The 61,898-nt window shown below is 42.0% G+C and overlaps 6 protein-coding genes across 9 annotated transcripts; 4 read left to right on the forward strand and 2 right to left on the reverse strand.

Annotated features, from left to right (window-relative positions):
* Positions 1-509: 509 nt before the first annotated feature.
* On the reverse strand, positions 510-6,656 carry naga (N-acetylgalactosaminidase, alpha). 2 transcript variants are annotated; one of them, XM_053445318.1, is made up of 9 exons: positions 6,464-6,656; positions 5,747-5,903; positions 4,876-5,016; positions 3,705-3,916; positions 3,525-3,619; positions 3,276-3,437; positions 2,223-2,420; positions 1,931-2,071; positions 510-1,562 (listed from the first exon to the last, which is right to left on the reverse strand). In XM_053445318.1, exons 2-9 carry the CDS (start codon positions 5,899-5,901, stop codon positions 1,377-1,379), a joined length of 1,290 nt encoding a protein of 429 aa, XP_053301293.1. In that variant the 5' UTR covers positions 5,902-5,903; positions 6,464-6,656; the 3' UTR covers positions 510-1,376. The 2 variants fall into 2 exon arrangements, with proteins under 2 accessions (XP_053301293.1, XP_053301292.1); XM_053445317.1 differs by having other exon boundaries at positions 5,747-5,946.
* A 2,796-nt stretch (positions 6,657-9,452) lies between these two features.
* LOC128460180 (adenylate cyclase type 3) lies at positions 9,453-18,673 on the forward strand. Its single transcript, XM_053445248.1, has 20 exons — positions 9,453-10,112; positions 10,444-10,593; positions 11,896-12,032; positions 12,151-12,262; positions 12,456-12,583; positions 12,899-13,057; positions 13,133-13,292; positions 13,479-13,586; positions 13,771-13,847; positions 13,970-14,131; positions 14,285-14,372; positions 14,568-14,684; positions 15,448-15,719; positions 15,905-15,986; positions 16,231-16,389; positions 17,161-17,307; positions 17,445-17,561; positions 17,668-17,794; positions 17,879-18,003; positions 18,123-18,673. The coding sequence occupies exons 1-20, from the start codon at positions 9,456-9,458 to the stop codon at positions 18,303-18,305; spliced, it is 3,267 nt and encodes a 1,088-aa protein (XP_053301223.1). The 5' UTR covers positions 9,453-9,455; the 3' UTR covers positions 18,306-18,673.
* A 1,410-nt stretch (positions 18,674-20,083) lies between these two features.
* LOC128459981 (WD repeat-containing protein 26) lies at positions 20,084-34,029 on the forward strand. The gene is made up of 14 exons (XM_053444965.1): positions 20,084-20,825; positions 22,772-22,871; positions 24,106-24,162; positions 25,290-25,426; positions 26,483-26,580; positions 26,662-26,818; positions 26,997-27,135; positions 27,525-27,665; positions 28,046-28,165; positions 28,536-28,681; positions 29,031-29,109; positions 29,200-29,329; positions 29,559-29,753; positions 30,485-34,029. The coding sequence occupies exons 1-14, from the start codon at positions 20,521-20,523 to the stop codon at positions 30,508-30,510; spliced, it is 1,830 nt and encodes a 609-aa protein (XP_053300940.1). The 5' UTR covers positions 20,084-20,520; the 3' UTR covers positions 30,511-34,029.
* A 2,796-nt stretch (positions 34,030-36,825) lies between these two features.
* fez2b (fasciculation and elongation protein zeta 2b) lies at positions 36,826-48,676 on the forward strand. Of its 3 annotated transcripts, XM_053445020.1 has the most exons (10): positions 36,826-37,204; positions 40,416-40,524; positions 40,727-40,843; positions 41,594-41,735; positions 42,754-42,881; positions 43,322-43,471; positions 44,305-44,380; positions 44,494-44,559; positions 45,104-45,131; positions 45,545-48,676. In XM_053445020.1, exons 1-9 carry the CDS (start codon positions 36,894-36,896, stop codon positions 45,112-45,114), a joined length of 1,110 nt encoding a protein of 369 aa, XP_053300995.1. In that variant the 5' UTR covers positions 36,826-36,893; the 3' UTR covers positions 45,115-45,131; positions 45,545-48,676. The 3 variants fall into 3 exon arrangements, with proteins under 3 accessions (XP_053300995.1, XP_053300994.1, XP_053300993.1); XM_053445019.1 differs by lacking the exon at positions 45,104-45,131 and having other exon boundaries at positions 36,828-37,204; positions 40,730-40,843; XM_053445018.1 differs by lacking the exon at positions 45,104-45,131 and having other exon boundaries at positions 36,830-37,204.
* Positions 48,677-50,672: 1,996 nt separating this feature from the next.
* Positions 50,673-53,981, forward strand: LOC128460360 (dynein regulatory complex subunit 3). The gene is made up of 12 exons (XM_053445528.1): positions 50,673-50,833; positions 50,916-51,032; positions 51,130-51,296; positions 51,385-51,531; positions 51,678-51,797; positions 51,902-52,014; positions 52,111-52,285; positions 52,439-52,570; positions 52,705-52,775; positions 53,066-53,189; positions 53,500-53,631; positions 53,763-53,981. The coding sequence occupies exons 1-12, from the start codon at positions 50,674-50,676 to the stop codon at positions 53,856-53,858; spliced, it is 1,554 nt and encodes a 517-aa protein (XP_053301503.1). The 5' UTR covers position 50,673; the 3' UTR covers positions 53,859-53,981.
* A 700-nt stretch (positions 53,982-54,681) lies between these two features.
* On the reverse strand, positions 54,682-56,676 carry LOC128460633 (radial spoke head protein 9 homolog). Its single transcript, XM_053445877.1, has 5 exons — positions 56,477-56,676; positions 56,225-56,387; positions 55,450-55,579; positions 55,077-55,223; positions 54,682-54,842 (listed from the first exon to the last, which is right to left on the reverse strand). Exons 1-5 carry the CDS (start codon positions 56,674-56,676, stop codon positions 54,682-54,684), a joined length of 801 nt encoding a protein of 266 aa, XP_053301852.1.
* Between the last annotated feature and the right edge of the window lie 5,222 nt (positions 56,677-61,898).

Consider the following 61,898-nt stretch of genomic DNA (forward strand, 5'->3'; position numbering starts at 1 on the left):
CCAACGCACACTCATGTGACCACTCCAGTATCATGATACCGTGTGCAAACACAAGGCTTCCAGCCCAAGGTCAGAGGTGATACCACTTTCAAGATCTCGCAGAAAGAACACAGGTGGTTGGAGGACAAGGAGGAGGAGGAGGAGGAGGAGGAAAGAAAGGAGGGATGAAGATGAGGAGGCAGAATGAAAACAACAAAGGATTGAGAAAAGAGGGGAGGAACGAAGGACAGAAGACTGACTGAGGGTTTATACATTGTTGTACCTGTGTAGAGGTGGGAGAGGAGGATGTCAGAGGAGAGTCATAACACAGAGATAAAGGAGCGAGAGAAATGTCCTTGTGCTGTTCAGACATTCAGCAGCGACAGGAAGGCCTGTGATGCCCTCTTCAGGACACAAAGAGCAGTGCTGCCCTCTACTGGCTCAATATGACCATGCACATATGTTGCTGTAGGTCAAATATATAAATATCTCTATATTCAGTACTTTAATTAATCACACAAATCTGTGAATTTCCTGTTTAAAATCAGCTTGTTTATTTACCAGGAAAATACACAATCAGCCACCCTTCAAATGACATCATGCTTAAAAGGCTGTTAGGCATCATACGCTGCTGTCTGGATGATGATCAAATGCGTTTTAATCTTGCATCTCTCCTTATATACAATAACGTCACGTTACTGAAGAATAATGTCAGATTATCAAGGAAAAATGTTCCAATACATGAATGATTAGTACAAGAAAACTTAGTTATTAGGATTCTTTCACGTTTTTTTAATGTAGACTCAACAGGACACTTCAGTGTTATTGGGGAATTATTGTCAGGTTGTTTGATTAAAGTAACTCCAGGTAAACTATTAGCAGAAGGAGGGCTAACGTGTTTATCAATGTACAAAATTATTTTAAAATACCACAAGAACCCAGTCTCATCAGGTAATCGATGCTAAATGCTTTTTTTTTAAATACAGAAACAGTCTGTTTCTTGGTTAAAAAGTTATACTTATTTGTTCCAATGAATTCACAGAATGATTTCCTATTAACATTATTTGAGTTGTTCTTTTAAGTCACGGCAATTAACCTGAGCAGTGAGGATAAGGATACAATAAGGATTTTGACAGAATTTAAATTATGTTTCTCCAAAAAAAAAGGAAAATTTAATGTAAACATTCTTCTGAAAAACCAGCATGACCTTCATCATCCTTCCTTTAATTGAAAGTTAAGGATTTAGTTAGGCTCGTACTGTATGATCTGAGGCACAGAAACAATCTACCCGTGTCCTACAAACACAATCTTTCAAGTCATTGGGGTTCACAGAGAAGGTTAAACCAAGAAGAAACTGTGATGTGATTGTTCACTAATGAAGTTTATAAAGTGAGCGGTCAGAGGAAGAAAGCATTTTCATCATGGGCAGACCTCTGGCGTTGGCCACCTCTGTAGAATAGGCGGGGATTCAGTTTGGCAGGTGCAGAGAGATACAACATAACCACACCTGTGGGGTTCACCGACACCACGAAGTACGTGGAGTCTTTCAGCATCACAGACTTGTCAGTGAACACATCGATGACCTGGGGGAGAGTAGAAATAAAACAGTGAGGGAAACTCTCCTGCTATATTCATGCATGCATTACGTTACTTACAGTATCTGATTCTGAGAAAACATCAGATAATAAAGCTTTGAAATCGTCAAGGGGAATGAACAAATCTAGCTCAAAGGCAGCTCACAATTAATTACTTTTAAAAAGCTGCACAGTATCTTAAACCAGTTCAAGACAAGATAGACAGCATACAATTCTACAGAGAGCCTAGTAAAATGTTTTAATCTGAATCCTCAACATTGCCAAACTCCTATGTATTTGTATACAGGTCTCCCTGCACGGTAAGAATCTTGAGTGGGACATCATGTAACGGCGTTGAAGACTTTTAAAAGACGGACCTTGTAGCTGCCGCTCTCGTAGTTGAGTCTGCTGAGGGAAGTCTTGTAGCGGAAGGGCATGTCAGTCCGACGACTGAAGAACACCAAGGCACTGGTATTTTTGGACAGGGGGCGCCAAAACACCTCAATGCCACTTTTCTCCTGGTAGAACAACATGGATGAGAAAATGTGAATACTAACAACAAGAATAAACATAATAATTACAACAATGATAAGAGTAACCAACTGAGATCACAGATCATTCAAATCTTTCATCTCGAGAACTTGCAGGATCCATGCAAAAGTGTGTCACCTTTACAATTCGTCTTCCCTGAAAGCCAGAGACGTCCTGGCTGATGCTGATGGCCATTTTGTTCTGTAGGATAGCGCGGGCCTCGTTGCTGATGGTGCGCAGGTCATTGGACATGTAAAGAGGAGCGGCCATAATCGCCCACAGAGCCATCTGAGAGCGGGACTGGTCGATGCTGAGGCCAAAGTCTCCGATAACCAGCTTAAGAGGGTGAAATCAGAGAATCAAGGACAATGACATGAAATGGTCGATCGTTCCTGTTGGTGCTTGTACCATCGTTATACTACCCTCTACCCATCCATTGGTATATTACCCTGGAATTGTCCATCGTTATACTACCCTCTACCCATCCATTGGTATATTACCCTGGAACCGTCCATTGGTATACTACCCTCTATCCATCCATTGGTATACTACCCTCTATCCATCCATTGGTATACTACCCTCTATCCATCCATGGGTAAACAACCCTCTACCCATCCATTGGTACACTACCCTCTAACCTACCCTCTATGGGAGAGGCGTTGGACTAGTGGCAGTAAAATTGGACTATGGGCAGAAAGTTACGGACATCAGACCGGAAGGTCTCTGGTTCGACTACTCGCAGTGACAATAAAAACATACCTGGATGGACAAACCCTGGATCTGTTCGAAAAGTCCAAAGAGGACTCTCCCTACCCCCACTTTCTAAGTGCCCCTGAGCAAGGCACCTTACTCCCCCAACATCTGCTCCCCGGGTGCTGTGCATGGCTGCCCACTGCTCTGTGTGTCCTGCTATGTTCACCAGATGGGTCAAAAGCGGAGGACAAATTTCCCTCATCTGCATGTAGTGTGACTGTGCATGTGTTTGGGATCAATATATGTATCTTGTATCTTGTTTCTTGTATCTACCCATCCATTGGTATACTGCCCTCTACACATCCATTGGTATACTACCCTCTACCCATCTATTGGTATACTACCCTCTACCCATCCATTGGTATACTACCCTCTACCCAAGAGGGCACGTACTAAACAGTAGATATGTGGAAATGGTGTTATTTCAGATAAACAGACCATGTCAGGGTCGTTCCACCTTCCTGGTCCCGCTGCAGCTGACAGGATATCCTGGTTCTCGAAGAACCAGTCAACAATCCGCAGGACGCTGTCCCAAGAATCCTGGATGTCGCCATAGTTACGCCACAGGTTGCAGATCTCACCCAACTGAGTGTAATTCACCTGGAAACATAAATCAGTCTCACCGTCAACGGGATCTTAAAATGTTTTCAGTGACATGAAATATGTTCAAAGACATTCTGCTCATACCTTCGGTGGCAGGCCTCCCTGGTAGGCGGGCCAGCTGCAGGAGTAGGCAATGGGGCGGCCCGTCGCATTCAAAGCCATTGACATAAGAGGGTAACCTGTCCAAGGAAGGAACGAGCATCAGACATCAACAAATCAGTTACATCTTGCTAACCACGATGTAAAAGTCCCCAAAGGTCTCACCCTCCTCCTGCTGCATGACGTCAGAATAACAGCCATCGAACTTTAACATATCCACCTCCCAGTCTGCGAAGGTCTGAGCATCGATCTTGATCTTGTCCAGTGGGGTGCCAGGGTAGCCCCCGCAGGTGTGCGTGCCCATGTCCGCGTAGATCCCCAGCTTGAGTCCTCTGTCGTGCATGTAGCGTGACAGTTTAAGGATGCCTCCTGGGAATCTGAGGGAAGTGTGATAAACTGTTACTATTTGTTTAAAAGCTCTCAATGGACTTGCCTCTCGTTGTATCACTGATTTCTTAATTTGCCCCCAGGTCACTTATATCATCCTCACAACCCTTTTCAGTCTCGTCTAAAACACTTAAGGGACCAGCTCTTTTCCGCCCATCCCACATTAGGTCTCGTCCAACTATCGATACTTCAAAATACAATACAATACAATACAATTAAATTGAAAGTCCCCCCCTTTTCAATCTTTCTTTTAATCCAGCTCAACGTGTCTCTTATTCTCTTCCTTTGTATGCTTTTCTTTTGTTGTCTTTCCTTTTGCAATGACTGTAAAGCACTTTGGCTCAACTTATTTTGTTGTTTTCCCAAAGTATTATACTGATTAAGTGCATAAAAACCAATGCAAGGTTTTCAACTCAATGAATAGTGAATCAAATTGTTACCTTTCATCCCTGTTTTTGTATAAATCATATTCTGCAGCAGTAAATAACTCAACTCTCTCATTCAGATATCTCTTTTATAAAATGTAATGTTAGGAAAGACTGAAATGCAATTAATTTAATTAACGATTTTTTAAAACAGCCAGTTATAATTCCATTAACACATAAACTGTACATTATGGGTTTCCGTTCACACAGTGAAGATCCAGCTGTCCAAACCCTTAGCTGTTCATAACTGTAGTGTGATTTTTCTTCTGTGGTTGTGTTTGCTCATCATGTGTTTTCACTTCCACCTTTCAGGGATGTTTTTTTTATGTTTTTATCACACTTATGCTGATGCTGCGTTAATGCTGTTCGCATTTCGATCTGCTGGTTCATGTTTTTCACACACATGACTGTCACGCTGTCTCACCTTCAACAGTCTTATTGACATGCATGCTTAGAAGTCACATATAAATGAATACATTGTGGAACAATGACCCATGTGTGGGTGTGGGATATACTACACGTACCTCTTTGGGTCCGCCTGCAGCCGACCCTGCTTGTCTCTCTCCATGGACGCCCAGCAGTCATCTATGTTCACATAGACGTAGCCAAGCTCCTTCCAGCCGTCCTTGAAGAGTCTGTCTGCCATGTCGATGAACAGATTCTCACTGGAAGAAAAGGAGTAACATCTCATTACAAGGTGTAAATAAAAAAATATGTCACTGTCATTTGATAAATGTATCGTTTGGTTTAAAATAGCTGATTACTGAAACAAAATATGTGTAAAGACATCTAAAAGGACTTTAAATAATATAATTCCCAATAGAAAAATCTGATTTTTTTATGTACACTGGTGAATAATATAATCACTAAATACTTTATTTTTGTTTCCTCAAAACTGGTTTGGCTTCCAAGGCTCCACCCCCATTTATATCAAAACAGGTTGCATTTAACACAACAAAAGCATCTCTCACCGACCACTCCTCTAATAAGGCACACGCAACTTAAGTACACACTGCGAAATTATATCTCACATTGTTTCTGTAGGTGTCAAGTTACATGTAAAACTTTTCAAAGACCATAAAGAATTAAAATAAGGACCTGTGTCATAACTGAAGATAAAGTGAAGTAGCCGTGTAGAGAATAACATTTGAAACGTCATATTATCTCTGAAGCTACAGACAGAGACAGTGTGTTTCCATAGTCTTGCCATGCCTATGTGGCTCTTGTTGACAGCGTGCTGATATCTATATCATTGAGGAAGAACAACAAACATGGAGAACTCACAAAGTATGCAGGCTGCCCGAACCTTTCTCAGAAAACAAACAAATTAGCATTAAATGAATGTCAACATAACATGAGATCACAGAGTGCTACGTTTGCGTTGTGTTGCCTTGCCTGATGCAGTTCTTCGGGTCATTGTCACAGTCAATATCGCAGCGGAATCGCTCCCAAGCCAACCAGCCCATGGGGGGGGTCCGCATCAGACCGTTGTCGAGGGCCAAGGTGGTCAGAGGGAGCGCCGAGGCGAGGAGAAGCACCGCCAGATGCATTCCTGCAGCAGTAACGTCAACTTGAATCAGATGCTGCACGCCGCACTGTATCAAAGTTCAACAAAAGGTAACACAGTCAAGCTGAACCTGCTGTGCAACCCCCCTCCCTGTGTTCACTGACAGGATGAGTCAGATGAGAGGAAGGAGACCTCACCTGACTGACCCGGTGTGACTGTGGCTGAAAGCAGCCATAACAGGTAGTTACATCTACCACCAGTCTGTAAATGTCAGCTGATCACATCCAGTCTCAGCACAGAAAACCCTAACAGCATGGCAGATATAATGCCCGGGCAAATAAATACACATCACACCTTAAAGCATTATCCTGATTGTTTCCTAAACCTGTTGGATTTAATGCAAGTGAATAGCTAACACAAATGGGTCATTTTTTTTATAGATATTCCTGAAGTTAATAGTATTTCATATTTTTTGTTTAACCATGAAACCATAACAATTTTCAAAACTAAAATCAGTTTTTACAGGGGCACTTCAAAATGGTTTAACAGCCAGTGTTTCCTGGTTCATGATCAAAACAACAGTGTGAAAGGAAGAGTTCACTTACTGCGGTTCCGCGGGTCGACGTGAAGCTGAAGAAGGACACACGCCAACACTAGGAGAGATGCGTTCACGGCTCCTCGGCTCTTCTCTTTTAATGCACTCGGTCCTTCACGCAAATCACATGATTAACTTTAGAACATGAAGACCGCAGAAGACATAAACCGAAACGGCTGCCCGACAACCAGGAAGTGAAAGTCATGTGACGGGACGTGCCAGTCAGCTGACCACACAGCAGGAAGCTAAAGGGGATCGAGGGGGCGGGGCCGTTTTTTTGTTTTTCACTCACCTCATTTTTTACTCATCTAAAGTTTATGTTTTCATCTTTTTTTTACATAACTTCATAATAATAATATTAACACATATTGTATTTGTATGGTGTTTCTCAAGGAAAACAAAAACACTTTACATAGAATTTAAATGAAAGATACAGTTAATATAAAAACAGCATCACCACACATTGAAAGTTTTTCTGAACATTTTTATTCATGTATATTTGTTGCTTTGATTATAATTAATAAGTCCTTTACCATCTTTACTAATCAGTTCCAGTATCTACTGCCAGGTTGTGATAAAACCTATTTTTTTAATTAATAGAGTTATCAGGTACCTATTTATAAATGTGAGCGAGTCATTGGTAAAAGGCCGTCAGCAAATGTTAATCAATCACCAATCATTCAATGTAGAATAATGATACACCATTAATAAAGGCTTCTACAGCAATCCATCAAGTTTTCAGTATTAGGGTTAGGGTTAGAGTTAGTGGTTTTTATTAAAGGTCTTAGGACACTGATTTATAAAGTATTATTGAATCATTTATTAACCATTATTAAAGCCATGTATAGCAGCATATAAAACCTAGATAATATGTATTATCATTTATTTTGAACACACATTTTTGAGATATCCATGCATTAAAGTGTAATGTTGTGGTTGTGAATATGGAATAAGTGAGTGGTTAAATATATCTCTAGTACACTAAACTAACGGTGCCAAGTTCTATTTCTCCATAACCTGACACAACAGGTCAAATGTCACCTGTCAGCCACAGCAGTAAAGTGAGGTACGTTTTCTCTGGTTGGTTCTATGCCCTCTCATACGCGAATATTAACGACATGACCACAGCCCTGCTCATCATCTTCACCACCCTCTACCTCAGTTGCATATACGGGAGGCTGGGCGCCCTAATTGGGCTCCTCGCCATGGGATTGACCATCTGTGCCAGGTGTGCCATACAAAAGGCCGAAACCTAACACCAGGTGCAGTCTGTTGGACAGGATCTTCTTCTTCTGTGTTTTTGTGGCGGTAGCCTATTGGAATTCTCCTTAGGTTTAGTGGAAGTTGAGGCAGGAGACGGGTCAGAGGCAGAGGGGGTTTGATGCTGCAGTCCATTAACTGGGTGGTGTTTCTGTCTGCGGGGCTGCTCAGAGGTGACTAAGGAACAGTGGTCATGGTCGGACTGGGCCCAGAGGTGGCTGGAAAGGTCTCTGTGGGAGCTATGATATCCTCATTGTCCTTGAGAGTTATTCTGCGATTCAGCTCATCCCTTGGGACTTCCAGCATGGAGGGAACGTTAGGAGCAGCCGCAGCAGTAGGGGTGTCACACGGAGTTGCAAGTGTTGCAGCAAAAACAAGTGTTCAGGTCTAGAAAATCCGTGTTTACAGTTTTAGGTTCAGTTGTTGTTCGTGCGACTCGAGCCGTGTGAGGCGTCGCACTGAAAGCAACTATGCTGACGACTTCTGAACATTGGGCTTGTTGCAGTAAGGGCATTTTGTTCTGGGTGAACCAAAGAGCCTGTTCCACACACATGTGAATCTACAAAGGGGTCTTCTCACGGGGCCAGACCTAATTAAAGGAATCGGCATGGAGACGGTCACCGCAGCAGTGGCACCTATCGGGGCACATGGGGCTGGGGAGTTAGGCTCCATGGCCCTGAGGTGACCCGGCACTGAAGGAGTTGTTGTGGCTGTATTGTTGGCCTGGGGAAGCACTCTGAGTGCAGGAAAATGTATGCAGATATATACGAATAGAAATGAAAAATAATTTCTCACTACATTATCTTCATATGTAAGATCATATGATACTCTTTCATTAATCCATGCTTCCATGTTTTGTTTTCCCCCAATGATCTATACAAATCTGATAGTGCTATAATTGTCCGATCCCAGCTGATGTCGTGTGAGAGGCAAGGTGGACCCTGGGCAGGTAAAATAAATATTGCAATTCAAATGGTTTTATATCAGAAATCTATTTTTTATCAGAAACATTTTAATGTGGTGTATTAACTAACTGATGCCACATTATTCTCTGAGAAACAGGAAGACCGATTAACAGAAAACATAATAAACTGTTTATTGTTGACTTAATCACCTCTTTTCCTCTCTTCTTCATACCATCACCTCCCCAGACGTGGCCACAAGCCGACAGTTACTTTGGTTTTGTCTTAGCAACAGTAACAGAGGATTTGGTGTTCAGAGAAGGGAGGAGGGGGGAGGAGAAAGAAAGAACAGATGGATATCAGAAGACAGAATAGATCGGAGTTAGATGTACAGTATGTGGTGGAGAGCTCACAGTGAATAGAAGGAGTATGGGTTTGGTTTGAGGAGATGATGTGCAGCGTGCAGATGGACGTCCAGCTGCGGCTCACGGTTTTGAAGATGTGCATTGGCACCAAGAAGAGGATGCAAGAAGGGTTTCCTCCTGAAACAACCGAGAGATAAACAGCACTACACTTGCATGGAGAAACATGGTAATCAACTCTTAAGGTAAGAGACTTTCCATGGTGGATTTGAGGTGAAACTTTTGGAACTCTTCACTCTGGAATGGGATTATCTTCTGCATTGAAATCACATCACCTCCTTGCACTATTCAAACCTTGATGATGTAATTATCTCCAAAGATGGGACACATCACAGCTTCTCCGTGGATGTTGTCATCCTGTGCGCTTCGGCACCACTAACTCAGTATTACATGCATCAGGAGGATTGACCTCACCATCATGTCTGTGAACCGGATTCACATCACAGACACGGAGCAGTCTGTGGACTACTCTGCGGAGTATACCGGGCAGGAGGGCCGTGCGCGGGAGGTGACCGTGGTCCAGTCCAGCTGCTGCATCTGCCTGCCCCGCGCCGTGCGCCTCACCTTTACGCCCCAGTCTTTGGAGCGGCTTTACCAGAACTACTTCCGCCGCCAGAGACAGGACAACATGCCGGTACTGGCCATGTTCGCCGCTCTCTTCAACAGCTTCATCATCATCATGTGCGCGGTGGTGTACACCGAGGACAAGCTGGCCATGGTGGTGGTGGCAGCCGTGGGCCTGGCCGCGGACATCGTCCTTTACGCGCTGTGCTGGTTCCAGAAGCTCCCCGCGTCGCCGGTCTCGCGTGGAGCGGTGCCGTACATTCTGTGGCTGATGGTCACCGTGCACGTTCTGTGTTACATGGGACTCAACTATGAGCGGTTCCATCACGCCAGTGACGCGGTGGGCTGGCATGCTTTCTTCAGTTTCTCCAGCTTCCTGACGCTGCCCCTGAACCTGGTGCCTCTCCTGCTGCTCACGGGCCTCTCCTCCGGGATACACACCCTGGTGTTGGGGGTGATTGTGGCCCAAAGGTTTGATGACAGCCTGCAGGGGCCCATGCTGGTTAGACAGGTAAATGTGGCATCAAGATCGCATATGGCTATGGGTCACTTCAGCCAATGGTGCAGAACTTCTGACCAATTTTTAAAGTATATTCATATCAGTGCTGAGCCTCTCTTGGTCAGAGACAGTGTCTTGTTTGCCCTAAACAAGTCAATAAATCTGTTTCTGAAGATGTTAAGGTCAGAAAAAAATACTAATACAAATACTTAAGTAATTGATTCATTTGGAATCTACAAAGTTTCAGTTCAGAGGTTTTACATAAGGTTTGAATATAGATTGTGAATCTGCTTCAACATATATAGACACTGGCAACCAACAAACATCCTCTCTGCCTTCTCAGCTTTTCGCCAACATTATGCTGTACCTGTGTGCAGCCATGGTGGGCGTGATGTCGTACTACATGGCGGACAGGAAATACAGAACGGCCTTTTTGGAAGCGCGTCAGTCACTAGAGGTCAAACTCACCCTGGAGGAGCAGAGTACCCAGCAGGTAAGTGGCGCCTGCACACACACACGCACACACACTTTCACACATGTTCTTTGCTTAATGAGGAAATACATCGTCCTATTTTCTCTTAGTGCATGCGAGGACACAAATACGCCGGTGAGGTAGAACACCCTGTGCTGATTAATTATGGAGTGTTTTGTATCGAGCACGACTAATAGGTTGATTAGAGCGACGGTTGTTTTCACCTGCAGGGACACCGTCAGGGACATGACACACTGAAGTTACCTTAAGTTCAGTGACAACCAATACTACTTTGAGCAGCACCATAATAATATAAGTATAAAAAAAATTATCTATTTTATTATTATTATTGTGTATTTAATTTCCTTTTGTGATTGTGCCTTTATCCATATTCTTCTCAAAGGTCACCATTTTGTTTATTTTTGTAATAGTGCTTCTCCTTCTATCCTTCATTTTGAAGCTCCTTTTCTCTTTTTCGGACACAATGTTTATGGTTAATTTGCTTATAAGCGAATTATCTTAATTGACTTAATTGAGGTTATCATATATGGCTCTCCAATAAGAGGCTGGGCGGCACGGGGGTGCAGTGGTTGGCACTGTTGCCTCACAAGTAAGAGGGTTCCTGGTTTTGAGTGTGCATGGAAATTGGCCATATATGAAGTTGTGTGCCTCTGTACGCTGGCGGCCTGTGCAGGGTGTGATGCTCCCCCCGCGACCCTCAAAGGAAAAGAGGTATATATAACAAATAAATGGATAGAAATATGAGAATGGAGTTTGAAGGAGTGAAGTTACAGTTAAGGCCTCAAAATGACTTCGGTGAAATCATATCAAATTATGAGCAAACGTTTTCAAAGCCATTTTATCCCATTATATATTCCCTCCCGAGCCACCCCTCGGAAAATTCATCCACTGCTTCAATTTATTGTAGTCAAAGACAATGTAACATACACTATCTGCAACCTTGTATTAATTGAATTATTTAACTCTTGCTTTATTGTCTCTATGCTCCTGTCAGTGACAATCTGTGGAATAAAGCGAGCAGACCTGTGAGAGTTGTTTAGGCGGGGGCGGATAAGATGGGGATATGCAGACAAGGATGGAGAGACAAAAAGGAAGAGACGATGGAGGTTAAATTCCCAAAGGGTTCTGGGACAAGACAGATAGAGGCAGCCGACCAGAACATGTCTGACCAGTTGACAGGATCTCTAGAGGATCACTTTACCGCCTCAGTCATGCATTTGACACACACACACGGAGCAAATGATTCTTCCTGTCGTTACCATCCAAAACTCACACTTTCCTCCACTGTGTGTCCACATACAGGAGGAATTATTACTGTCCATCCTGCCCAAACATATCGCTGATGAGATGCTGGAGGGCATGAAGATCCAGGCCGATCAGCAGGAGGTGCAGCAGCAGCAGTTCAACACCATGTACATGTACCGTCATGAAAACGTCAGGTCAGCTTCACGATATCACAACAAATCCAATCCTTTCGTTCTCGGGTAGGTTTAGAGTCAGGATGTCGTGAGAGGGTTTTTCCCGTGTCTCATTGCAACATGCACGCTTTCACTGCAGTATCCTGTTTGCTGACATCGTGGGCTTCACCCAGCTGTCCTCCACCTGCAGTGCCCAGGAGCTTGTGAAGCTGCTCAATGAGCTGTTTGCACGCTTTGATAGTCTGGCATCGGTGAGTATCCGTGTGTATTTCACAGTATTTTCTGTCTGTCCTCTTGTCCAATAAACATTGAATAAATCTGGACCTTTTATGACGACTGATATGTAGTTTTTTCCACCATTTCAAGTAAATTCTACCAGAAGAACTCCAGAAACTCGATGTATCTGTAACGTGTAATTTAAATCTACACACACACACTTCACAGGATCATCACCAACTGAGGATTAAGATTCTTGGCGACTGCTACTATTGCATCTGTGGTCTTCCTGACTTCAGAGAGGACCACGCCGCCTGCTCCATCATGATGGGCCTCGCGATGGTAGAGGCCATCTCGTAAGTAGTGACTTTATTTTCACACCTATAAGACAAAATAATAAAACACAATTTAGAGACTGTATTTATTTGTGCAACATCAGGAATTTACGATCAATAATGGAGGAGTAAAGGAAGGGAGAGAAAAGAGAGGTAACCACATATAGATAATTAAAGGAGAGATAGATGGGCACATATAGCAAAGCACTTTTTGGAATAAGGACAGGGGGATTCTACAGGAAAGACAGACCCTTCCAATAAAAATGGGAGACGTTTTTTGTCTTAAATGACTTCAAGGACACCCCATTGATCCTCTGCCTTTCCCGTCTGTTCCAGGTACGTGCGAGACAAGACAAAAACCGATGTGGACATGCGTGTGGGCGTCCACTCAGGCAAGGTGCTGGGAGGAGTGCTCGGTCAGAAGCGGTGGCAGTTCGATGTTTGGTCCACAGACGTCACCGTAGCCAATAAGATGGAGTCTGGAGGGATTCCTGGGTAGGAGAGTAATAATAAACACATTTGGCCGAGCGCTTGTGAGCTTTGTTTTAAATTGTTTGTTGTGTTACACAGGAGAGTACATATATCCCAGAGCACCATGGACAGTCTGCATGGAGAGTTTGAGCTGGAGACGGGGAACGGTGGAGAGAGGTGCGAGTACCTGCTGGAGAAAGGCATCGAGACGTACTTGGTTCTGGTGCCTAAACCGGTGGCAAGTGGACCCAATGGAAAAGTGAGTGGATTTAATGCCGTTCTCATTTTACTTTTCAGACAAAATATCCTTGTTTCATTCAGGCTATGAGATGAATCATTCACAGCCCTAAAGTTTCTATTGAATGATGAACCATCCATCTAGAAAGAGATTGCATCTTTATTAATGTAGGATTAACGGCGGTTTGTCCTGCTTCTCCTCCCTCAGTCACTCAGCAGACTGTCCAACAGAAATTCAAACCAGTTGATCAACACTACGTCGCCCAATGGGAACGCAGCCTCCCCCCAGTCTACACCCACTGAGTGTAAACAGGAGGTGAACTGTCATAAATGTCTCCATGATGTTGAAAATTCCCCTTTTCATATCAGACCTCATGGGGGACTCACACGTATCAATAGAAACACACTTAATTATTTATACATATTCTTTGAAAAATCTCATACAGTAAAAGCACTTGATAATCCGACCCATATCTGATCTGGGTTTTTCTTAGACTCAGAGGATTAAGATGGTTGAGGAGCAAGTGATCAACAGGCGTCTGCAGCAGGAGCTTCTGGACAGAGAATCCCGACAAATGTAAGAAAACAGGTGAAATAAAAAAGGCGTTGTAAAAGCAGAGGAGGCATAAGAAGCCTGTTGAAGATAGTGAAAAACACATGTACGCCGTTATGAAATGATAAACCCTGTGTCTCTCGCAGATTGACGGATCATCCGATCAACCCCGTGTCATTGCGTTTCGTGGACGGAAAGCTGGAGGAGCATTACTCCTCAGAGAAGGAGAAGCGGAGCGGAGCGGCCTTCTGCTGCTGCATGATTGTGTTGTTTTTCGTCACGGCAATGCAGGTGCTCATAGATCCACAGTGAGTTTGCTCATGTGACCTTTATATGTGAAAATAATAATTACATGATTTGAAAGCGAAATTTATGCAGACTTTGCCCAAACTTTATTCCGGGGCCATTTGTATGTTGGAAATGGCTAGAAAATAGGCTGAAACTGTGTGTTCTTGCTCTAGGTTGGCTGTGAACTATGTGACGTTCGTGATAGGAGAGGCTTTGTTGCTTATCCTCACAGTGTGCTCCATGGCTGCCATTTTCCCCAAGGTGAGAGAGCCAAAATAATTGTCTATGGTTGTATGATGAGAAACAGAATGTATCTTAAGATGTGTCAGATCGGCCAACTGTGAAACCTCAGTACTGAAATTAGATTTATGATTTCAGAATTGAGGTTAATTTATGATTACAAGCAGCATTGAGAAGACTTGCATGGACTCTTATATAATATTTGTCTTATCACAGATGTTCTCCAAGAGGTTGGTTTCTTTCTCAACGTGGATTGATCGTACCCGATGGGCAAGAAACACATGGGCCATGGCAGCCATATTTGTTCTAACCATGGCTGTGATCGCTGACATGGTAATGACGAGACCAGATTCTTATACGTGTGTGTAAGAATGTGTGTGTGTGTGTGTGTGTGTGTGTGTGTGTGTGTGTGTGTGTGTGTGTGTGTGTGTGTGTGTGTGTGTGAGGGTGTGTGTGAGGGTGTGTGTGAGAGCATGTGTGTGTTTTAGGATTGGGAAATATTTTATTTTAATATATTGTGTGCTCTATGTCATCAAATCACCCATCTCCAGTGGGTGTGTGCGTCTCTCCAGCTGTGTGTTTCCACCTTGTCCTCATCAAACTATCACTGGCGTTTATCTGTCTGCCTACATGTTCCCTGTGGGGTCCATTAGCCGCCTGTCTTGCTGCCTGGTAGTTCATGTGGCACGGCCCCACAGGAGCAGCCTGTTAAACACAACGCTGCCTTCAAAGTCCGACAGGAGCAGACGATGCCAAAGTTAACATTCATTTCTCTGTGTTAGCTGTCACGTTAAGGTGACAGTCATACTAAAAAAAAAGGAATTGACTGTGTTTTACTCGTCCTATTGTTGCCGTGGTGACAGCTTCATTCACGCCATCTTGTATCACCAACTAAAACTAGGAATTCTATTTTTAAATTTTGTCTCGCCATGTTCATGTTTAAACACAATGAAATTAGGAAATTCCTTTAGTGAAAGCCTGATTTAACTTTACATTTTCATTTTCATTCTACAATTGCATCCTGGCTTGTAAAATTAAATATACACAAGAGTTTTTCACTGATAATCACTCATTCTACTTCTCTTTGATGCTGCAGTTGAGTTGTGGCCCACCAGACATCCGGGTTCTCAACAGCACCTCCGGCCCCGTCTTTGAGTCATTCGGGGACCAGAGCTGTGCAGAGAATCCGAAGCACTACAGCTTCATGGCCGTGATGTCACTCATCGCAACCGCCATGTTGGTGCAGGTCAGCCAGCTGATCAAACTGGGCCTCATGGTGCTGGTTGTGACGGCAACTGGAGCCGTGAATATCTACAGCTGGAGGGACATTTATGACCTTAACGACTACATACAGTTTGCCTCCTACAGGTGAGAAATTGGTAAAACCGAACACTGAATGATGGATTAGTATGTATATGAACAATTGCATTATGAATAATACAATTTGTTCAACTGGGAGATAACTTTTTTTTGTTTCCTATATCTAAGATATGTGTTCAAGCCCAAAGAGCTTACTGAGTTATTGCTAAATTGTTGTGCCTTTGTGTTGTCAGATCGTCTATAGTGCCGTCTAAGTATCTGATGACCATGATGATTATCTTCATGATGATTGGTTTCTACTTCTTCGCTCACCATGTAAGTCACTGTGCTGCCCACCCACACAGTGTCACAGCCAGGATTTCCATTCTGTTCTTTGCAGATGATGTGATTCTGTTGAGTTCGACAGACCAGATCGATGGGTGGATGGATTGATTGGATTGTCCTCCATCTTGATGTCTTGCCAACTTCCTCTCATCTTTTTCATGGTGTGTGTGTGTGTGTGTGTGTTTGTGTGCATGTGTGTGTGTGTGTGTGTGTGTGTGTGTGTGTGTGTGTGCAGCTGGAGCGTCAGTCCAGAAAGCTGTTCCTGTGGAAAGTTAGCGTCCATGACCAGAAGGAGAAAGTGTTTGAGATGAGACGCTGCAACGAAGCCCTGGTCATCAACATGCTGCCCGAACATGTGGCCCAACACTTCCTGGGCTCTAAGAAGAGAGATGAGGTACATATGAGATAAAGTATTATTTTGATGTTTACGTGTTTTAGGGAAGCAAGTAGAAGCAGTGGGATTCATACCTTTATTGGATATAAAACACTTCAAACGGTCCCTGATAGTTCCCTATAGCTGTCATATATCCTGTCGATATTACACTCAAATGTAATTTTGTTGTCCAGAATAGTTCCCAAATGCTTTTAGGACTAACTGTACTGTCAGAATAATATTAGGAACATATAAAACCAATTTACATGTCTTTCTTCTTTGATATATTCAACACTGAAAACGATTGCTAACACCAATTTGAAAAAAGTGCTTTGAAATAACTAATCTAAAGCAACTCAGGCAATAACATATACTTTTTTATTTTAACCATTAAACGTTCAGTGTTAAGAATTTCACCTCACCCTCCCCTTCCTAACATAAAAGATCACTCCAGATGTAAATATAAAGTATTTAAATATAAAAAGCTCATTTTAGAGTAAAAACAACAATTTGTACAATGTAGGTGAGTCACACTAGTGAAAACATCACTAGGATTATTTTATATTCAATTTCTGCCAATAGATCCCTTTCACCTAAAGTACGGATGGTACCATATGTGACACCCAAAATGCAATTCATTGTTTAACAGTGCCATCTTGTGGTTCATATCCTAATAACAAATTGGTGCTCTGGTGATTTTTTTATATTTGTTTATATATAATGAGGATTATCAAAGAAATGAATAGAGATATACATTGAGAGCAAACTAACATCTTCATTCATTGTTTATAGGAGCTGTACAGTCAGTCCTATGATGAAGTAGGTGTGATGTTTGCTTCCATCCCCAACTTTTCTGACTTCTACACGGAAGAGAGCATCAACAATGGAGGCCTTGAGTGCCTCAGGATACTCAACGAGATCATCTCCGACTTTGACAGCGTGGGTTCTGGCAGTATTTCTACAAACGGTGGCATATATTGCGATTTAGCAGTTCCACTCTTATGTGACATCTAGTTAGACCAAACTGACAACAGTTTAAATGCCAACAACTATATGATGCCCACTTTCCCCAACAGTTGCTGGACAGGGACGAGTTCCGCTTCATCACTAAGATCAAGACAATAGGAAGCACCTACATGGCTGCATCAGGACTCACTCCTGAGAGCAACACCAACGGCTACAGCAACCGCAAGGTGTCACACCTCTACAGCTTCTACCTTACAAATACATCTGGTTCCAAATAGAACAATCAGCTGCTGATGATGGTCATCATTGAAAATATATCCTGTTGTTCCACAGCCGGAGGACCAGTCTCTGATAGAGCGCTGGCGGCACCTCGCTGACCTGGCAGACTTTGCCTTGGCCATGAAAGTCACCCTCACCAACCTCAACAAACAGTCCTTCAATAACTTCATGCTCCGAATCGGTCAGTGTGTGTGAGTGTTTGTGTGCGTGTAACTTTGTGTGTGTTTGTGTTGTTTGTTCATGTTTCTTTGACGATCCCCCTCAGGTCTTAACCAGGGAGGAGTTCTGGCAGGAGTGATTGGAGCTCGTAAACCTCACTATGACATCTGGGGTAACTCGGTCAATGTGGCCAGCAGAATGGAGTCCACCGGAGTGATGGGAAACATCCAGGTAGCACACTGACACACACACACACACACACACACACACACACACAAACACACACACACACACACACACACACACACACACACACGCACATCCCTTAAACTTTCTTTTTCTGTCATCAGGTGGTGGAGACCTGCTACGACATTTTGAAGGAGTATGGCTTCCGCTTTGTCCGAAGAGGGCCCATATTTGTGAAAGGGAAAGGGGAGCTGCTAACCTTCTTCATGAAGGGCAAAGACAATCCCAATAGCAATGGCGTCCCAGTGACCACTGCTCTTCCACACCAAGTTGGGGACGTTTCTTGACTAATTTCACCCGCGGAAACGTCATGAACACAAGGATGAGCCTTGGCAGGATGACCATTGTGCTCCATTTTTTTAGACCTTTTATCTTTTTCATACATAACTGTAGCAATGTAAAGCTTATGGAGGTAGACCAACACAACATACTATTATGAGCATTATAACAGTGAAATATAACTTCACGCACAAAGAAGTTTAAGAACAGAGGGATTTTGTAGCTGTACATATTTCAGAGATACACTTGAATATCTCACATGGCTTCAGCGTAAAAGATTTGTACTTGACTGATAGAGCTCTATGTTGATTACAAGCTTTAAACAGATCTAAATAAATTACTTTCCTATGTTGTTTTACCTGTAGGCCAGGTTTTGTAAAATAATGGAGGTTGATCAAACTGTATTATACTATGTTAATAAAAAATGTTTGCACTACACTTGTTAAGTTGTTCTTGCCATGCGATGTAGCTGGTTAATTTAAATGTTAGTAGTTGTTGAACACATGCAGCGTTTATGTGGAGGGGTCTGGTTTGATCAGCTAAGGATGACATGATGACACATGTAAGATTTGTAATCACAATTAGTTTAGCTGGGGGAAAAAAATCTAAATTAATTATCTATGCCAAAGACACCGGAGGCATCCATTATTTTTTCATTAATTTAATCTGATTGGCAATTTGAACTGATTACTGTGATAACTGATCTAATTACGAATACAATGGAATATTCTTTGGCCACTTGATGCTTGTTTATTCATTCATTCATTGATTAATTGATTAATTTGCACACAGAATGCACCCAAGAACCAAAGCAATTGCCCAGCTCTTATTATGCAGGCAAGGTCAGTGGAATGGCAATAAAAAGGGGCCTATTTTGTTAGTGTTTCTTTCTATATATTTAATTTACCTTAGAAAAATTATCATATATCTTAAATGATAATCAGAACAATAGTAATAAACTCTTATAACTTTGGATTGTGGAGTGTTGGACAGACAGAAACGGACACGCAATGAAACTACTGTTCTATAGAACAAGGACAAGTAAATTAGTTCTTTCACAATTCATGTAAAACCGAATAGGACTTGTTTTATATGTAATGAATACGTAGAATATTATATGACAAAATACATTTATTTCAAAGATATAGCTTAAAAATAGATTTCCATATTACATCACCACAACTTCATTTAATAAAAGTATATGTTATTCAATTGTTAATACAAGTTACGGAAGTAAAACAAAGTTCAGTAGCAAAACAAGAGTCCTTAAATTAAGGCTAAGGCTCCTACAGAACAAAACAAACCTGCAAAATACAGGAAACTAGAAAAGATTGCAAAAAGGCTAAACCGAAAAAACTGAGAAAACACTGCAAACACTGAAAACTACTGCAAAGTTGAAAGATATAAACGATCTGAAGAGAAACAATAGGTTTTTATTTATTTAACAGATCTATAAATCTGTAAGTAGCGACAGTGATAGCACCACCTATACATTTTTTATATGAATATTACTTAAATACTAATTTATATATTTTTTAGAGGATTAATTTTGGGCCACATGATTTACTGTGGCGTGAATGGTTCAGTTTAAAAATAGCGCAACAATAATATCAATAAACTGGACCAAGATAGTAAAACACGTTATGCTGATGTTATACTCCTGAGATAAGGTAAATTCTCTGTCCAAATGAATACTAATGAGATTATTGTGTGTTCTTGTTGGCAGATTAAATTCTTATGCACCACCCATGGATTATATTCTACCCGGAAGCTTGGTAGTGTAGGAATTTCCGGTTACGTCAGGGCGTAAGGACTCCATTAGAGCTGCAGCTGTTTGGAGAGAAACAACAACAAAAACGGGCGAACTGTCAGGGCCGCCGGAGTGACAGTCCGTCCACAGCCCGACAACGAGCCCTCAATCCTGGAAGCGCAACCTCCATTTCCCACCCGGAGCTCCGCCGGCTTCTAACCACGGCCGCTCTCGGTGAGGAAACTCTGGCCTCCGCTTCCTCCTCCTCCGACTCGGACACCGGCGGAGCGTCGCCGCCCCCGCGGAAGAAGCACCGAGCCTCGGCGGCGGAGGGAGCAGGAGAGCCCGGGGCTTCAGCAGTTGTTACAGGCCTCTCCGGAGTTGCCCTAGGACTTGCTTCGCACTCCCCGCACTCTCAAGCCACCTCCGCCATCCAGTTCAACCGTAGCGTCGTCAATATCCTCAGCGGCAGCATGCAGGCAAACGGGGCAGGACAGGGACAAGAATCCTCGGAGCTTTCCTGCTTAAATAGTGCACAAAACGGGGAGTCATCCTCGGCCGGCGGAAGCCACTCAAACGGTCTCCTCTCCAGCACAGACAACGGGAACAGTGTCGGTACCAGTAACGGGTCCTCGAGCGGGCCCGGTTCGGGGACTTCGTCCACCTCCACGACTTCGGCCTCCGAGGTCGGTTCGCTGAAGAAGAAGAAACGACTCTCGCAGGCGGAGGAAGATGTCATTCGACTAATAGGGCAACATCTCCACGGACTGGGGCTAAAGTAAGTTTATGCAGCGTGTCAGTCGGGGGAAAACACACAAACGCTTGTAACTCCGGGGTTAAACATGAGAGGTGTGGTGGATTTTACTGGTGTTTGGTGCGAAAGTGTGCAACTGCAGCTGGTACGGTTCCATCCGTGCGCCTGACATACACAAACATGGGGGGATGGGGCAGTTAGCCTGTGAGCTCGGCTGTTGCTAGAAAGAAGGGGTCCATCTTGCACAATAAAACCGTTAGCTTGGTGGCTAACAGCAGTAGCCTGCGCTGAGATGTTGTGTACCTGGCTTTAAACCTGTAAAAGGCAAACATGTAACACAATCCAACATTTGGCAGCTTCACGAATTCGTCGTGGGCTTAGATGTGCATTAAATGGCTGCAGCGCCATGATGCTTTAATTAACGTTATAGATTTAGCACTGAATTAAAGGCATTACATCATCTAACGCTGGGAATCTAAGGGTTTCCACAGGGAAAGAAGACTTGTTGTGGTTTGCAAAGCGTAACACCAGTGTCATGAGAATGGATGAACTCGATTTAGCTTCTTATTTAAAGCACATGAGCAGGATCGTCGAGTGTTTATTTTTGTGGCTGTTGCGCAAAAAAAAAAAAAAAAATGCGGAGGAAATGTTAATGTGCGGGTTTTTCAATGTTGCTGGTTTATGGTTTTCTGCATTTTTCCAGCGTGGATTGCCACGGGAGGTGGGAGAGAAATAACACGGCTCTTATTGTGTGTGCGTGTGAGTTCACGGAAGGAACATTTAATAGGTCGGGCCACACTATAATAACGAGCACGGTTATGAAAGCCGTGGTGGTTATTTTAGTATTCAGTGTGCACTCTGCGCACGTTTCCAGCTGTCATCCCCAGCAGCTCCGTTATTCACCACATTCATCACCATTTTATATGAACGTGATATAATAGATCAGGGTCTTTTCATTAGTGGTTTGTGTGTCACTGTCATGTGGGGAAAGAGTCAGGAACAGTGAGGGGCATGTGTTTATCTAAAGGCAGCAGCCGTCAATAGTCCTGGGTTGAGCAGAATGTGCTTTATACCTGCTTGATTTAGAAAGTGTTAAAATTCTTATATATGAAGGAATGTCTAACCCTCTTCATCAAAGTGGCAGTTGGATGACTTCACACCCCCTGGTCTCTGCTATCCTGCTGAGAAAGTGTAGCCTTCCATAATAAGGCATTATGAAAGACAACCTATCAGCACTGTGTTTACAGAGAGGGGGGTGGGGGTGCATGGCATTACCTTCTGTGAAACGGAGCCCCTGCGTTTCAGTGGGGAAAACAGAAGTGGAATCGCGGTAGCAGCCAGCTGGATGAAAAGGCTGAGCTGCTGCGCCACTCCATTGATACCTGGGAATGATGTCATCATGCTGCTGAAGGTGTCAGCCTCCCCATCCCCATCCCACTTACATTATCTCACACAGACACACACACACTAATCAGCCGCATCTCAGCCGACCTGTTTGTGTTGGTGGCATGTGTTTAGCTAAGATGGTGGTGTTTGGACAGATGGACACGGTTCATGGCTGACAGGCTCTGACAGGATAATCTCAACTGCAGTGCAGGCCAGGTTTATGCAAGTGGACCGGCCATTGTCCACAAATAATGATCTGAGAAGGACATATATAATGTCATGTTAATATGGTCCAGATGCAAAAACTGTTGTTGTAAATCCCCCACAAAAAATATGACTCTCTTGCATGTCAATATGTAATAAATGATTAGATCATTAATACAAGTTGAATACTCTATCTGGAAGTGTAATTTCATATAATCATGTCCTGGCCTTTCAACACCATGCTGCTTAAGCCTGCATTGTCTTTGGCTTTTCTCTTCGATTTGATGTCATTTTAAAAGTCACCCTCTCCTTTCTTTCATCTCATTTGCCTTGTGTTTATACGTCGTTTTCACTTTGTCTTCCTCTCTGTGTCTCCGCAGTCAGACAGTGGACCTGCTGATGCAGGAGTCAGGCTGCAGACTGGAACATTCGTCGGCTACCAAGTTCCGCAACCATGTCATGGAGGGGGAATGGGACAAGGTTGGTCATGCGTTGCCATGGTTGCATAACACCGAGCACTTGATGGTTTGGGAATTAGTGACACATTTTCGGGATCTGTTGTCCATATTGTGCTGTAACATGGAGAGCTTGGACAAGAAACCAGCAGTTGGCAGCTCAGATGCATCTAATATGAACTGGCAAGAAAAACAAACATGACCCCTATTAGTTATTGAAGGGAGCTTGTCAAAGCATCAGTAAAGTCCATTAAGTCTGCATTTGGGCCTATTTAGACTTTTTACAGGACCTATACACATTCACAACTGTCTATAAGTCACAATATCGGACATGAAACTATTTTCTTTACCAACAGATATTTGTGTTGACGTTTTGTGCACATAGCTGAATGGAAACTTGATAATGTCCAAGCACAGAATGGATGCATTACTAATTCAACTTATATTTTTCAGAAAGTATTTATCTGTTTATTAACTGTTAATATTTAGAGTTCAGGGAAGAAATCAGACTTTTGGTCACGAAGCCTTGGTCGGTTGTTAAAAATCAGTAAGTTATGAAAGTAAACCCACTCAGTATTATGCTTTCAAGGTCTGGCAAACAATACCGTGCTGCTTTGTCACAAAATAATAGGGCACTTGCCTTGTTATATACATATCAAACATCATAATTCATGTTAATTAGAACACCCAAAGCACAACGCAGCATAATTGTTGTGATGCAGTGCGAGGGCTTCATTAGATCTGTGGAATTTGAAAACATTAGGTTAAAAAAATTACTTGGCTCTAAGTCACCCCTCCTAGTTGTTTTACCTCGTTCTTCTAACAGAATAGCTCTCAGCTGCCTTGTGAATCTTCTGGAATAATGAACACATGTCAGAACTGCCGGCTAGAAAATTAACTCAGCCTTGAATTGAGCAGTGATCAATCTTTGGATGTGGCTCGTATGTTTGAACTCTTTACAAACCAATAGAAAAGCAGCCATTCATTTGCCACTTGTTTCAATCCTAAAGATATATTTTACCAACAGATGGTAAAAGTGGGGAGTGTTTTATTAAGAGACACAAAGGTGCTTTGTTGCATTTTGTCAGTTATTGTTAAAGCCTCTGTCTACTCATCTTAAATATTAATGCGACCATAGATGTGTATTACTCTTCCTTTTAATTTTTTTGTTTTCCTGTGCATGTATAGAAACTGCTGAGCTAACCCATTTCTCTCCCTCTCTCCCTCCCCTCTATCAACATCCCTTTGTTTTGGACCAGGCTGAGAATGATCTCAACGAGCTGAGAGCACTGATGCATTCTCCCAATGCTATTGTGGTAAGCTCCCTTTGCCCAAACCTGAACCACCGGGCTGAATGACAGTCATTCGCTCAGTTAACAGCCACAGCTGGAGGTTCCAGAATGGCGACGTGATAATGCAGAACTGCATGTTCTTGTTGTGGAACACTGAACTCTAAAATGTTCTGGATGAAGCCTGGGAAAGTGTAGCGACAGGATCAGGGAATGGTGTTTGAGTCGGTTGAAAAAGCTGATTGATCAATTTGATTGACAATTGAAGATTATTCTGAGATTATTTTGATTATAGATTTATTGTTTTATTTTCTATAGCAATCTGTTGGATATTTCAAGTGTTAGTGAGACAACAGAGCTAATTCAAAGAGGTCACCTCGCTCTGTAGATAATTGTGATAAGAAGGCTCCACAATATCAAAAGAACAAATTAAATAACTAAGAATATAATGGCAGTTATTTGCCTCTTGAACGGAATAAACAGGTACACTGTTGGGGATCAGTTTAATGTTAAATACGTCATACACTACTCAGCTCAGGTCAATTAGCCTTTGCTAGCATGCTAATTAGCTGATATTGCCTCGATATTGTTCCCATGTGCCTCAGTCAGATGTTAGAAGTCTGTGTGCCTGCAACCACAATTCATGGGAGGATGTTCTCGTGGGTCAATGTGCAGTAGGTGCCACTGTGGTTACACCAGGTGTCAGAGCTGGGCTTCCTACTTCATACCTGAGATAAAACTGACACTTTATATGACAAATGTCAATGTTGACCAGCAGCAGCAACTGATAAACACTTGCCAGTGGTCTTCAGTATGAAGGCTGCAGCCCCCTCATGTTGACATTGCCATATGTCGTGTGCAAATCTATAAATATATTCTGATAATGAGATCCTCCAGCCTTTGGAGTATGGTGCAGCTATTTTTGATTACAAATGACAGCATACATTTCATGTGGGTAATTTGGTGATGTCAGTGTTCAGCTCAACCCGTAGGAATGTGAACATTTATGTTCTATAATAATAGTAATAATTTGTTGTGTACTCAGTGGTCTAGTCAATGTTACAGAGAAAGTTGAGGTAGTTCCATTTTATCTGTCTTCCTTCTCTATTGAGGTCGTTTCTCATAAAATCTCTTGTTTCTCTTCCTCTGCTCAGCGTATGAAGTTCCTGCTGCTGCAGCAGAAGTACCTAGAGTATCTGGAGGATGGCAAAGTCCTGGAGGCTCTGCAGGTGCTGCGGGGAGAGCTGACGCCTCTCAAGTACAACACAGATCGCATCCACGTTCTCAGCGGGTACTTTTACAACTTATATCGCACCTGCCTCACAGCAGTTACATGACAGTTCACCCTCTGAACAGCTACTTTGTATACCCATGTAACTCTTCGATACATTTGTAATTACTCATGATACAACTCCCACTTTAAGTAGTTGACATTTAAGCTCTAATTGGTTTACCACTTCTGACAGATTTAACAATCCAACGACTTGATGAGATCTAAGCAGCAGAGTTAATACGTCACTTCCTTCCTCTGTCTGCTGTTCTCGGTTGCTCCACCTTTTGACTCAATAATGCAGAGGATTTGTTGCTGTTGTGAACGCGTCTGTGCGGAGAACCTCGCGCTGTTGTGCATGTGTGAATGGCAAACTCTGGGTTACCTCTGTAGCCAATTTTACCCGCAGGTCCTGTTTGAAACGGCTTTGGTCAGTTTCATCGAGTTTTTAAAAAGGGGTTATTTTCCCATGACTTTTGTTGCTGTCTGAACCTGCACTAATGAAGATTATATTGATAACGTGTTAAAAATCAATGACTGATCAACAATATTCCAAGGTTGTTATTAGCTTTGTTCACTAATACACATAAACCATCAATTTTTTCTTAAGACATAAAATGTAAGAGTGCCACTAGCTACATTATTTGATGATCGAATCCTTAGTCTGATCAACACCGTATGCTTTCAGCTAAAAAGTATTCTCATTCATTGTCTTTTAATTAGTTGCTTTCACCTATAAGCCTGTTTGTTATAACAGCTTGTCGCTCACCTGAAGGATTGATTTATGATCTGTCACCTGTCTCGTCAATTTGTTAACAGAGTCCAAATGTGTCCATAAAACTGTCAAAGAAATTACTTCCAGCGTGTTCCTCATTCATCACCTGCATTTGAGTGGCCTCATTATATATTCTGCACCATTCTGTGTCTGAGGCAACTAAAGTTTGTTCCGTGTTTGATGTTCATCTGCAATAAATCAAATCTGTACTGCGTAGGATCTTGTATATGGTGGAAATGTTATACTACATTTGTAGTTGATTAATAGCTAAACGCTTGAAATATGTTTTTGCGTCTGTGCAGGTACCTAATGTGTAGCCACGCTGAGGATCTGAGGGCTAAGGCGGAGTGGGAGGGCAAAGGCACCGTATCACGCTGCAGACTGCTGGACAAATTACAAAGTATGGAGCTGACAAATATCGTCACAGAGTTATACAACAACCTATATGAGAAGTCAACGTGTCTTTACTCTTTCAATGTAGCATACCTGCCACCGTCTGTGATGCTGCCCCCAAGGCGGCTGCAGACCCTGCTGCGGCAAGCGGTGGAGCTGCAGAGGGACCGCTGCCTGTATCATAACACCAAGATGGACAGTAACATGGACTCTGTCTCTCTCCTCCTCGATCATGTCTGCAGCAGGTTCGTACTGCACAGCTAGCAAATATGCTCTCCCAAATTTTTTCCCTTTTTACTATTTATTTATTTACTGTTGTCGCAGCATTTTGAGATAAAGACAATATACGGTAACAAGACCAGCCATTGCTGCATCACACAGTGAAGATTTTAACCCCAAGTCATTTTTCTTTCCCCATCACAGGAAGCAGTTCCCTTGTTACACGCAGCAGATTCTGACGGAGCACTGTAACGAGGTGTGGTTCTGCAAGTTTTCAAACGATGGCACCAAACTTGCCACTGGCTCCAAAGATACCACTGTCATATTATGGCAAGTGGACCCGGTGAGTGCAAAAAACAGCCGTACTTATGATTTAGTCTATATCCTGCTGAAATTGAGTGGTTAGGGTTGCTTGAACATTTTGCCAGCAGATTTGTGTAATTTTTCAGAGGCTCCACAAAGGTCATACTCTAAATATACATGCGTTACTATTGCCTTTGAATGTAACCTTCTGCTGTTTCAGATATATCATTAAATATGGTATTTACAATAACATACTCTGTTTGGGGAAACGAACACTGCCTTCTGTTTCCCTGTTTGACATTTCACCAATGTGCTGGTTTAACTCTGGTTTGAATACCTGAATTTCTCTCGCACCAGTGCAAAAACGAGCCCAGCCTTCCAGCGAGTCTCTAGTTTTATCATAATCATCTTAATCCTGTCTTTGTGTAGGAGAGCCACCAGTTGAAGCTGCTGCGAACCCTCGAAGGTCACGCGTACGGAGTCTCCTACTTAGCCTGGAGTCCCGACGACACCTATCTGATCGCCTGTGGACCTGACGACTGCTCCGAGCTCTGGCTCTGGAATGTGCAGGTAACGTCTCTCTGTTTTGAGCTATATTCTTAATCCCCCCTTTACTTGTGATACTTCTAATAGTGTTTTCATATGTCTGTCCCTTTTTCCCCCTGTGTACTCGATTGTAAAGATTGGAAGTAAAGCGTCTTATCAGTCACGTCAAAGACTCGAGCCTTCTAATCTATATTCAGGGCAGTGGGAAAGAAAAACATGCATTGAGTCTGTCACAGATATTCTGTTGACTTTGTGTACTCAATGACCTCTCCGCTCTTCCCACCCCCTCCTCTTGCTTCTCCTTTTATTCACCCCTCCCCCACATGCACTTAACGTTTCTACTTGTTGTTTCCCTTCCCCCTCATTTTTCTCCCACTGTCATTATCAATCTTTTTGTCCACCAGACGGGGGAGCTGCGGAACAAAATATCCCAGTCCCATGAAGACAGTCTGACCAGTGTGGCCTGGAACCCCGATGGCAAACGCTTCGTCACCGGGGGACAGAGGGGGCAGTTTTACCAGTGTGTAAGTAAATTAATGTTTTTATTTATGATTTATTGCTAGTAAGTGTATTTTTCCACCATTTTCCATTGTATTATATGGTATGCGGTGACTTTAAACAGGCAGAATTAAGATAAGTGTATCTTTCAATGTATTGATTTTCAAGCCATGAACCCAATGATCGAGAGGCAGGTCTCTGTGGTGCCCTGGAAATGATTATATGTGCAACCTAATTATTCTAAAAAAGCCACAATCATGTTCTTCTGATCGATCCTCCGTCTGGGTGTCAAGCTTATCTACTTGTTGGCCGTCCTTTTGTACTTTGTTCATGTCTTCAATCCCCTGATCAAGATTAAGAGATGAGGGGGGGTGTTCTTCTGTCTGTCGTTGTCAGGACCTAGATGGTAACTTGTTGGACTCCTGGGAGGGCGTAAGAGTACAGTGCCTGTGGTGCCTGAATGATGGCAGGACAGTGCTGGCGTCGGACACCCACCAGCGTATCCGGGGTTACAACTTTGAGGACCTTACGGACAGAAACATGTGCGTGTCAACCTTCCTACCACCTGTACTGATGCATATGTAGATAAAGGTTCAATGTTTGCCATAATATATAGGATATATATGACTTAATACCTCAAATTTGCATTAAACCATGTTACTAAATAACACAGATTCTTGAGTTAAATGCATGACTGAAAGCAGCTTAAGTTATAGGATGGATGTATGATTGTACTTTCAGTTGTGTTTGTCCTCCCTGCTATTAGACAAGACACAAGTTCAACAACAAATTCTGGGAAAAGCTTGCACAAGTGGCACAACAAACTTTCCTCTCGATTTCCTCTGTTATACTGGGTGTAGCTGACTGCCTGTGTCTGTTTGTCCTTTACAGAGTTCAAGAGGACCACCCTATTATGTCTTTTACAGTTTCAAAGAATGGAAGATTAGCTTTGTTAAATGTAGCAACTCAGGTAAGCCCTTTGTCCAACCACTACTGATGTCTTTACAAACACTATACAGGACATGTCAGTAGTTACAATGTATTCTTCTACCTTTTGTAGGGAGTACACCTGTGGGACCTTCAGGACCGGGTACTGGTGAGGAAGTACCAAGGTGTTACCCAGGGCTTCTACACCATCCACTCATGCTTTGGAGGACACAATGAGGCCTTCATTGCAAGTGGCAGTGAAGGTGCAGTCAAAATATTCCAAGTTTTAGTACTTAATCAAATATATGAGGCTCAATATACAAGGCTTTTTATAAATTCCCTGGACGCTGTTGGATTGTTCATTGCCTGGCTTGTGAAAAAATGAATACATTACACTGTTGTTCCCTTGTTTGCTTTAACCACTCCCACTCATGTCTTTACTTTCATGTTGTCAAACCCCCCCCCCCCCCCCCCCCCCCCCCCCCCCCACAGACCACAAAGTGTACATCTGGCACCGGCGTGGCGAGCTGCCCATTGCTGAGCTAACAGGCCACACACGCACGGTAAACTGTGTGAGCTGGAACCCGGTCATCCCAGGACTCATTGCTTCCGCCTCAGACGACGGCACAGTGCGTATTTGGGGCCCTGCGCCGTTCCACGACACGCAAGAGGCGGACGGACTCAACGGTAAAACCCAGATCTGTCTTTTCTTACCGTAGTGCAAGTGAACGTCATTGGCTTAAATACTGTCATGGGTAGCATCTACTTGAGAAAACTTGACCAACCCTTTGGCTGCAGCAGATCAGTGAATGGATTGTAGAATGCTAATGCATACTCCTGCACTGGTCGATTTTTGCAAACCCACACCTAGAAAGCTCTGTACTGGAACCAAACCGTTACTAGCAATAATCTCTCAAATCTAATCCCGACTCATTAGCATATTCCCCACGATCCGTCGCCCATTTATTAACACACATGCTACATACAGAGCAACTCACATCAAATGAGTTATGTCCTCTTTTTCCTACTGTTGGTGAATGAGTTTTTTTCTTGTAAAAGTATATATGAATTGACACTGCACCTATGTTCCCTCAGCTGTGGGTGTTTCCCCAGCGGCCACCTGCTTAGCTTTTGGCTATCAAAAGCTAGTGATTCTTGCCACTTTTCACAAGCAGCAAAGCTACTGAGCATGTATTCACCACCGGCTATTTTATATTCTAGCTAGATTGCTGTCCGTTGTGCCAGTTAATTGATTAGAAGTAAAGTGGTCAAAGCTATCCTTGCAGCTGACTAGGCTTCATATTAGCAGATTCTAATTTCTCCAGGGGAAAAACACATTCTGATACTGCTAAGTTTTTAACCACCAAAATAGTTGTGGTAACTCTGTTTACCTGATGTTTCTCTTTTCCTTTCCTCAGAGAACTGCAGTAACATGGACAGTTGATGGTCACTCATGGAGCAAATGACATCTCTCTTTGACAACAATCCAAGAATCCCACAGTGAAACAAAATCTAAACTGGCAAATAAAATCCAACAACAGAAATGAAGTCAAGAATAACACAACAAAAGCCACCAAGACAAAAGAGTAAACAAAGAGCGAGACAAACTTGTCTCCTGACTGGCCTAGACAAAATGATGGAGGTGATGACGGACACTCTGAAATTTCAAGTCCTCATCCAAAACTTGATCTCGACCTAGAGGCCTGGAAACTCCGGTCAATGCCCAGCGGGAATACGTCCGCCATCCAGTGGCGAGTTGTGACAGGCTGTTCTCCCCCTCCAACTAACCCTCCTCCCCTCCCCTGTCTCGCTGCATGGTCACCTGCCATGCCAGTTCCTCGCGGAGTTTCCCAGGAAACCCACCTCCACCTTGAGCTCGGCGCACATCAAGTTCCTGTGACACCGCCTGACTGACACGGCAGACCAACCATCTACCTATTGGACTGCATTTGTCTGCCTGTTTTGTCTCAAGTTACCTGTAAAATGTCTCAATGGACATGGGTGGGGTGTTTTCGGGGCAGGATGATGCGTAGGGGGATATAGCAACACTTCTGTATGTATTTTTTTTTCTCCCCCCCCTTCTTGCTATATTCTTCACATTGTTGGACAAAAGTCGAAAATCCACGGTAAAAAAAAACAAAAACTGACCGACCAGCTGACAAAGAACACAAAAACAAGGCTATGCTAAATGTTGGAAATTTATTTTAATGGTAGTCATAGCATTTATTCTCATTTAAGAGGTGAATCTTAGCTCGAGTAGTGCCCTTGGAAAGCTTTAGCTTGAAGATTCCACTTTCTGTTTCTCGACATTAGGAAAACAAAACTTTTTAATTACTTAATTTAACTCCTAACATGGACAGTCGCTGCAATGTTTCCAACTGGACAGCCTCCCTCCACCCCAAATAACAAAAAAACAACTCTTCTGTCGAGCTAGCTACCGCACAACTTCATTACATCTGCCTAAGAGGAGACGGACAGAGGGATTACAGGTCACATATCAGCAGCGAGGGAGGGGGCAGACATTATCTGTGAGGGGGGTTTCCACTGTCTGGACAGATCGCTATGATCCCTTCTCAAAAGAAATGCAAGGGTTCAAGTGTGATTTCGATTGCAGGCCGTTGACTGCTGTCCCTCTGTGCGTGTTTGTGTGAGCGAGTGTGAGTGCGAGAGTTAATGCATGCACACATCAATGTGAGAGATTACATTTGTGGGTGCAGGTTTAATTGGCTTGTGTGTTTTTGTATGCGTGTTCAATTCACACCAGCAAAAGAAATACTCCCCCCTACGATCCTTTAATCCCATAGTAAAATTGTAAAGAGGATTTTAAACCGATTCTAAGTTATCCAAAGCCCCGTAAGGACCTCTATCTGTCGAACAAAGAATACTTGAGAGCCATTTTGTAAAAGAAAAACTTTTTTTAATCTGGGGCTTTGTTTTTTTACATTTGTTTGGTTTTTCTCCTTAACCACGTGGCATTCAAACGGCACTGAGTTATTGGCCTTCAATCATCTCTGTGGGGAGAAATTTAGGAAAGAGCGATTTGGTCTAGGCATGTTTAAGAAAAAGAAAAGAAGAAAAAAAAGAAGCTGTTACGTGTTGTGTTTATTAGCAAAGGGTTATTTCTTATGGGAAGTTCGATGATTGTAACGTACTGAATGAGTAGTTAGCACGGCCCTAGAGAGAAGAAGGAGGCACCAATAATCAGAACCATCCTCTGAGCACGCAGAGTTAGGGAGCAAAACACACACACACACACACACACACAATACACAAACTGCCTTCCTGTTCATACAGTTGCACACAAACCTTCAGTATGTATGATACCCCTCCCTCCACCAGATGTTTGGCTTTAAACAAGGCTGCTTTGGCAAAGACTTAAAAACGGACAGGAGATTGCTGAAGGAATCAAGCCCTCTCTATGCATCCAAAAGCAGTGACTGATTATTTCAATGTAAAACTCTTGCATTTAAAGCATCATGGCAGCCTCACCTGGAGGGTGCCACTCTTGGAGCTTAGAGAGAACTCAGCATTAACTTCCCCGCCCCCATTGCTCTCCAGCCAAGTACTTCAGTGGTCAGTGCACCATTCAAAGCTTTCTTCCTCCCTTTTTCAGGGTATGTAATGACTATTTGCTACAGACTGATATACAGTGAAAATGTTTAAAAAACAGTGCTTTTCTGTCTGTTTTTATTGAACTTTTTTGTTACTTAAATTTTTTGTTCACATTATATCATTTTTTTTTTTTGGGTTGACCTTTATCCCTGTATGATCATATTAAAATATAACCAGACACTTGGGAGTCCTCACTTTTTTTTTAATCTTTGCAAATCCCTCTAAAATTTATTTTATACTTTGTTTTCTTTAGTATTAATTTTATCGACCACTAAAATTATAAATGAATATGCACAGTAACACCCATGCCAATAGGAAGAGTCTTTGTAGGAAGTGTGTTACCTATAATCAAATCAGGTATGAACTATCCACCCCTCGCCTTTTTAAAGAGTTTCCTTCATGTGAGAATCTTCTTTATCGCATGTCTGTGTAATTGAGCAAAATCTCTCTTGGTCTGCCATTGTTGATTTGACAGTTGCCACTGCTCTGACCCGTATCAAAGCCAAATCACTTTAGAAACAACAAGTGTGACGGTCTGATATTCACAGTCTTGAACCCTCGACTCCCCGACTGCAGAACGGACTCCTCTTCCACACCCGACATCATTTCAGAAGACCCGAGGAAAATCACATACTAATGAACCCCAACATGAGTTTCAGTAAAGCCCATCATTCACCTGCTGGTGGCAAATGCTATGTCTGTATGCAACCTGGTGTCTACTCTGTTCTTCTGTCTTGAGTTTACCAAGGGAGTTGTTTCTGATTTTAAATATGTCTTATTTCTCTCTCTGAGGTGAGGGTGGTGGTTGTGGGTAAGGGGCTGGGTGGGGATTACTAAGGGCTTGCTGTAGCATCTCTGAGTTCCTTGGGTGAGGGCGGGACGGGATGATGTGTGGGTTTTGCGTTCAGTGTGTTATTTACAAAAGTGATTGTACTGTTTTGTATTGTTGTGTAGGAAAAGTGTTATGTATGCATATTTTCAATAAAGCATTCAGGGTTTTGAAAAAAAAGAATAAGTATAGTCCATGGAAGTTTGATCGGGCAGGAGCCTGTGAGGTCTACTTTTCAGATGCAAAGTTCGGCCCATCAGATGCCAATGGAGCATTTTTCTCCCACTCACACCCCCACTGTGCAGATCCAGCTCGGCCCTGAACCAATGTCTTAGGAAAAAAGCATGTTTCATGGTGGAATAACTGGGTTCGAATTATTGGTTTTGTGAATTTAGTGTTGATTTCTAAATGTTTTGAAAGCAATGTGTGGGGCCAGACCAGCTGGTGAGAGGGGATCTCCAATGCCAGAATAATTAGGAATGACAAGAACAATTGCCAATAAAGTGACATTATTTTGAGTAAGCTTTGTTGTTGGCTATACATTTCTATAGAAACATCACCATTTATGAAACAGGTTCTCTAAGCATGGAAACCGGTCAAATGTGAGACCCAAAGTAATTTATAGTGAAATCATGAGTAAGAAGCCAATAAAGAAACGGTAATAAAGATTTATGCACACATGTATAATAAAACCTGTACCTGAAAAATATCCTGTAGATTTCCACTTGATTGTTGTGTTGCACACAAATAAGTGACTTGATCCTGTTTGTCTATGTTGCTGTAAATGTTTTATACAAAAAAAAGAACTTACGTATGTTTTAAAATGAAAATAAATGACTTCCTAACTCTGATTTATAACAATGCAAAAAGAAGCTGGATGAAATGCAATTTGATAGGGGTCAGAAACTATTGGATTATTTCACAATTCCATGGTTTTATATTATTTCTACTCAGAATAACCGTATTTCTAGTGGTATTAATTAAATGAGTCAGCCTTAATTAGCAAATCGTTTTCTAATGAGAGAATCTCACTCTTTCAATGAGTAGTATGAAATGTTTCGAGAATATCTAAATAGTTGACGGGTAACTTTCTGTTGGTCGACTAATCAATTAATTTATTAAAAGCACATTTTCCCCTGCTACTTAGTCTATAGGGTTTTTATATTGTGTTTTATTTACATTGTATATATTGGTTTATTTTTGTCGTGCACTGATTGCTGGTTGTACATCAAATTGCCCTTGAAGGATATCAAATATTTTTCTTTTATGGACAACAAACCAAGCTAGAGCAGCAGAGGAACCCAGCAGCCAGCAGAGGGCAGCCTCAGGACATGACAGCAGACTGTCATTCTTGTAAGGCGTCCGAAGACAAGGTTGGAAAAGTACTGGCCTAACAATAGGTTTTTAAAGTATGTTAAATCATCGAGTATCTAAAAGCCAAAAATTTAAAAGTAACTTTTAAGTAAGGATGTCAAATATATGTAGTAAGGTAGAAAATATATTTCTCTGAAGTGTTTATCAAAAGCAGCATTAAATGACACGGACACACACACACACTTTAATTTGTTTAGTCTGCTTAGTTCCTCATTCCAATCATCAGGCCGTGTGGCCTAGTGTTCGTACTTGACAAGAAGGACCCGGGTTCGAATCCCACTCCTCCCCATCTTTGAACTGGCAATATACCCAACTCTTAAAATTGGCAGGATTTCTCCTATTAATTGCAAAATATCTTACAGTATGTAAATTTAAATTAATTAAATATAAAAACAGGAAAAAAAATAATTTAAAAAAAACTGCGCGTGCAATTCCTGCTTGCGCAGGATGTGCGCAATGGGCTTCTGCGCAGGATGTGCGCAGTTCGCTTCTGCGCAGGAAGTGTGCGCGCGCAGTTTTTTTTTTCTTTTAATTTAATTTAATTTAATTTTTTTTTTTTTATATTTAATTTTATATTTAATTTTTCATCGTCATTTCTCAGGGGTAAATTATGCTGGTCTTCACAGGTGACTGACCAACGCAAGCCTGTAGCCAATATTGTGTGCTTGTGTGTGTGTGGCCGCGGCGCTTCCCGGTTCTTCCCGGCACTACGCTGCCGGGAAGAACAGCCCAAGTATTTAACATGGGCGAGGAAAGAAGGCGGACTGCTTTTCGCAGCGCTTCTACCTTCGGTGCGTCCCCGGGGTTAGAGGATGATGGTGTGACGTATGTCGCCTGTACCAGGAGCCGCCCTTGTCACTGGTTATCTTGGCTCGCTGTCTGGCCGGTAACCGGCCGTCCGGACCGCTCCGTGAATAAGGAGGAGCAGATGTTTCTTTACTTGGAATGCGGCCACTTTACTTCTCGGATCTACAGCAGGAGCAACACTCGCATTTCCTCTAGGTGGTCCGTCACTTCTCGTTATACATACACACACTTTTAGCGTCTTTACCCACAATACCCAGGTGCACTACGTCACACACTACAAACTTTCCTTAAAGGGGCAGGCCATACCTGCAACACAACAGCTCTCGGTCTCATATACAGATGGTTAGAGAAAGCAGAGAGGGATTTTTACACACTGTCTGATAAAGATTCTGACAGTAAAGACAAGGGGTAGTGATGGATAAGGTATTCTTTAACAAGTTAAGTCTTTCATTCTCACTTTCCACCTTAAAACTTTGAAATGAACTGAACTATGAACTAGCTCAGAATTTAACTGAACTATGAACGTGAACTATTCATGTTTACTTGTATGAACTGAACTTTGAACTAGTTCATGAGAGGTGTGAACTTGCACAACACTGGTGTAAACCTGATGCTGGTTCTAATGCATAGACATAGATGTATATATATTTAGATATATATATTTTATTTCATATTTTAAATTTTTGATATTCTATTTTACCCTATATTATTCAAATTTTTGTTTTGTTTTTTTAATTCTTGAGCATTGTTAGAAGATAGCCTGTGACTCAAGCATTTCATTGCCAGCGACTGCTTAATTGTTATCTCTGTGCATTTGATAATAGAACTCTTGAATCTTGAATCTTGAATCAGAGGATTTAAAGGCCTTGTCCTCCAAAGCTCTGTGCTGATGTTTATATCTCTAATGCAGGAGAGATGCAAAGTGTCTGTTCCGGTTAGATGATTCAATAAAGACGTGTTTTGAGATGCGTGATTTTATGATGCACAACATATACAGAGCTACAGTAATTTCCTTTGCGAAGCTCATCAGACCTGGTTTGTTTTGCTCCATCTCAAATGGGCGGGGCGTCCACTCTGACGTCTCTCTCTCTCTTCCACTCTCTCTCTCTCTCTGCTCTACCGTGTCCTCCTGAGTCCCGCAGCCGAATCCAGAGCGCCATCGCCGGGGGACCGATCGGGCAGCGTACCGAGCTCCCGCTGCAGTCATGGCGGCGCCGTTAGCCCACTTCGACGAGGACTGGCAGGACTTCAACGAATTCAAGGCGTCCTCGGCCGAGTCCCCGGACCACCTGGACCTGCTCAACTCCAATGTGGGCCACCCGTCGTCGGGCCTGGACGATTTCTCTGACCTGGACCGCAGCTTCTCCGGGGAGATCTGCAGCTTCAAGTCCATGGAGGACCTCGTCCACGACTTCGACGAGAAGCTGACAGTGTGTTTCCGGAACTACAGCACGGCGACGGAGAACATCGCGCCCGTCAAACCCATCTCGGAGGACAGCTACCTGAAAGACGACGAGTGAGTGTCAATTGTTAGTTTGTTCACGCTAACTTTTAATTTCGGAGCTAGCTAGCCGCGTTAGCCTCACCGGGCTAACAGGTCAGCCCGGGACCTTCGCTCGGTTTGAACTGTCCAGCCAAGGTTAGACATGTGCTACGTGTTCGTTAAACGAGAATATACACTTTCTGACGTATTATGAGAAAGTACGTGTGTCCGTTTTTGTTATTTGTTGGTGTCTAAACTTCAGGTCGCCATTCAGAAAGTACAAGCTAATGACAAATACTAGTTGTTAGCATATTTTTGACTGTCTGGTCCTTTTTAAGGGTCAAATTAAGAGTTCAGAACCTTCCACATTTGTCTTATTTATGGTTTTTGTAGAGAGAGAGAGAGAGTGTGTGTGTGTGTGTGTGTGTGTGTGTGTGTGTGTTTTTAAAGGCAGGGGAGGGGTCTTGCCACGTTACCAGCCCTTGATTTTGACCCTAGATTTGGTTGTATTAGCTGTGTTTTGCTAACTTTGAATATGATGTTCTCTGCTAACAGACACTGTGCTCTGTTCCATGCATGTTATCCCTCCTCTCTCAATGTTTACACTGCCAGCATCTCCCCTAACCACCTTAACACCATTTGTTATCTCAGGCAACAGGTCCAATATATTAGCGCTTTCGCATTCGCATCAATCAATCGAATCAAATACACTCTTTTGTCTTCATGTGGACATTTCTCTCAGCTCAAAGTGTAGCCGCAGCTGCAGAACAGCACATTGTGTAACAGACAACACTAAACAGTACATAAGGACATATCGCGTGAGGCCAAGATGACACAGCAACATGGTATAACTTAGCAGGAACTAGTCTCATCCATCCCACACATGAGCACAGACATGACTGTAACAGATCTGCGTGAGTCACCCTTTTCTCGCCTTCTGGCCTCTCCTCCACCAGCACGAACATTGTGACACTGTTGGATCTGGTCTCATAATAAGTCGGCTCTTCTCGGCTACAGTGAGACGTTCATCACAAGTATTCACGTCTACACACAAGTGTCACTTCACGTGAATCTTGCAGCGAGAATATTTAACATGCAACTCAAATCAAAGTATATATATTTTTAATGTTGCTCTAAATTGTACACAACTAACATACGACTTACAGCTCGATGTAGGAACAGGCGTTTTATAAATAGCTGATGAAGACTACCACAATGCATTGGGAGTTTTGTTTACATACTCTTTGCATTAACTGGGGTAACAACCAGTCCAAGGTGTTGAGTTTTTGAAATAATTTATTGGCATGATTGCCACAAATGTCAATCTAAACTAAAGTGGTGCACAGTTGAAGCTGCTTTCATTTTCACTACTGCTTCAGAGAATTTGTTAGTCTTATTTAATGGTAACTACTTAAGATATTTTATGTATGATTCGTTGTTTCTGTATCGTTATAAATTGAACATCTTCAGGTTTAGGACAGTTGATCATGGACTCTTACAGTGATGTCAAGTTGTTTCAATATCCATAGAACAAAGGATTGATAAATAAAGAAATTGATCTTTTCCAAATCCATGTACTGTTAGATGGTCCGTCACGTTTCCCTGAAGGTTTAGGTCCGGTCTTTGTTTTGGTATTTTGTTCAGTCAGCTGTCTATAACCAAAACTTGTACAGTTTACTACCTCATTCGACTGAATCAAGGGAGTTGTTTTACTAACTAATTAGTATCAGTTGAACATCATTCCAGCTCTATAAACGTGTGAAGTAGTTGGTGTATTTTAGTATGGTAGGTTATTAACACTGGAGCCAACATTAGACAAATATATAGTGGTTGGTTACATCACAAAAAAAATTGGAATTCGGGAGAGCTCGTCTGATGGGGGGGGGAAAGCTTCTATGCTTGTTACAGGTAAAGAAAGAGAGGAAGCAGGAAATTAAATAATTGGACAGCAGCCTGCTGAAGCCCAAAGAGCAGTGCCAAGCTCAGTGAGAGTCTTTTCTGGATGGCTGCGCTTTTGCGGGACGTGCCTAGGCGCTTAACAAGTTCTCCAATAAGACCAAGGCCGAGAGGAACAACGGGGGCTGACAAGAAGGAAGTGTGTTTCAGTTAGAGTGTACAGACGAGGCCAAATGTGTTTGTCTCAAAACCAAGTCGTGTATGTGAATCATGTTCGCCCATGAGCACAACAACACAAAACAGCAAAAATGTATTTGAGCAAATAAGCCAGACGAATTGGCTCAGAGCTGAGGAAGAAACAAGTGAACTGGTCCCTTGAAATCTGGAGGAGATTTGTTTTAAAAAAAATACTCTCAGCGAAACTGACGCTAATTGTGCTTTCTGGCGTTCACTCGTGTCACGTGTCCGAGACAGTGTCATCGCTCGTGGTGCAAAAGATATTTCCTGCCAGCCTTTGCCCTATTTAGAACAACCCAGCAGCCCCTAACTCGCCAAGCTGTGCAAGAGCACTTCAGGGAGAAACATCCAAGTTACATAAACATTTGTCCGTGAGTGTGAGTGTGAGTGTGAGTGTGTGAACGAGGGGGTATGACGATGCAGAGCCGCTCTGACACATGGGTTCACAGCATCCATCCTCGCTCTGCTCGCAGCAGTCAGTGCCAGGAACAAAAACACAGAGACTTGCACGTGGGTATGAATTGGTATGCATCCTGTGTTTCTGTCAGGGTGTTTGAAAATCATGCGTAATGTCGGCAGTTGTTAATGTATTTCTGCCACATTATGGTAATTTAGAAATTACCTGGAACCATGAGCAGCAGCCATTTTCAAACCAGGCTCCACTCCACCGTCTGCTCTGCTGCGACGTGTTGTCTGCCAGCTTTCATGCTCCACAGTACTGCCCACATTTAACAATCTGCTGCTATAATGCACTGTCTCTGAATTAGCCAGTGTTTACTGTGTGTTAGTGATATAGACCCACGGTTTATGGGTTATAAAAGCACACTTCAGTTTTTAGGTTGAACTACCGTCAGTGTGTCTCACTGGTGAATCATGTCATTCGGGAGTTGTTACATTCTTCAATGGATTCAGGCGACTGCTTTGAGATGCAGCAGTAGGAACGCGGTGACGTGGTGAGGGGGCGGTTGGAAAAGAAGCCACAGCACTGCCAAGTAATGCTGTGTCACAGTAAAAAGAGAAGGACGCAGGGCTTGTTGTTCAAACTTCACCTATAGCTTTCTTTTTTAACTTTTAGATATGATGTTATTAAATCCCTTTTCCTTTCTTCCAGGGTGTGGAACGCTCTGACAGATAACTATGGCAACGTGATGCCTGTAGACTGGAAGACATCGCACACTCGCTCCCTACACCTGCCCATCCTCAACCTCACAGACCATGAGGTACCAGCCACTCACAGTCTGTGGCGATGTTTAATGTTTCTTCATCTTAATGTTCATCTTTTCCAAAAATGCTACCCTCCTGAAGAAGAGCAGACAGACGATGTAAACAGTATCCCAACCCCTTCGACCTGCTCAATTCCCTTTCTGTTCTCTCATCCATGTTCTCCCTCTCTCTGTCTCTCAATCCTTCCCTGATGGACAGAAGTTGGACAACCAGTCTCTTGATCTGTCCGACGACGAGGAGCTGAGGGAGCAGATGGACATGCACTCAATTATCGTCTCCTGCATCAACGACGAGCCGCTCTTCACAGCTGAACAGGTGATACATTCATTCACACACGTGCGTGAATTGAGCCCCGTTGTGGTTTTGTTACATACAGGATTTTTTAAAGAGGCAGATGAGGGTTGATTGTCTGAATGTCATATTTTCAGGATGTAAAGTAGGTTCTCATGCGTTACCCAGCAAAGTGAAACACTGTTCTTGTTTCTTTTATCTTATTATGAGAAGTGTAAAAACTGTTTATTGGGGAACACTGTCTGATTAGAAAAAATATCATGTTCCCGGTTTGACCTCACAGATCAACTTAGGGAAATTCATTTAAATTGGGCCCAAGTTACCTCACAACATGACCTTGTCCATAACCCAAGAAATCACATACTAATTATAACAAAAAAAGACTTCACTTCATGCATGATGTTGTACTGATGTGGATGTAAACTGCAACGTGACTGGTTGGAGGAGGCACAACACCACAGGGTTGCAATTCTAGTTTGATCACATGATTATGTAAAACATTTTCTGAGAAGGAAACTACAGACAGACTGAACCGAGAGAATCTAAAGCAATGTTCCACGAATAGCTTGATTTAGATGCGTGTAGCTGTAGCTATAAATATCTTTTTAAAATGAAATACTCCTCTGCTTAAGAGCCGCACATACATTTCGTTTGATTGCACATCGCCTGATGTTCTCCATTGGGCAAGCTTTGGCTGTGGTGAGACATGCAGGTCACTAAGCCTGAACATGTACTTAATGTGTGTGCATTTCTATTGTTTTCGGTGTTGTCTAGGTGATAGAGGAGATAGAAGAGATGATGCAGGAGTCTCCAGACCCAGAGGACGACGAGAGTCCCTCCCAGTCCGACCTGTCAATGCTCTCTCAGGACCTCCACGCTCTGAAACGCTCCGGCTCCAACACCAGCTACGAGGACCGTGAGTTCCACCGAGGCCTTGTACATTTACAGTGAAGAGAAGGAAAATCACAAAGCTTTTAAAGTTACTGTGCTCGTCGCCCTGTGAGCGCCAGTGTGCTCGTGCGCCTTTCACACTGGAGCTTCACTCAATGAAGTGTAATGGGTCAGACAATTCGGCACATGAAGAAATATCTCCCCACATGAGATACCATTCTTATGTAATGTGTAACAAATACAAACAGACAGCAGTTGTGTTATAACTACGTGTTATATAAAGAACAGCATAAAATTGGCTCGAATACAATTTCTATTCTCAGAGCGTCGTCTTAGCAGTTGCATCCAATTTGCCTTAAGGCTATACATGTTATCTCAGTTGTCTGTGTATATAATAACAGTATGTTGTGTGTTTATATAGTAGAGCGCTCCTAATGAGTGTGAGAAAGTGTATTTGCAATATTTATACACAGACACTTTCTCTCTATCAGATTGATACGATAGATTTTGCCACGACACGTGTAAGTTGGTAACATCGATTTCCTTTAACACATTTACTGGAATTTAATATAGTGCATTTACCATTTTAAATACATACCTAAAATATATTTAATCTGCCCTATTTCCCTTATTAAAAGAGTATTAGGGCCAGGCATAAAGATTAAAATATATGTTTTTCCCGTTGAAATGTCCAGAATTAAGTTGAAATAAAGTGATGGAAGTTAATTTCTTTTGCATTTCAAGAATAATGAGGTCAACTCCTCTGGTCCGTTATCAAATCCAGCTGCCAGTGTTCCATCTTCCTCTAAACAAAAGCCCTTAACCTGAAATGCAAAAACAATTTTGTCTGCCTGGCACTAATACTCTTCTGCACTGTTGCACCATATTGGTTCTGAACAAGAACTTTTATCCTCTAATGAATAACCTTTTTTATTTCAGTCAGTCGCTTCTTACAAACCATTTTGTGTGAAACTTAACTAATTGTTCTGTTGGGAGCCTTCATAATAATCAAATGATTCTAAATTTTTATACACCATCTCCAGGGCTGCGTCAGCTGTCTGTTTCTGAACTGACTGAGAGTCTGGAGGAAGTGGAAACAGCCATTTGCCGCTACAGCGAGGAGCTGATCCAGGCTCTGGCCCTGAGAGATGAACTGGAATATGAAAAGGAGGTACTATATGTTTTTTATTTTCTTCTGTGTTGCATCAATGTGACCACAACAACGCAAAAACATGGACAAGATCTGTGTCTGTTGAGATTATAAAAGCTGACAAAAGTGACCCGATTATTTACAGCTTCAACTGAACTTAAAATCAACTTGAGAGTTTGAAATGTTAAAAACAGTTTTTGAGAGTAGGACAATTTGAACATCTGTCGTGCAGCGAGAGCAGACTGCAGTGCTCACAGCGTTTGCACAGGTCAGTGAGAAAGGTCAGTGAGTCTCTGGCGGCTTCATTTTTACAGTGTCGTTTGGTTATGCGTTTATCCTGGTGAATTTTTGACAATAGATAAAAATAGAATTGTTGTTGCGTGTATAAATAAGTGCAAAGCATAAATTTGAAGGTGATGTTGAAATCAGCATGAATAAACCGGAGTCGTGTCTGAAAACAGGTGAAGAACAGCTTCATCTCTCTGCTGATCGAGGTGCAGAACAGACAGAAGGAGCACCGCGACCTGCTGCGCAAGAAGAAGAAAATCCGAAGCACGACTACGACCGCGCCCAACGGCCAGAGGATAACCAGCACGCACATACATGGCACGGTGAGTCGTGTGATGATGACAAGTGAAACTGACGCACATTAACCCCACGCACTTGTTGTAATTATAATTAGGGGCATGCATGGTGAAGACCTGACTGTTTGCATGGGGGAGCTGCTTTTAGTCCAGCACTGGGTTTGTGGCTAGACTTTTCCTTCTATCCTCTAATATTCTCTGTACCTCCTTATCTCTCTTCACTCTCTTCTTTTCCCCCTCTTTCATCTCGCTCCGTTTAGCTCCTCACTTTGGAGGGACTATCCAATGTCATTCAAAATGGTCTCCGTCAAACTTTTGGCAACACAGGAGGGGACAAACAGGTGCCCCTGCTCTTTATTTCCACTGAAGGAAAAATCAGTTGAATTTTTCTTTCTTTCTTCCCACTCTGGCACGTTTGTTTTCTTTTCTACAGCTTCCATCGCTGGCGTTTGGTGTGCTCTGTCGTTTCTTTAGTCTGTCTCATCTCTGTGGTTGATTTTTTTTCTTATTTTCTCTCTTTTTTGTCACTTGATTTCATCAATCAATTATTCATTTTTATTTTGCAGCTTTTCCTGGGTCATAATCTAAATTTCCTTTGTTTCAAACCAGGATGATACAGTAACAAAATCTGTGCTTTTGATTTGTTTCCTCTGCCTCTACTCTAATAGGCCCCTGATTGGTTGAAACCATTGACATTTTTATTTATCATAAATTCATATCATCTACATTACGCTTGAAAACAGCATGTTTTATACCATTGTCACAAGAGCTATGCCTATTGTTCTTCCAAGTTTAAATGAGATGACGATGTAATTCAAATATTAAGTGTCATTGTGTCTTACATGATGTTTTCCTCTCAGTACCTGACCACAGTAATCCCTTATGAGAAGAAAGCCGGTTCCCCGTCAGTAGAGGACCTCCAGATCCTCCAGAAGAGTGAGTGCACCCACACACACATAATGAATAAAGTTAGATGTAATGTTATTTGTTTTTCCCTCAGTGTGTTTTGTCTTCATGACGTAATGCACTGCTTTCTGTCTCTCTGCTAGTCCTCCATGCCATGAGGGACGACAGTGAGAAGGTACCTGCTCTGCTCACAGACTACATTCTCAAAGGTAAACACACTTTGACCTCAGAGAGCAAACAACTGCAGTCAAGTCAAGATTGTTTCTTGCAGCAAAAGCCTTTTAGGATGGAAATAATTTGTTTCTAACACGCTAGAGATTATTGTGTCACAGCCAGTTGACTGTTTATCCTGTTCAGACCTGGTATGAACATCTGTCCTGAGTGATCCAATCAGAATGTGGTCTGGCCACATTCTTTTTACTGTTTGAAAGCAAATGAAGAAACGCCTACCCAGCTGACGTCCTCTGAGCTGCTACATGTCGTCACAGGAGACACGTTCAGAACGCATTTCAGTTCCACGTGTGAAAAGAGGAGCTTGACTCTATCAACTTGTGATCAGATCTCTCAGGACGGGTGTTAATACCAGGTCTGAACGAGACCTTTGATTGTGACCATTCCACCTGGCAACACAGACAAAAGAAAACTGTAACACCAAATGTTTAATGAAGGAAGACAAACAGATGCCTTTCTTGCCGCCCTTCACTGTTGACCATGTACCTTCCTTGTCTCTCGTCTGTGCTGCACTGTCCTTAGCTCTGGTATGAGAGCAGTGGAAACTGAGGTTTGTGAGGCACTGGCACATTAACACCGACTCTTCACCTTCAGCCTTCAACTCTGAGCCCCTTTTCTCTTTCTCTCTCTCCTTTCTCTCTGTGTAGTCGCACTTTCTTCCCCCCATTCAAAGCAGAGGCCTTCTCTCACCCTCTCTTCGCTGTAGCGCCTGTCATGCCTCGCAGTGCATATGGCCGCACTACACCTTCCCCGAAACGCCCCAAACACACTCACGCACTTAATTCCCCTTTAACTGCGATCTTGTAGCAGCAGCTGTTGTCTGCTTCTCATCTTTAGCTCTTTTCCTTACTCACCACCACCCCACACTTCTCCCTGTGGTAGATGCTCTTCCGTCCTTCATAGATCTCACAGCTTTCACCGAACAGCACTGCTGATCAACAAATCCATTTTTTGTCTCCACAGTTCTTTGTCCCACGTAAAAGCCAAAGGCAGAGCCTCATGTTTCCAGGACCTTCCACTGGACCATCAGAAGAGGATTGGTCTGGTAATCTGGAAGAATCCAGACGTTGGATTCAAATCCAAACCTTCCTCCCAATTTTTCACAACATAGACTTTTCGTCCTTGTGGTATTTTATTTTTTACTCTGCCACATCGTTGATCCTTACATTTTAACTCGATATAACTCCCTGCTTTGCAAGGTTATTTTTAATCCTTACATTTTTTTCTATAACCTTCTATTTCCTGACTGCACGATGACTTGTCTAATGATGCCAGTAATCAGTATTAGTCTGAACACCTCACTTCCTGATTGGCCAGTGGCTCTTGAATGATGAAGGGTCAGGGAAACATCTCAATGTTTTATTTTTTTTACCTTTTTTGATTCTGTGTGAGGGAAGTGTTCAGTTTGTTTTGTGTATTTAAATTTAATTTGCATCTGTCTAGTTCAGTCCCTGCACAAAAAAACAAATATCTGGAATCTCCGGATGTTAAAGAGCCAGGCGAGTCTTGGCATTAATTATAAATCCTGTTTTTCCTGCTTGGTAAAGTTAAGGTAAATTAATTTAAAAAATCTGAAATCGTAGCCCCACCTGTGTTGCAAGTCAGTTTGAGGTTAAAAATCTATATTAGTTGTTATTTTGAATGTTAAAATGAAATATTTTGTATACTATCATTGCACAGGTTTGGGAACGTTTCACTTAAAAAAAAAAAGGGAACAAAGTCATTAGACTTGAGAAAGGAATTGCTGGATGAACAAACATGTAGAGAATATTTTTGGATAAGGAGTTTTTTTTAAATGAGATTAAGGACTTGCCAGTCCACATCGCAACATCATTATGTAAATGCTGCCCGTTGACCTCTGAACCCTCGAGTAGTGAGCCCCTCCCAGATATCTTCATCACCTCCCGGGAGTCATCATCGCACGAGTCTGCAGATACCTCATGTTTTTTTGCATCTCGTTGAATTGTTGGATAAATAATGTAGTTAAGGTTTTTTCAGATATGATAATTGTGTAGCTTCTATTATAAGTTAGCTTTCTCTCTATCTGTTAGCCCTTAAACTGTTCTGTAAACTCTAGGTATATTGTAGTAGCACTTAAGTCACTCTAAGTGGTCTGGTCGTTTAGTAGTGGAATATGTGATGGGTGTTCTTTAGAGTGTCTCACTAGATAAGCGTTAGACGAAACTTAGGAACTTAGGCGAGGGGCGCAGAAAATACGCTCCACTGCATTTTTGTCATCATGTATCCCGTTCCATCTACTTATCAGTCAGCATGCGCATTAGAATTTAAAGAGCCATAAAGGGACTCTCCACTAGTTTTCACACTTTTCAAACAAGAAACTAAACAAGAGGAGCTTTGTCAAAGTTGAGACTTCATTTTTATTGCATGATAATATCTCTGCTTGGGCTTAAAACTACAAAATGTATAACTTACTATTGACTGATTAAAACTCAGGGCATGGAGATTGAAAAATGCCAGAGTCCAATTTAAAAACATGCCATCAAGTTGCATTTTGGTAAACGTAGGACAAATATCAGGGTATCTGATCCTCGGCCTCTTCAGTTTTGACCTTTTTAATTTTAGTGCATGTCTTGCCCAAAGACTCTATATAAAGATGGACGAGGCGTCTCCACTTTCTCCCACTATCTAGAAATGAGGCCCAATACCCTGGATACTGCCTTCATGCGCCGATGACATCATTTAGAGCCGAAGTCTGTGCAGGACAATGGAGCCGTGGTCTTTAGTTCCCTGTTGCCACACGTCTTGTCTCAGCTTAATGAAAGTGAAACATTAAATCTTTGGAGTGCCCCCTTTAAAACCACGCTGCACCAAATGTAGCACTAGACATCATGTCATGCACTCAGTTAGTACAGTAACATTCAAATCACCAGCTACTACAGGTGAACCACACGCTGTCGGACCAGGTCCAGTCGAGCTCTCAAGTATGGGGTTTACAATCTTGTTTAGAACGCCACTGAGTCTGTGTTTCTGACATTGTGACAGCTAAACGGTAACTTAGTGCACTTTGTGCTCTTTTGCCTACTAAATCTCATTTTAAACAGCCGGAGCAGATGGAGGCGATCATGGTAGTCTCTTGACTAAATCAGGGTAGCATTACACATGTTGAATACGTCACTATTAGTAGTAGTAGTACTGTAGGTGTAGCCAGCAGTTTAATGAAATGTACGATGGCCACTCAGTAGCATCTGCTTGTTGTAGCAGTGACTATAACAAAGTTGTAACATAAAAGGGCAGACGAGGAAGGAAAAGGGGGCGATAAAGATAAACATTGCAGATTTTGGGGACGATTGCACAAAGGGTGCAATCGTCATTTATTATTTTGTAAAGAATGACCAGCTCCTCGTGCTATGTTTAACTATTTATATGTACTGATGCCAGCTTTGAAAACATTCACAGCCTAGCATGTGCTGCATGCACTTTACTGCTGCAAACACATTCTTAATCATTAATAATATTATTTCTGTTTACGGATATTTTGATGTCACACGAAAAAGGAAAGTGCACGTTGCTTTGAAATAGGGAAAAGAAAAACTCGAGGGTGATTCACGAGCCTTTTTAAGAAAACATCACTCAGCTGATCATAATCTGGTAAATACAAAATCTCAGAGAAAATAGTTTCTACCCAGACTTTGTAAATGGACTTTAAATTTTCTAATGAAATGGCCGTCAGCGTGGAGGTCATGCCGGATCTCGTCACTGCAGGAACTAATCTCGGGCCAGAGCCGCTCTCCTGGCCTCCTCTTAGCAGACATATCAGTGTATCTACAATTTAGAGATTTATATTTATATATATGTACAACAGAACAAGCAACAGAGAGAAAAAAAAAGGAGGCTGCCTTTGTAAATGCCTGAAACCTTTTTGTACTTCAAAACTAGTTCCTCTTTTTGTTTTTAATGCAATATAATTCCCCAGTTTGGGGTATTTTGTTTACTGTCTTGTGTGGTACTGCAGTATATTAATTTATTATGTAAATGTTCATTTTGTAACCTTACTGGTGACTGTAATGGTGCAAGTGTTTGTGCCCACATTGCATTGCAACTCATTTCAAATAAATTGATATGTGAAGACTTGAATGTGGTTTGGATTCTCTGTTAGGTGGGTTTGTGTAAATCGTGAAACACATTTCCATCACAAACAGCATTTTTATTAAAGAAATTGTGTTCCTACAAACTGTCGATGCATATAAAAAGGAAACTGGCCTTTAGTTTTCTGTTCTACTCAAAGTTTCCACACAAGATTTAAAATAACATCTGAAGATACAATGATTTAAGCAGCAGCTTTTAATGAAGTTAATTTGAGTGGAAAAAAAAAAATTGTACAACAATTAATATTCTGAAGCCTTGCTCAAGAGTTTAGCAGATTTTTTTCTACCATCCCTTGTTTTAATTTTAATTTTAATTAATTTAAAATAAAGTTTGTCATCAACACAAATTGCTTATCCTTCAAAGGCTTGAATGTAAAATATTGAACGTTGAACATGTCCGTAAATAAACATATTTTTAAACTCAAAATTATAACTATGCTCTGCTGCTTCTTCCACTATATCTTCGGTGTGTTTAGTCTTTTTCTGTGCGTGTGCAGAGTCTTTATTCAATGACGAGAAATAATAAATGAGCATATTTCCTTTTTTCATTCGAGTTCTCCACAAAAGCAGGTTCTTCCTCTTTCCACTAAATAGAAATGTTTTTTTGTCCTGTTGTGTTGAATAGAAGCTCCTGTTTTCTCACTTCGGTCTTCTCTAAGTTGTCACAGTTATTCCAACGGTCTCATCACGGATCGTGTCGACTTCCTCTTCCTTCATTCTATCAGTTCTGTCTAGCTGTGACCTCTGACACTTTAAACTCAGAGTTGGAGAGAAACACAGGGTGGATTTAATGTGACCCTGTGGCCGTGTCTTCCCGTGAGGGTCAGAGGTCGTCCTCAGGTCACATGCTTGTGTCAGTGAACATTGTGTGCTCCTTCCTCACAGTGCAAATATAATGCAGACAGACAGAGAGAGAGAGAGAAGTGTGTCCGGACACATTTTTAACAGTGGTGTCATGATGAAAGTTAAAATGGCTTTGCAAGAGGATTAGGTCTCTGCGTCTCTGCATATGTATTGTATAAATATGCCAAGGGGTAGATCCTTTTTAGATATGACTAATAACAGTGATAGATGGTCTACAAACCTCTATGGTTAACTGTTCCAGTTCAATATTTTTTAACAACTCTTTGTATTAGTGTGGTCAGACTTAAAAACACAGTTAAAATATGAAAGGATAATTCAAAGCAGATATGAAAAAACAAGACAAATGTAATAATGCAATAAAAACAAGGCACAAGTATTATCAGCATATGATTTAACTGAGAAGAGGTTTTATGATAATTATCATCAGTGCCTTTTGAAAACGTAGTGTGACAACAAAGCCAGCTGCCTCTAAACACAGTGTGGCAACAAAGGCAGCTGCCTGGGGAAGCGCCTCTATGACCTGCCCCTCCCACGATTTGAGCTCGCCCTTACTGCTACAACCTGTTGTTTAGTCATAAGTATTTTTGCATTGGTAAATAACAAGACTGACAGATTTCCACCGTCACTGTCACTGTTTACCCTACTCAAATACTTCACCCAACCTTCCATTGGCATCGTGGTGGGTAGATAGAGTTAATGTTCATTTTTTTGAGTGAACTATCCCTTTAAAGGTCCAGTGTGTAGAATGTAGTGACATCTAGTGGTGAACCTGTGGTATCGTCAGTTGTCATAAAATGTAAACAGGACTACTGTAAGAAACATGGCAGCCTTCATGACTTCAAGACTTTATTGTCATATGTACGACAATTACATACAGCAGTGGCTTGCATGAAATTCTTGGGTCAGAGTCCGTACACTCCATAGAGGACCTCCTCCCGACGTAAATATAGAAGTATTGAAATATGAAGGGCCTATTCTCGGTTTAAAAAAGTCCTCTTCACCTAAATCCTACACACTGGACTTTTGAGTGATAAAACAAAGCTTCTAATGAACAAACAGTGCTTTATTCTGTGTGTTTTAGCTGAGAGCTCAGTGAAGTAAAGCGACCCAACCAACAGAAGCATGAGCTGGCAGTGTGGTGCAGCTCAGCCCATTTTGATGGATGAGGAGGTTGTGCGGAGGGCAGTTGATGAGCAAACTCCTAAAGATCAGGCTGGAAGAATTACCAGGGCGGAGGGAGTACTCTTTAAGGAAGTTCTCACGATACGTCTGGACTTCAAATGTAAGAAGAAACATTGTGAAAATACCAATCAGTTTATGAAAGTGAAATGTGCTAATGTACGTGAGATATCGTCTGTTCACAGACATTCTGAAGATTGACAACCTCTGGGACTTCACATCCTTGACCAGGCTTTATTTAAACAACAACTTCATTAAGAAGATTGCGGGCGTGGACCATCTGGTGAATCTGACGTGGCTCAGTAAGATGAAGCTTTTTATTTGCATATTATGGTTCAAAAACATGTATTGAGTCCGATAACTACCACAAATAAACATGATTCTGAATGTGTCTTTTAGATCTGTCATTCAACAGAATAGAAAAAATCGAGGGTCTGGCGTCCCTGCGGAAGCTCGAACTTCTGAACTTGTCCAACAACAGAATCTCCGTCATCGAAAACATCGATCAACTTGACGCGCTCACACATTTCGGCATCGCAAACAACTTCCTTGAACAACTGGATAATGTAAAAAACATTATCACATTGCAACATTTGTGTACTGCGTTATCTTCACACAACATACACCTTAATGTAATTCTAATTCATTTTAAAGGTGCTCTGCCTCAGGGTGATCAAGAAGCTGTTCACTCTCAACCTCTCTGGAAATCCTCTCTCAAAGGAGGAGGATTACAGCTTATTCATTGCGGCCTTCTTTCCAAACTTGAGGTGCATGGACTACAGATTAATTAGTGAGGAGACAGTACGTATAAATAACGATGACAGTTTTAATCTATTGTTTTCTGCTTTGAAGCAAACATATATTTTACAGCTAATGTTCTATAAAAGCCATGACACTGACTAGGTCTCTTTCCAATTTTGATATTGTATTAAAAACTCTCTGTGCAGAAAAAGGAAGCATCTATCAAATACTTCGGTGCCATTGAGAAAATTAGACAAGATCAGATGCAGAAACAACAAGCCGATGAGGCCGAGCAAAGCCAGAGAGCGGAACTCCAATTGCACAGGGTAACCTATAAGCTCTTGTTTGGGATGCACAATCCCTGCATTGTCCACTGAGCTCTCAAACGCACAGATGCACAGTGTGACAGGTCAGCTCTCTTGCCCTACAGGACGCCTTTGTGGAGCTCCTCAATGGATCTCATCTGTTTAAGAGCATGTTCAAAGATGATCCAGAAGCGGAGACACTACAAAGTGTGACAGGAGTGGCCGACCTGCTTAAAACATATCCTTTGATCCTTGGCTCTTCATCCATGCTGGTGTATTGATGACATATTAATCTGGGAAATCAGTCCTTAAGCTTCCTTGACCCAACGCTTACCTTCGAGCAGGAAATGGTGGAGCTGTGTGAGCAGGTATTCGAAATAGGCCTGGTAGAGCATAAACAAAGAGAGGCAGAGGTCAACTCCTTCCTCAGTGGTCGCACAAAGATTGTGACGGATCACCAGAAGAAGGCCTCGCAGATTTTGACAGAATTTGAGGACCGACACCATGGGGTGAGCTGGGCCATACATGATGTCTTTAAAGGACTTGCGGCGTGGATTTTAAACAGATAATAACTCCTTAAATCTGCTTTTAGTAGATAAACCTCTCTGATGTTCATGAAACAAGTGGGTTTCCCTGGTGTCTAATATTTTATGCCTTTCTAGAGGACTTGGGAGTTGCAGCACTTATCAGAGCAAGACACACTGCAGGTCAAGGTCGGCCACTGCAACGATGCAATCAACCAGCTCTCAGCCAGCCTAATGTCACTGGAGCTTAGGCTCCACAAACAGGTGGAAGTAAGTGTGTGTGTGTTTTTCTATTTGTGTTTGTGTAAGCTGGAAGTCAATGTGTAACTGTGTGCCAATTATTATAGATGCTATAGACTTAGATTAAATACTTCAAGAACTCTTTTTTTTTTTATCAATTTCAGGACATCATCAAAGAGTTGGACATCAATATCTCAGACATGGTTGGCCACTTCACTGAAATTGTTCAAGGAATATATCCTTTTACATTGTGTATGCATCATTTGCAATGACATGAAGTCAGTGTTGTTGTAAATTAGACGAAGAGACAATATCAAGCCACATCTTAATACAATACCAGATTAATGCACCAAAGCATTATGGCGAGAACCAGCTCTGTCTACCCGAGTCTTACCCTCAGTTGTGACAAGGTTTTTAGAAACCCCCTTCACTTTCTCTTAATCCAATTTGACCCCATTGCAGTTACCTGTTTTGCCCTGTCAATAATGAAGTCCTGTGTAAATGATGTCTTTAACTCAAACCTACATTTGCCCAATGTCGAGATCTGGAGGATAATTATCATCGGAATGTGGGAGATATTGCTTTGGCAACTCTGGATAAAGTGGCCTCGGGCAGCGTGATAAAGGACATGTCAGGTGACGCTAGATGGGTCAGTGTTGTCTCTTTTGTACCCAACTGGCTGAATGATAGGATTATAGTCACTGTAGACTGCTATAGTCTCCTAATCAAAGCACTGCTTACAAAATATTACTGTCTTCACACTCTGCCATTTTGACACTCCAGTGTTATCCTACAGCCACCCCTGTTAAAGATGTCATATATGAAAATATAAAGCAGAATCATTAGCTAATGTATACGCTGATGGCAGATATTAATATCAAATGGTCAGATGATGCAAACCCATGGGTCATTACCAGTGTCAGTGACCTCACACCCTCGTGCCTGTTCTCTCTCCACAGCTGTTTACAAACAGAAGCATGGTGATGGACGCACTGGCCACAGCCCACGATAACCACCTGATGAAGATCAATGACAAAGAGACTCAGATGGTTGCGGGTGTCAGTGCCTGGAAAGTGTCTCTCATTAAAGGGGTAGGGAGCTGGAATTACCTTGGAACAAGCAGCCCAGTTTATATTTTGTGTGATTTGACGAACGTCACCTTCTTAACTCACTTTTCTTGTTTACTTATTGTTTGCCTTTTGTCTTTAATGCCTTATTACAGATTCAAAACAAAGAGCTTAAGCAGAACCCCGCGACCCTCAAGTATATTGAGTACTTGTGGGAACAGATGGAGGAGTTCCAGTTGCAGGATCTTTGAGTCAAACATTCATTTCATTCACATGTCGGTGAACAGGACACTCTCACAGCCTTCTGGGACCACTGTCATACAGCAAATGTCAATGTCTTTTTTGAGACAATAAAGAAATATTGATAACCATTATGCTGCTTCAGCTCTTTCCTTGATCCCCAGATGAGCAAATACGTGTGTCTGGTTTTATTGTGGTGCAAGCAACTCTCTTTAAATGGCCCATATTTTACACTTCTCTGGGACTTACTTTGAGGTATTGGTACCCCTAAGATGATATATCAGTGGTTTAAAGTCTAAAACTCTGCTGCTATGTTATTCCATGTTTCCGAAGCTGCAGACAGAACAGGCTGTTTTGGCCTTCCTCTTGAGCCCTCTCCTCTGATTGGCTGACTGCACTTTGAGTGACACACGACCAGGCTTCAGTTTGCCCGAGTTTCAGTACGGAGATTCAGTACGGAGTTTCAACACCCCCATTCAAGTCATTATAGATAGTAAAACCAAAGACAATGTATTTTACACAATATGGGGCCTTTAATGTGAACAACAACTGGGTCAGTGTAACACTTTCAAAGTAGGTGGTGTGTTGACTGTGTAAACTGAAGGCAACACTGATGTGCAAATAAAATGTCGGTTTAGTCTACCTCAGCATTGGTTTACTGCACAGGAACAGCCTTTATGCATGAGAACTAAATAGAAGAGAAAGCCTGTAGACACAAAGTGCAGGACTGAACAGTTTATTTGTTTTAAGAGAAGATAAAAAGTCGTGCACTATGCTGCATAGAGCAGACTTTGGTTTTGAGGAGATGTATGAAATACGTCTATAAGTGTCTCTTTACAGCATGAAGGGGAGGTCCAAATTCTTGGCCCCATCACCGATGTAGAAGTATCCGTGATGTGGCGTCATGGGCAGGTGGTAGAAGGTCAGGCCGAGCCACAACAGGCTGCGAAGCACGCACACTTTGCTGCCACATTCAAACTGGAGACTCCATGATCCTACAGACAAGGGCAGAAAGCTTGTAAACAGTTGATACATGCAAGAGGCTGCAACGTCATGTTACCCGACTGTAAAGTAGACGACTGGAGTTTTCTTTGGAAATCCCTCCAAGACAGATATGCCCTTCACACTCCAGGAGCAGCTAAGCTGAGGGATTCATTTTTGTTGTTTTGTATAAAGGAACATAAGGCGGCTCGTTTTGCTGTCGGGTAAACTGAACTCTGTGGCTTCACCTTTAGGAATGTCATCACTCAGCACATCCAGGAAGTCAATAGCTGGGTTGAGTTGACTCGTCTCTAAGAGGCTCTTCTTCTTCAGATTCTTTGGTTCGCTGAAGTGCAGGAAACTGTCGAGCTTTTCCGATTCAGAGTAAGACAGACCTGGGGACCAATGCACATAAGAAATAAGATTTTTACACAGGATACAGAAATGTTAGTTAACCAAATACATTTGAAAAGGCATTAGGAAACATTTCCAAACCCTAACCCATTTGACCTATTGGTACAATTGACCTAAATACCACATTTGAACAAGGCTTGATGAAACCACTTGGGACACAATGGAACTTAGACTCACACATGATGTGAAACAGTAAAATCTTATTACCGCAAAAGCTGCGGTTGATCTGGACAAGGCCGTGAGGACTCTTGACGAATGCACCTCGTGGTACCACAGACACTTCCTCTTCAATGTGATGAACTGTCACTGCCAGCCTGATCTCCTCGTTCACTTTGGTCTGAAACCAAGAGCAGACTTCCATGACTCAGCGGATATCAACAACAGGAACGAGTCACAGAAGTGCACCAGTAAGACTCTTTTGTACTCTCTTCTTCTGCCATCTGCGCTTATTATTGTGTTAGCAGCATTACACAACAACTACTGCACGGATTACCATGGAACTAAGTGGGAGGGTGTGGTGATGCGTCAGTGAAGAACCATTACATTTTGTTGTGGAGCATTGGGCAGATGCCGAAAACCTTTTTTTATTATTTCTTTAACATTGTTGTTGATTACTCAGAGAATTTTGTGTGAATCTTTATGAAAAAGGAAACATATTAAGGGGGTTGGTATCTATGACTGTGTGAAATTTCATGCTGATCCACTAGAAATCTGGTGAAGTTAATTGTTGCTCCATCAGGGGTGTAGTTCAGTTCATTCAGCCACTCTATGGTAACACATAGAGCTAGAAACCTGTAAGTACCACAAATGTGTTGTTTAGAAATGTAATGTAATGGGGCCTTAGCTATAAGGCTTGTTAAATTGTAGGGGACTGCTGGGCCTCGGGGGACGTATGGGCTCTGCTGAGTGCAATCCTAGTTTTGTTGTCTGTTTAATTTAGGTCCCACATTTATCTTTGTTATTGCTTCATATCAATACTCACCACTACCTCCTCTTCTTCATCTCCATCTCCTCGCCTGCGGATGTCCCGATGCTCGTACACATGTGAGGGGTCTCCTGTGAAGCGACCCTTGGCAGCGCTGGACACTTGGTCGATTAAAGGGACTGTGGCTGGAGGCAGCAGAAACCAGTCCACACAGTTCAAGCTGGAGGAAACAGCCATGACACACACAGTCAGGTTTTTTTCCTCACACAGCAAATGAATGAAGCTGAATTACAGGCGAGATTCTTCCACCTATACAGATTCTTCCTATCCTTCATCTCATCCTCTCCTCTCCCCTGTGCAATAAAATAATCCGCCTTCAACCCGAGCACTTTGCCCCAGAGCAGGACTCTCTGGAACTTGTAGTTTTTCTGCAGAATCACCAGGGAAGTCTGCAGGGCGGCTCTCTGCTCGACGTTCAGATCACTCGGGTACAGCGTCTGTGAATCCATCGTTACTCTCGTTCTCACTTAACCTCTTTACAGTGTCTTAAATACGAATCTCAAAATCCCTACAGTGTTTATGTCCAGTAAGGGCAAGCTCAAATCGTGACAGTGCGATTGGCAGCTCGTAGAGGTACTTCTTTAAACTGCCTTTGTTGCCACACTCTTTAGAGGCATGCTGCCTTTGAAGTCCAAACAGTGTGACAACAAAGGCAGTTTAAAGATTAAGTTTAACATTCAACTTACTGCTGACGTGTTGAGTAAGTGTTATTGCATCTTCCACTGTGCGATTGGCTTTTCAAGCTTTTCAAGCCAATCGCACATTTTCACTGTTGAATAGATCATTTCAGGATACTTCAAAGTACTATAAAAACACTTTGCTCATAAGTTCAGAGAGAGACTGATATGCCTGGGTTCAGGACCTCCCTGACTACCTACATACATGAATATCAATGATTTTTACTGAATATGTTTGGAGATTTTTCAAAGTAAAGTCCAACATTTTCACTGTGGAATAGATCATTTCAGGATACTTCAAAGTACTGTAAAAACACTTTGCTCAATAAGTTCAGAGAGAGACTGATATGCCTGTGTTCAGGACCTCCCTGACTACCTACATACTGAAGATCAAACGTATTTACTGTTTAGATTAAGGTATTTTTTCAAAGTAATGATCACTTGATTGTGGGTCAGAGAAGAACCCACTCATGTTTGGGATCAGGGGGTAGATCCAGGAATTTTTCTTTTGAAATCCTGTGCTATGTCAACAAATTGTTTGATGGATCATTGGGTCTAAGATCGTGGATGCTTTTCCTACTTTGGTGAGGTCGTCGCTCTCCATCAACATCACCCTCTCTGGTAGTGTGGCTTTCTGCTTCTCTTTATTTGTTTCTTGTTTTTGCAGCTCCTCCACGGGATGCGTCATACATCTCCCACTGATTAGCCGTGGCAGAGGAGTTGCTGCGTGGAGGAGGTTCAGTCTGGGTGCTGCTTTCCCTTAGTAGGTTATTGAAGCTCTGGCTGCTTCTTGTCAGTTTTGGAGGCAACACTGTCTGGTCTGTCTTCTCCTCTCACGTCCTCCACTTCCCTCTCATCTTCTACAGTTGTAGCCTGGGTTTCCTCCTCATCAGGTTCTGCTCCTCTTTCCACTGTTACAGCCTCTCCTGGGAGACCCCCCCCCCCCCCCCCCCCCCCCCCCCCTCTGGCCTTACCAGTCCTGATGTATAAGGCTGCCCTCCAACACAAAGTGAACATTTGGTCCAAAACAACGGGGTTGTAGGATTGTTCCTTGAAGCTGTAGCATTTTTTAAGTAATTTATATGAAACCATCATACACATTTAATAAATGCAGCACTAACTTAACATTTACATTTGAGACTTTCAGGAAATAAATAGGATGACCATTTATCATTTCAATTTTTTTTTTAAATCTACACAAACAGTATACATGTATTCATGTCCATCACTTTTTTTTCTTCCTTTTTCCTCCGAATACTCATTCCATCTTATCACTAATAGACGATAATAGACGGAAGAATAGACGAGTGCCTTGTAATGTGCTGTGTAACCACATGATGGCGTCACGCATCTGCAGCTGGCTGTGTTGTTGTGAGGCAGCCTCCAGTTTGATGAATCATTAGCATCAGATAAGGAACTCCCTGTGACACTATGACGGCAGAGCGTCTTATCTTCACTCCCTGCTATTATTACAATAACATCATGCTAGGAATGCATGCATGTGTAATGATACTGTACATTCACCTGTTGCCTCTCCTCTTAGGACAAAGAAGAACAGTTCCAATAGGTTTAAATACAAAATTATAACCATAAGTCACGTCTCTCTTGGTCGTCCTCAAGTGTCCTTTAACATGTACATGTACAGTCGTCCGTCGGCTGTGAGGGAATGAGTGAGATTGACAGGCAGGAGGTACAGCAGCAGAAATACTGTGTCGGATGAAAGTTTTAAACGTAAGCCGAGAAAATGAGGAGGTTGGATCAGGACCATTCGGAAGAATCTCACTGCTCTGTGGTCATGTTTTCTTCTTCTGCTAGAAAAGTTGCTGGATAAACATGACGTACCAAGCAGCACTCAACAATGGAGGCTTCTGAGATGATCAGATTTTAACGAGAGGTTTTTTTCTACTAAATATGAACGTTTCACGCCGCACAAAAAGTAGTGGCTTATTTGTTTTTACCTAATTTATTTCCATTTGGCCTCCTGTGAAGAGAGTTTCGTTGCGTTCACCTTAAAGAGAAGTCGGAGACATCTATGCACTTGACTTGTGTCGTCAAAACAGGTCTGGAAACCGATAAAAAGAGGAGAACTGTTATTTATTCATTATTTATTTCTTATTAAGGAAAAGGGAGCAGATTCAAAGATGCGCAGAGAAACCAAACTGGACATAAATAATTATAATGAATTATTATTAAAGGAAAAACGGTAGCGACCCATTAAAAACTTAAAGGACGAGAAAGAAACCAAGTTTGCTGTAGTGGTTCAATTTCAAAATGGCGAAGGTTATTGATTTGTAGCACTCTGTCAAAACATTCAGTCAAACCATAACGTCCTAATTGAGCTGAGTATTAAAAAGTTCGAATGGAGCTTCTATGTTGCAGCGTGTCTCGATTGTTTAGAATCCGGAAACTGGCGGCATAAAGGAAACTATAATAATTCAATATAATACAACATAAGCTGGGGACATGTCCTGGGTGTACCCCACCTCTCGCCATATGTCAGCTGGCTCTACAGCCCCCTGTGGCCCATAGAGGATAGATGGTGCAGCTGATGGATGGGTGTTTGGAGGTGATCTGACATTTTTGAAATTCAGTAAGTTTGAAGAAAAAGATTGTAATCATAGTGACACCATTATCACACCCGTCCCAACATGTCCCCTTTTTCCAAGACTTTTTTTTTTTTTTTAAAGATGATACAGGGTGAGTTGAGTATCAAAGGACATTTCAACCAAACAAGGACAGCGTGGGGTATCAGATGCAGAGAGAACATACGAGGACTAACTCAAGATTTAACACTTCTTTTGAATATTTAGTCCTTTGCTCCCGACGTTGCCGCTCCGCATCAGAAGGGCCCCAGCATTACCAAACACCTCATTTGATTTATTTTTACACAGCAGCTCTCCTCTGTCTAATACCCTCATCAGCATTCATACCTGGCTGTGATGATTCGGGACAATGCTTCTTTATTGAGGAAGTGATCTCACCCTTGAGTGCCAGAATCAGCCTTTTTTACAGCCCATCTCCTCGGGGCCTCATCCATCACCAAGGTGTCTGGGCGACACGGCCACTAGACACATACTAACTCATTTAAGGAGCGGGACGCACAGGGACGTATCACTCAAGATCACTAACTCACTTAGTGAAGGAGGATGTGCCGAAAAATCTGCAGCTCGCTCCACGTCCCTTAGTGGGAGTTTTTGACCACAGGTAAATAAGAAGGTTATAAAGCTCCTGCTGACAGATGAGGAGGGATAAAGGACAAACAGCTCCACTTGGTTTTTGATTTGTCTTTCTATTAATCCGTCTTTACTCTTCTATGATTTCACTGGCACCGAGTCCTCTCTACTCCTCCCATCTCCTGTTCAAAAGTAAGATTCATAAATATGTTTGGTACGAACAAATTTAATCTCACGCTTTATATTACAGACACAGAAGGGACCGATTGCAGCTGAAGGCAGCGTGTCCGTCGACTTGACACTTCCTTTATCGACTGTAAACTCAATCAAACACCATGTAATCCAAAGTAAATATCGGTTTCTCCAATCAGCTCTCTAATAAAAACACAGCTCTGCTCCTCAGCCTGAGAAATTTCAAATCACATTATCAAAATGAACGTTGTACACATGGTGTTGGGATGGATCCACCTCTAATAAATACTATAATCTACTTTATTTTATTTATTAAATCTGAAGGTGTATTTAAGCCTGAGTTCTCTGACGTATTTGGATTTTGGATATTTGGATTAATAGAACCTTTTAATGTTATTGTAGCTGAAGTTGCGGTTTTTAGCTCATATTAAACTGTTTGTAAAACATATTTATATTATATTATATTCGAAATTTGAAGTGTAAAGAATAAAAACAACTTTTTCAACTATCTGTTGCAATGGGCTCACTTTCATTCTCATTTCACTTTACCCATAGTGCTGCACCAAGCACTTTGAGCTTCATATGAAGTATTACTTTTATATTATGGTTTCTGACATTGTTTAATTCATCCATTTATTACATTATTTTATGTAACATGCATCTTTCCAGTGTTCAAATTAATGTAATTTCTTAGGTGCAATAAAGTTATTTATGAAGGTCTTAAATTGGTTTGTTTTTTATGGAGCATATCTGAATGAGTGGATTTTAACAAGAGCAACATGCACAGTAATGTAATGAAACAACATCACACAGATGGATGATAAATAAAAAGGTATTTTTGTGTTTACTCTAATAAACAGCAGTAAGTAACAGTGTTTATTAAATATTGTTGACCTTTAACACTGATAATGAATAATCCAAAGATGTTTTAGCTTTTCTTTGTCAAGAGTAGTTTTCTACACATTTCTTCTTTTTAAAAGTCGAAGATGATTATTCTACTACTCTCTTGCTGAAAAATATATAAAGCATAAACTGTGAAAGGATTCAAAATCATTTAAGAAACCAGAAAGCTGAACACACATCCACAAGCTCAGTCTTGTCACCCATTTAAGATAAAACGTTGAACAGATCGGAAAGTAGGAAGTAGTATACGCTAGATCAGAAATCTGAATCAAGGTCCCAGTCCCGCTGAAAAGGTTTGTTTTATTCAAGTTTCTTTGTTCAAGATGTAACAGTAGATATTTTAGTTTGTGGCAAAGTTACAAACTAAAATATCAGTGAAAATCATGAAGTATCACCTCATCATACAGTATGTCAGCTGAGATAGATGGATGGATGGACACATGTTTGGAGGTGATCTCTTTTTGGTCAGTTAAATTCAGTTTTAACAAAAGATTGACAGACGTGTGGATGGATGGATGAGTTTTGATCACATATCTTATCAGTTTTAAATCTCAGTAAATGACTTGTACATGCGACAAAATCTATTGTAGCTGACTATATGAGGATTTGTTCTTGTGAGATCATGTGATGAATTGGCAGAAAAAAAGATGGACACAGCTGTAGAAATTGAAACTCTTACAAATATAAGCGAATAAAAATCTGTGTAACAGAATAAGCAAAATGAAA

The sequence above is a fragment of the Pleuronectes platessa genome, chromosome 17, assembly GCF_947347685.1.
Source record: "Pleuronectes platessa chromosome 17, fPlePla1.1, whole genome shotgun sequence".
In the NCBI taxonomy this organism is placed as follows: domain Eukaryota; kingdom Metazoa; phylum Chordata; class Actinopteri; order Pleuronectiformes; family Pleuronectidae; genus Pleuronectes; species Pleuronectes platessa.

Coding starts and splice junctions, on each gene's coding strand:
- naga (XM_053445318.1), bottom strand. CDS start 5,901: ATGCATCTGGCGGTGCTTCTCCTCGCCTCGGCGCTCCCTCTGACCACC. Junction 3,438..3,524: donor AGGGAGGCCTGCCACCGAAG/GTATGAGCAGAA, acceptor TTATGTTTCCAG/GTGAATTACACTCAGTTGGG. Junction 2,421..3,275: donor GGTGGAACGACCCTGACATG/GTCTGTTTATCT, acceptor CACCCTCTTAAG/CTGGTTATCGGAGACTTTGG.
- LOC128460180 (XM_053445248.1), top strand. CDS start 9,456: ATGTCTGTGAACCGGATTCACATCACAGACACGGAGCAGTCTGTGGAC. Junction 13,848..13,969: donor GACAGAGAATCCCGACAAAT/GTAAGAAAACAG, acceptor TGTCTCTCGCAG/ATTGACGGATCATCCGATCA. Junction 17,308..17,444: donor TCATCTCCGACTTTGACAGC/GTGGGTTCTGGC, acceptor TTTCCCCAACAG/TTGCTGGACAGGGACGAGTT.
- LOC128459981 (XM_053444965.1), top strand. CDS start 20,521: ATGCAGGCAAACGGGGCAGGACAGGGACAAGAATCCTCGGAGCTTTCC. Junction 26,819..26,996: donor CTCGATCATGTCTGCAGCAG/GTTCGTACTGCA, acceptor TCCCCATCACAG/GAAGCAGTTCCCTTGTTACA. Junction 29,330..29,558: donor CATTGCAAGTGGCAGTGAAG/GTGCAGTCAAAA, acceptor CCCCCCCCACAG/ACCACAAAGTGTACATCTGG.
- fez2b (XM_053445018.1), top strand. CDS start 36,894: ATGGCGGCGCCGTTAGCCCACTTCGACGAGGACTGGCAGGACTTCAAC. Junction 40,844..41,593: donor CGCTCTTCACAGCTGAACAG/GTGATACATTCA, acceptor GGTGTTGTCTAG/GTGATAGAGGAGATAGAAGA. Junction 44,381..44,493: donor CCTCCAGATCCTCCAGAAGA/GTGAGTGCACCC, acceptor TCTCTCTGCTAG/TCCTCCATGCCATGAGGGAC.
- LOC128460360 (XM_053445528.1), top strand. CDS start 50,674: ATGAGCTGGCAGTGTGGTGCAGCTCAGCCCATTTTGATGGATGAGGAG. Junction 51,532..51,677: donor GATTAATTAGTGAGGAGACA/GTACGTATAAAT, acceptor CTCTCTGTGCAG/AAAAAGGAAGCATCTATCAA. Junction 51,798..51,901: donor CGGAACTCCAATTGCACAGG/GTAACCTATAAG, acceptor CTTGCCCTACAG/GACGCCTTTGTGGAGCTCCT.
- LOC128460633 (XM_053445877.1), bottom strand. CDS start 56,676: ATGGATTCACAGACGCTGTACCCGAGTGATCTGAACGTCGAGCAGAGA. Junction 56,388..56,476: donor GATAGGAAGAATCTGTATAG/GTGGAAGAATCT, acceptor TGTTTCCTCCAG/CTTGAACTGTGTGGACTGGT. Junction 55,580..56,224: donor ATGAAGAAGAGGAGGTAGTG/GTGAGTATTGAT, acceptor TCTTGGTTTCAG/ACCAAAGTGAACGAGGAGAT.